This window comes from Ursus arctos, unplaced genomic scaffold, assembly GCF_023065955.2.
Source record: "Ursus arctos isolate Adak ecotype North America unplaced genomic scaffold, UrsArc2.0 scaffold_14, whole genome shotgun sequence".
Taxonomy (NCBI): domain Eukaryota; kingdom Metazoa; phylum Chordata; class Mammalia; order Carnivora; family Ursidae; genus Ursus; species Ursus arctos.
Genome location: NW_026622808.1, coordinates 17,370,222 through 17,439,228, shown reverse-complemented (window position 1 = coordinate 17,439,228; position 69,007 = coordinate 17,370,222). Strand labels below are relative to the sequence as shown.

General features: G+C 53.4%; 3 protein-coding genes across 5 annotated transcripts; 1 reads left to right on the top strand and 2 right to left on the bottom strand.

Annotated features, from left to right (window-relative positions):
* Positions 1–7,310: 7,310 nt before the first annotated feature.
* On the bottom strand, positions 7,311–10,455 carry CD209 (CD209 molecule). Of its 2 annotated transcripts, XM_026481273.4 has the most exons (8): positions 10,278–10,455; positions 10,055–10,129; positions 9,842–9,928; positions 9,494–9,556; positions 9,068–9,145; positions 8,705–8,856; positions 8,137–8,249; positions 7,311–7,746 (listed from the first exon to the last, which is right to left on the bottom strand). In XM_026481273.4, exons 1-8 carry the CDS (start codon positions 10,315–10,317, stop codon positions 7,605–7,607), a joined length of 750 nt encoding a protein of 249 aa, XP_026337058.1. In that variant the 5' UTR covers positions 10,318–10,455; the 3' UTR covers positions 7,311–7,604. The 2 variants fall into 2 exon arrangements, with proteins under 2 accessions (XP_026337058.1, XP_026337059.1); XM_026481274.4 differs by lacking the exon at positions 9,842–9,928 and having other exon boundaries at positions 10,278–10,449.
* A 21,896-nt stretch (positions 10,456–32,351) lies between these two features.
* EVI5L (ecotropic viral integration site 5 like) lies at positions 32,352–61,003 on the top strand. 2 transcript variants are annotated; one of them, XM_026481269.4, is made up of 20 exons: positions 32,352–32,459; positions 43,891–44,074; positions 45,274–45,463; positions 45,885–46,109; positions 46,198–46,272; positions 46,921–47,046; positions 48,413–48,556; positions 48,731–48,820; positions 49,964–50,061; positions 50,144–50,204; positions 53,246–53,299; positions 54,220–54,252; positions 55,348–55,488; positions 56,757–56,885; positions 58,357–58,497; positions 58,579–58,734; positions 58,825–58,971; positions 59,051–59,146; positions 59,227–59,322; positions 59,503–61,003. In XM_026481269.4, exons 2-20 carry the CDS (start codon positions 43,923–43,925, stop codon positions 59,785–59,787), a joined length of 2,439 nt encoding a protein of 812 aa, XP_026337054.3. In that variant the 5' UTR covers positions 32,352–32,459; positions 43,891–43,922; the 3' UTR covers positions 59,788–61,003. The 2 variants fall into 2 exon arrangements, with proteins under 2 accessions (XP_026337054.3, XP_026337055.3); XM_026481270.4 differs by lacking the exon at positions 54,220–54,252.
* A 2,821-nt stretch (positions 61,004–63,824) lies between these two features.
* Positions 63,825–67,943, bottom strand: PRR36 (proline rich 36). The gene is made up of 6 exons (XM_057311251.1): positions 67,645–67,943; positions 67,428–67,527; positions 67,101–67,213; positions 65,784–67,006; positions 64,871–65,420; positions 63,825–64,662 (listed from the first exon to the last, which is right to left on the bottom strand). Exons 1-6 carry the CDS (start codon positions 67,910–67,912, stop codon positions 64,154–64,156), a joined length of 2,763 nt encoding a protein of 920 aa, XP_057167234.1. The 5' UTR covers positions 67,913–67,943; the 3' UTR covers positions 63,825–64,153.
* Positions 67,944–69,007: the final 1,064 nt, after the last annotated feature.

Here is a 69,007-nt window from a genome sequence, read left to right as displayed (position 1 = left end):
AGTTGGGAATAGATAGCAAAGCCCGTTAAGCTTGTCTCTTTGCCCAGAGGGATCTAGAAATTTCCAACTGATTTTGACAAGATGGGATAAAGTCAAGAGAAGAAAACCTTCCCAAACAGCCAGTAGATGATATCCATAGTTGATAGCCCAAGAAGAATCTTACAGACCTTTTACCAAGAAGCATGGCCCCGGCCACAAGGTTAGTCATGGGGCCGTGAAGGTGGGCAAGAGAAGGACCTCCCTGCTTTTCCACATCTGGCAGGAACCCGTCATTTTAGGGATGCTGAGTAATGGGTCCCACTTCCTCACGGATCCCCAAACGAACAGACCAGAAGTGAAATGTTCATTTCGTTGTAATTGGGGTAAAATACACATAACACAAACGTGACCATTTTTACCACCTTCCAGTGCACAACGCTGTGGCCTTAAAGCACATTCACAATGTTGTGCAACCATCCCCACTCTCTGGTTCCAGAACTTGCTCACCACCAGAAAGAGGAAATCCTGGACCAGTTGGCACTTGCTCCTCATTCCCCTCCCCCAGCCCCTGGCAACCACAAATCTGCTTTACGCCTTTATGAAGATTTGCCTACTTTGGACATTTCGTATATGTGACCTTTTGTGCCTGGCTTCTCTTCCCGAGCATAATGTTTTCCAAGTTCTTCTATGTTCTAGCAGGTGTCAGTACTTAGTTCCTTTTTAGGACTGAATAATATCCCATTATATGAATAAACCAGCTTTTGTTTATCTATTCATCAGTTGATGGGCATTTGGGCTGTTTCCTCCTTTTGCCTATTGTGAATAGTGCTGAACTATTAGCTTTTAATTAACCTTTCCTCAGTACCCTATGTGCCTAGTAATAGCAGTTGCTTATTGATTGCCATAATCTCTGTTGCCTGCATCCCACCCTCCACTGCAGACCCTCTTGTTCAGCAGTGGTACATCCTCAGGCTGGCAAATAAGTGTGACTCAATGGGGAGTCCTCCACAAGCTTAGGAGAACACTACCAATGCTACTCATGTCCTTTGGGGTTAGCAAATTATCCATTTGTATCAGAACAAATGAGCTATGAAGAATCCCAAGAGTGTCCCACCATGGGGAGATCTAGCTGTCTCCCAAATATTTCTTCCCAAAGCAACATACAAAATAAAGAGGGGAAAGGAAGCTGTGATATAGCTTGAACACAGAGAATGCCAGAACCTAAATGGATCATGAGGAAAAGTGCAGAATCATGGAAGTGAAGCATGAGACCCCCACCCTTGTGCTCCACGCCGAAACAATGGAGAAAAAGTGCAGTGGATAAAAATGGGAAACTAGCAAAGTAGTCTTAGGTTGATCTAGGACTAGTTCCAGAAAGACGATGCTAACCCTAAGTCTGAAAATGATGTCCGAGCAGATCGGAGTGCAGATTCCAGAAAAGGAATGGAATAAAGGGACAGTCTTCAAAATGCATAGCTTCTGGGGAAAGGAAAAGGAAAAAAGAAGATAGAAGAGCTCGTTGGCAGTCTGGTGGTGAAAAGGAATGGAAGGGACAAATGTAGGGCCCTTCAAGACAAAAGAAAACTGCGAAATTGGAGGTCTCTCAACCTCTATCCCTGCCACCAACAAAACAGAACACTTAATTAAGTCGATTTGCTGCATTGACAGAAGAGGGCGCCATTGAGCTGCATAGCTCAGAGCCCGGTGCCAGTAACAACAACAACAAAAATAGTTAAACATAGAAAGTCCACAGAGAGTAATTGCAAAAATTTAGGAAATGAAAATCCACATAAATGGACGAAGGAAAAAGTACCCCAGAAAGGAGTCAAGAAGTAGAAGGAAATTGTAAGTCAAGGCTCCAAACAGAAATTAATACTGTGTATTCCAACAGACATTTGCCTATGAGAAAAAAATCTACATCAAAAATTCAGGGATGCCTGGGTGGCTCAGTTGGTTAAGCATCGGACTCTAGATTTCAGCTCAGGTCATGATCTCAGGGTCACGAGATTAAGCCCCAAGCCGGGCTGCATGCTGGGTGTGGAGCCTGCTTAAGATTCTCTCTCCCACTCCCTCCACCCTCACCCCCAATCGTGTGCTCCCTCACTTGCACTCTCTTAAAAAAAAAAAAAATTCAAAAACTAAAATGCTGACATGGGCAGGGATAAATGAAGAGACAGTTCAACCAACACAGGAAAGAAATGGAATAAAAAGGCAAAATTGTCTCAGATATATAGAATAAATTGTAAGGTACACAAGAGAGAATAGACCCCAGCAAAAATTTGATAAGGGGCAGTGGAGAGATGCAGGAAAACAACAAAGCATAATAACGACACTGAGAAAGAAGTAAAATAGGGCCAGGGTGGGGTGCCTGGGGGGCTCAGTCAGTTAAGCATTTAACTTCGGCTCAGGTCATGATCTTGGGGTCCTGGGATTGAGCCCTGCATTGGGGCTCCTCCCCGGCTCATGCTCTCTCTCTCTCATTATAAGTAAATAAAATTTTTTGGGGAAAAAATAGGGCCAGGGAGAAATGGATTGAAATGGAATTCCAGGCACTGAAGGAAAAATATGTGTATTATTGGAGCTCCTGAAGAAGAAAGCAAAAACCACAAAACAGAGCGAATATTTATTTATTTATTTATTTATTTATTTATTTATTTTAATTTATTTATTTGACAGAGAGAGACAGCCAGCGAGAGAGGGAACACAAGCAGGGGGAGTGGGAGAGGAAGAAGCAGGCCCCCAGCGGAGGAGCCTGATGTGGGGTTCGATCCCATAACGCTGGGATCACGCCCCGAGCCAAAGGCAGACGCTTAACGACTGAGCCACTCAGGCGCCCCCAGAGCGAATATTTAAACCATATCAAAAAAATTTCAGAAATAGAAAATCACCTGAATTTACACATTGAAAAGTCTCAGCAGGTACTAGGGGAGTTAATCCAGCATGGCCAACTCTGAGACATATTTTAAAATTATTCAATGTCAAAAATCAAGATAAAATCCTCAAAGGCTCCAGATCAAATAATTTACCAAGTCAAAAGAATTTGACTGCCATAAGACTTTGCAAGACCAGGGGCGCCTGGGTGGCACAGCGGTTAAGCGTCTGCCTTCTGCTCAGGGCGTGATCCCGGCGTTATGGGATCGAGCCCCACATCAGGCTCCTCTGCTGTGAGCCTGCCTCTTCCTCTCCCACTCCCCCTGCTTGTGCTCCTTCTCTCGCTGGCTGTCTCTATCTCTGTCAAATAAAATCTTAAAAAAAAAAAAAAGACTTTGAAAGACCAACATTCAAAATGAGACAACAAAGAGCATCACTTAAAAAAAAAAACAAAAACAAAAACAAAAAATAAGACAAGGGTGCCTGGTTGGTTCAGTTGGTTGGGCGACTGCCTTTGGCTCAGGTCATGATCCCAGAGTCCCAGGATCGAGTCCTGCGTCAGACTCCCCGCTTGGTGGGGAGTCTGCTTCTCCCTCTGACCTTCCCCCTTCTCATGCTCTCTCTCTCACTCTATCTTTCAAATAAATAAATCAAATCTTTAAAAACATAACAATTAAAAAACAAAAAGAAAACAAAAAACCCAGTGAGCAAAAGTACGAACCAAGGATTTGATACCCAGCCCAGCTGTCCTTCAACTACACACAAGACGTTAAGGAACTCTGTGCCCGTTAGTCTTTTCTGAAGAAACCATGAGAAGATATATTTCACCCAACAACAGGATAATTGTTTCTCACGGATGTACGAATTAGAAATTCTGTAACTACTTCCTATGTATTCTAGGACTGAGCAGATTATTAGCAAATATAGTGTGAATTATGAGAGCCAGGTTTCTCAGTGTTGGAGAAAGAAGTTACAAATAAGAACTGGGGAAAGGTCAGAATGAACTCTGTGCTGTTGGATTGCAAGTAGAGTATTGGTATGAACTCATGGGTTTTTGTTGTTTGCTTGTTTTTATTTATTTTTTATTTTTTTAAAAGATTTTATTTATTTATTCGACAGAGATAGAGACAGCCAGCGAGAGAGGGAACACAAGCAGGGAGAGTGGGAGAGGAAGAAGCAGGCTCATAGCGGAGGAGCCTGATGTGGGGCTCGATCCCATAACGCTGGGATCACGCCCTGAGCAGAAGGCAGACGCTTAACCGCTGTGCCACCCAGGCACCCCTGCTTGTTTTTATTTTTTAAAGTAATCTCTACACTGATTGTGGGGCTCAAACTCATAATCTCGAGATCAAGGGTCACATCCTCTACCTGGAGAGCCAGCCAGTTGCCCCTGAACTCAGGGGATTTCATAGATGTGCACAGATAAGTAGCTACGGAAATAAACACAGAAGCGTGTGTGTATGTGTACCCGTTAGTGCATATGCATATAATTTCCTAGGTCTGCCCCCTGGGAAGACCGAGAGCATGGACACCCCCCCCAAATCAAAAGCATAGCTAAACCACAATGAGATACCGCTTCACACCTACCAAGATAGTTATTATCAAAAAATAAAAATAAAGACAACCAGTGTTGGCAAGGAGAAACTAGAACCCTCATGCATTGCTGGTGGGACTGTAAAATGACGTGGCCATTGTAGAAAACAGTCTGGCAGTTCCTCAAAATGTTATGCATAGAGAGGACACGTGGGTGGCTCAATCGGTTGGGGATCCAACTCTTGGTTTCGGCTCAGGTCGTGATCTCCGGGTCTTGGGTGTTGAGCCCTGCACTGGTCTCCATGCTGCGCGCGGAGCCTGCTTGAGATTCTTTGCCCTCTCTCTCCCTCCCCCTCTGCTCCTCTTTCTCTCGCTCGCTCTAAAAATAAATAAACAAATAATCTTTATAAAAAATGTTATGCCTAGAGTTATCCGATGATTAAGCAATTCCACTCTTAAGTACGTACCCACAAGATTTAAAAGCAGGGACTCAGGCAGGCACTTGTACACCCATGTTCATAGCAGCGTTAGTTACAACAGCCAGTACGTGGAAGCCCGCCAAGTGTCCATCAACAGATGAATGGATAAACAAAATACAGTGTATTCATATAATGGGATATTATTCTGCTGTAAAAAGGAAGGAAACTCTGAGCTATGCTAAAACACCAATTAACCTTGAAAACATTATGTCAAGTAAAAGAAGCCAGACACAAAAAAACAAATATTGTGTAATTCCACTTATATGAAGTTCCTGGAATAGGCAAATTCAGATACAGAAAGTAAAACAGAGGTTATCTAGGACTGAGTGAGAGAGATGGGGTGTTAGTGTTTAGTGGGGACACAGTTTCTTTTTTTAAAGATTTTATTTATTCATTTATTTAAGAGAGAGAATAAGAGCATGAGTGGGGGTAGGGGCAGAGGGAGAGGGAGAAGCTGACTCCCCGCTGAGCAGGGAGCCCAATGACGTGGGGGATGGAAAAGTTTAGGAGATGGATGGTAGAATGGTTGCACAATACTGTGCATGTACTTAACGCCACTGAATTGTACATTTTAAAACGGTGAAACAAAACAATAAGTAGCCCACAGATCTTGGTTCCTAAGTACCATCTCTGAAAAAAAGAAACCAGAGCTCACTGGAAGACTGGTTGATCCCAGCTCTGGGGCTAGGAAAAACAAGATGTAAACCTGAAAGAATTCTTTTTTTTTTTTAAGATTTTATTTATTTATTTGACAGAGAAAGAGAGAACACAAGCAGGGGGAGTGGCAGAGGGAGAGGAAGAAGCAGGCTCCCTGCTGAGCAGGAAGCCTGATGTGGGGCTCGATCCCAGAACCCTGAGATTATGACCTGAGCTGAAGGCGGACACTTAACTGACTGAGCCACCCAGGCGCCCCCTGAAGGAATTCTTAATGGCCAAAGCTGGACCAATCTGAGCAAGAAAAGAAATGATCGTGTTTGACTATAACCCATGGAATAAAATAAATATCCTTTTTTTTAAAATAATTTTTTAAATTTATTTATGTGACAGAGAGACAGCCAGCGAGAGAGGGAACACAAGCAGGGGGAGTGGGAGAGGAAGAAGCAGGCTCCTAGCCGAGGAGCCTGATGTGGGACTCGATCCCGGAACGCCGGGATCACGCCCTGAGCCGAAGGCAGACGCTTAACGACTGCGCTACCCAGGCGCCCCTAAAATAAATATTCTTGATCCATACCAATCAAAATAAATCAGTGAGTGTATAAATAAATGGAAGAGAAGGGACACTTCTTTCTTACAGAAGAATTGCAATTAATAAAGATAGAGGGGCCGCCTGGCTGACTCAGTTTGTGGAGCAAGCAACTCTTGATCTCGAGGTCATGAGTTCAAGCCCCACATTGGGCATAAAGATTATATAAAGTCTTAAAATAAATAAATTAATTAATTAATGTAGAATAATTAAGAAAATCACTACTAAAAAAACCCCACAATAATAATTGCCACAGACAATCCACTGATGGATGCCAAAATGAGTGGATGGGAATTTTATGAAAAATGGAACATTTTCGAAGTCTCAACGTATCTCCTCACAAGATATTTATTCATTACCAAGGGGAAAATGTTAACTTAGGAATGGAGGAAAGTGGCAGGCATCACCTTAACCAAGTAACTGTGGTGAACATCGCCAATATCAAGATGTAGTGACACCACGTAACCCTTAAGATGAGGCACTAGGAAGGACACAACATCCCATCTGTGGTATTTTTGCCAAAAAGGAAAACTAACCTCAGTCTAATTATGAGAGAGAGACAAATGAACAAGAAAAAAAAAAAAAGAAAGAAAGAAAGAAAAGAAAAGAAAAAGGAAAAGAAAAGAAAAAAAAAAGAAAAAGAAAAAGAAAAAGAAAGAAAAAAACCCAACAACACAGATGAACTCAAATTGGGGGGCAGTCTGTCAAAAGGTTAAGGACAGGAAGACAATAGGGAGCGACAATAAGGTGGGAACTGTTAAGCAATGATGCATTTGTATTGTTTTAAACCACTCAGTTTGTGGTAATTGGTTACATCGATAGAAAACTAACACACACATTTAGAAACAATGTTTTTAAAAAAATTGTATGAAGCAAGTCACAAAACTTTACTGAAGGACATTTTAAAGGTACCTTATAAAGAGATGATGTGTCCAGGAATGAGTGAACACACAGATAGGTTGACAGACACACAGACACGTACATACCTATATGTATATTTGTATATTCCCAGCCAAAGTTACAAATTAATACAAAACCGTATCTGAGAAATCAGATACACAGTAGTAGAGAGAGTATGTTGAAAGACAACAATGTCTTCGTTTATATCAAACATAATATATAAAACTATAGTATAGTATAAAATATAAAGTATAGCATATAGTATAAAACTACAGTAACTGAAACAATGGCAAAAAATAGACATAAGTTCAATGGAGCACATAATGCAATGTGCGGCTTTATTAAGGGGATGTCATGGGGGGAGGTTGGGGGGTCGAGACCATCCACAGAAGGGAAGGGTCTATAGCCTATGGAGAGACAGGCCTTAGAGAAGAAGGGGGGGGGTCTCAGACTCTCCCTCCGGATCGCAGAGACGTCCATGCAGGAGGATGGCAAGTCGCCAGAAGGAGAAGCAGGCAGGACGGGTCAGAGAAACAGTAGAACTCATGCCCAAGCTGTCTGATCTCTGGAGACCGGCAGGGTGGGGGGAACATCGGCCCTCAGGAGCCAGGGCAGGAGGACGAAGGCTTCTCGCACGTCCAGAAGTTTTCCGTATTACATCTGTTATCATTCCAGCCATCGCTGTACAATTCTACACAGTCCTCGTCCCCGTGGTTGTTGGGTTCCCCTTCTTTCCAGAAGCTGTGAACACCATCAAAGCTGTCAGCCCCCTACTCCACCCGGAGCCCACATCCCCCAACCCTCAACCCCCGCTTGGAAGAGCTGGTCCCTGGCCTTGGGCAGCAAAAGTCCAAGTACCAGCCAGAGAGTGGTGAGGATTCGGAGACGGTGCTTTCAAAATAAGGGTTCGAACACCCCTTCCATCGGAATCGGCTCTGGCAAAGTAAAAAAATGCAGACTCCTGGACCCATGCCTAGATTTATAGAATCCGACTGTCCCACCCTGGGATGGAGCCAGGACTCTGTGTCTCCACCAGGCTCTTCAGGTGATGCTTTCCAACCCAAAGTCTGAGCACCCCCCGTTTGGGTTTCCCTGCCCGCGCCTCCTGGGCCATTTCCTCTAGGAGGTCACCTGAGTTGCAGGGGAGAGCTGTCCACCCATTTCCAGGACCCCTCATTGTGGTGGTCACTGAGGCCGATCCAGGTGCGCTGGTTATTTCTCACATTCCAAGACTTCAGAAATTTCTGGGGCGGGGGAGGGGCAGCAAGATGTCACCCGCCCCATGTCTGCCCACATCCCCAAGGTTGTCCCCCGCCCCCATGAAAGACCTCCTGCGGTCCAGCCTATAGCCCTGACTCAAGCCGCATGTGTTCACATGCGCGTGTATGCTGTGGCTGTGTGTGAATGTGCAAACGCATGTGGAAATGTGTTAACCTGTGTCTGGGGAGACATTACATATGATCTCGGGAGTGCGCCGAGTCCCCTTTCTGTCCACAGATGGGCTCCTGTCATGCAGGTTCTTCTCTCACGTGACCTTCCCAAGCCCACCGTGGGCCTTCCTCCAGGAAGCCCTCCCTGCCCATCTCCCCGCCCCAGCTTCCCCTGGGCCTCCATCTCTCAGAGGGCGGAAGAGGGACAGAAGGCTTTTTTGCTGACACTCACATGGTCCCGCCCTAGACGGGAACTCTGCCCGGCCCACCTGCTCCTCAGTACTGTTGATGACCACCAGCTGGGCCCTCAAGTTCTGACACGCGGAAATGGCATCTTTCCAGATGTCCTGGGTCTGGGAGAAGAAGTAGCATCTTCCCTGGAAGAGTTCCCATTTCCAGGGACAGGGGCGGCACAGGCCAGCTGGGGAGGAGAGTGGGGGTGGGGCAGACAGGCCCCCAGCACCTGCATCAGATCTGGGGAACCCTATGTTCAGCTGTCACCTCAGTCCCCAAGAAATCCATGTGAGATCCCAGCTCTGCCCTGCCCTCCTCACGGGGGAGCCATAGAAAGCGAGTTCCAGCCCCACCTGTGATCCCCAGACTCCCTCCCGACCTCGGTGTCTGACCCTTACCCAGGGTGGCATTCATCCAGGTCAGCTGCTGGAGGACGTCCTCCAGGTCTGATCGCGTCGGCTCCTGAGAAACACCCACTGGAAGAAGAGGACTTTAATTATGAAGCGCCTAGTGTATGCTTAGTGCAGAGAGGGCCCTATGAGTACATATCTGTAGATTTCACAGTGACCCCGAGAGTCCATTATGCAAATAAAAAAAACTGAGACTCAGAGAATGACTTGCCCGACATTGCCCCCAGGGTCTCATCCAGGGATCCAGTCTCCTCCCCAGCCTTCAACCCTACGGGGTCTGGGGGGTGGGGGTGGGAGGGTGGGGGGTGGAGGGGTAGAGGGGGTGGCGGGGTGGAGGGGGCAGGCAGTGGCTCATCTGAAGTCACACAGCCTCTGAGCCCTCTCCCGCCCTGAACCCCGCGTTCAGCCCTTCACCTTGGCTGGGGCTCTCCTGATGGTCCCGCGTCTCTTTCTGCAGGGATTGGTGGATCCTGGAGACTACAACAGAGCAGAGAATTCCCCTTTATAAGCACCATCGGTCGGCCTGACCCTGTGTCGAATCTGGTTTCAAGGTCTCTGGGAGCCTAAGCCCCTGTGCAGAAAGATGGGCTGCATCTCACAGATGAGGACACAGGCTCAGAGGGGGCTAGTAACCAGCCCACAGTCACACAGAAAGAGATGTGGTGCTCAAATGCCCAAGTCCTAGTGGGTCTGGGGACTGTGGAATAGGGCAAAGACCTATTTGGGGGACCCAAGGCTCCAAGCCCCCGGCCCCCGACTCACCTTGAACCAGGGTGGCCACCAGGAGCATGAAGAAGCCCAAAGAGATGAGAAGCAGCAGCAGAGGCAACTGGGCCCGGGTCAGACACGCTGCAGGACCAGCAAATGGGCAGAGCCGAGGTTCTCAGGGACAGACCTTGCCCCACCCGCCCATGTTGGAGGGGACCTCACAGCTCCCCTTTCCCCAGATGCCCGCCTCTGAACTGCCCTGGGTACCTGACAAGCTCCTTGAGCTCCTGAGCAGTCCAGGGTATTTCCTCGTCACTTTCTGGCCCCCAAACATCTCCTCCTCTGAACGGGACAGAACACACTCTACTGAGTTTGAAGCCTGCCGAACCCTGCTGTGAGGACTGCAAGCTGGAGGCAGCCCCGACTCCCCCGGGGGCCCTAGCACCCTGCCCTCCCCACCATCACCCCCATGTGGGGGGCTCAGCCTCACCGGGGTCCCCCGGCTCCTTGGAGTCACACATTTCTGCCATTCTCTTCTCCCGGGCTGCTCTCCAGACGATGATTTTTGTAACCCTACGTGCCGCCCTCGCAGCCCCTCCTCAGGCCGTTCCTCCCCAGTGCAGGAAGAAGAACAAGAAACAGGACATTGCTTTCTCCCAGAACAGTGGGTGGGAGAATGAAGTGCTGACACCACTAGCAGAGAGGACGTGAGGGTGGGGTCAAGAGCTGCGCGGTCGGCTCTGGTGTCCAAAGGCACTGCTCCAACCGCCTGTCCAGTCCTGCGACCACTGGCCTTGCCTTGTCAGGATCTCAGTTTCCTTGGCTGTGAAATGGGACAATTACCCTGCCTCACACCATTCTTGTGAGGTTTAATACTGTGTGCTAGTCATGGGGTGTACATTGTCTATTCTAATAACAGATACTCAGTACTAAGTAAGAGTACTTAGCATGTGCGTGTGTTCTCCAAGGTGTGTGTTCTCCCTTGAGGAAACAAGTAATAAATCTGAATTTGTTCGACCACAGGTGTGTTCCTGGAAGTCTTTGACTGACAGTTCTCACAAGAACCCTATGAGAAAGATACAGTTATCATCCTGCTTGACAGATGAGGAAACTGAGAAACAGAGAGGGAAAGCAACTGCCTGAGGTCACACAGCTTGTAAGTAGTGCGGCTCAGAGTTGGACCCTGGTGGGTAGACCTCTGAGTTCCTGCTTAACCACTACATTAAGCAATTACTCTTTTCCCCCTTTGTAATTACTAAGTATTTTGTAGAGAGTCACTTTGAAACTGTGCGTATCAAACTCTCAATTTATGTATGTACGGACTCCTGGTTTTATACCTGATTCAGTTGGTATTCAGTTGTTACTATCTCTCTCTCTCTTTTTAAAATCTAAAGTGAGTTTCTTGCAGACAGCATATAATTGGATCATCTTTTTATCCATTCTGTCAATCTCTACCTTTTTTTTTTTAATGTATTTATTTATTTGGGGGAGAGAATCCCAAGCAGACTCCATGCCGAGCGTACTATGAGCATTTTCTCATGTGTTATTCGGTGCACATATATACATAAATTTGTGGGTTGTATATCGAGGAGTGGAATTTTGGGATTACAACGTCCACATACATATTCTCCTTGAGCAGATACTGACCAACAGTTGTCCTAAGTGGTTGTTCTAATTGTTACGTATTTCTTGGTATTGCCCGTAATTTTCATTTTAGCCTTTCTAGTGGGTACAAAGTAGTATTGGTTATGATCTGAGTACATATTTCCTTCATGACGAATGATGTTGAGCACATTGTAACGTGCTTGTGACCACGTGGATATTCTTTTTTTATGAACTACTAATTCTCGTCTCAAGCAATTTATATTTTTTTATCTAAGGCTACATTTTTTTGGTTCAGGGAATGAGGTAGATTTTTTTCCATTGATCAGTCACCATTTAATTTTTTTAATTTTTTAAATTTAAATCCAATTACTTAACATATAATGTATTATTAGTTTCAGAGGTAGAAGTCAGTGATTCACCAGTCTTCTATAATACCCAGTGCTCATTACATCATGTGCCCTCCTTAAAGTTCATCACCCCATTACTCCCCTCCTCTACAGTAACCCTCAGTTTGTTTTCTATGATTAAGAGTCTCATGATTTGTCTCCCTCTCTGATTTCATCTTGTTTTCTATTTTCCCTCTCTTCCCCTATGATCTTCTGTTTTGTTTCTTAAACCACATATGAGTGAGATCATATGATAAAATTGTCTTTCTGTCATTGACTTATTTCACTTAGCATAATACCCTATAGTTCCATCCACATTGTTGCAAATCATTTTTTGATGGCTGAGTAGTATTCCATTGTATATGTACACCACATCTTCTTTATCCATTCATCTGTTGATGGGCATCTAGGCTCTTTCCATAGTTTGGCTATTGTGGACATTGTTGCTATAAACATCAGGGTGTAGGTGCCCCTTTGGATCACTACATTTGTATCTTTGGGGTAAATACCTACTAGTGCAATTGCTGGGTCATAGGGTATCTATTTTCAACTTTTTGAGGAACCTCCATACTTTTTTCCAGACTGACTGTACCAGCTTACATTCCCACTAACAGTGTAAGAGGGTTCCCCTTTCTCCACATCCTTGCCAACATCTGTTGTTTCCTGACTTGTTAATTTTAGCCATTCTGACTGGTGTGAGGTGGTATCTTATTGTGGTTTTGATTTGTATTTCCCTGATGCCAAGTGATGTCGAGCATTTTTTCATGTCTGTTGGCCATTTGTATGTCTTCTTTGGAGAAGTGTCTGTTCATGTCTCCTGTCCATTTCTTGATTGGATTATTTGTTTTTTGGGTGTTGAGTTTGATAAGTTCTTTATAGATTTTGGATACTAGCCCTTTATCTGCTATGTCATTTGTAAATATCTTCTCCCATTCTGTTGGTTGTCTTTTGGTTTTGTTGACTGTTTCCTTTGCTGTGCAAAACCATTTCATCTTGATGAAGACCCAATGGTTCACTTTTGCCTTTGTTTCCCTTGCCTTTGGAGACGTGTTTGGCAGGAAGTTGCTGTGGCTGAGATCACAGTCAATCTTTTAATTGGAGAGTTTAGTTCATTTATATTTAGTGTAATTACTGATAAGGTAGGGTTTTTTTTTTTTTTTAAAGATTTTATTTATTTATTTGACAGAGATAGAGACAGCCAGCGAGAGAGGGAACACAAGCAGGGAGAGCGGGAGAGGAAGAAGCAGGCTCCTAGCAGAGGAGCCTGATGTGGGGCTCGATCCCAGCACGCCGGGATCACGCCCTGAGCCGAAGGCAGACACTTAACCGTTGTGCCACCCAGGCGCCCCGATAAGGTAGGGTTTATATCTCCCATTTTGATATTTGTTTTTTGTGTGTCTTATGTCTTTTTTGGTCCTCAGTTCCTCCAGTCCTACCTTTTTCTTGTGTTAAACAGATATTTTCTAGTGTATCATTTTAACTCTGGTGTTTCTTTTATGATACATTTTTGAAGTATTTTCTTAGCGGATTACTTTTTTTTTTTTAAGATTTTATTACTGAGGATTACTTTTTTTTTTTTAAGATTTTATCTATTTACTTGACAGAGAGAGCAAAAACAAGCAGGGAGGGCAGCAGGCAGAGGGAGAGGGAGTAGCAGGCTCCCCCCGAGTGGGGAGCCCGATGTGAGGCAGGGATCGATCCCAGGATCCTGGGATCATGACCCAAGCTGAAGGCAGATGCTTAATGACTGAGACACCCAGGCACTCTGGGGATTACTATTAACGTCTTAATTTATAACACTCTCGGTCGGATTAATACCATCTTAGTTTTATGGTATACAAAGCTTTGCTCCTTTATAGTTCCATTTCCCTCCCTTTATGCTGCTATTATCACAAATTACATCTCCATACATGTATGCCAATCAACTTAGATTTCTAATTACCTCATTACACAGTGGTCTTTCAAATCAGATGGGGGAAAAGGAGTTACAAACAAAAATTTTATACCATCTTTATATTTACCTATGCAGTTACGTTTATGGGAGGTCTTTATTTCTTCATGTGTATTTGAGGAAGCATCTAGTGTTCTATCACTTCATCCTGAAAGACTCCTTTTATTTCTTTTATTGCAGTGAAATACTCATAACATAAAATTTACCATTTAAACTGTACAATTCAGTAGCATCCAGTGTGTTCACAGTGTTGTGGATGCTGTGCAACCATCACCATTGTCTAGTTCTGGAATATTTTCATCACCCAGAAATGAAACCCCATATTCAGCAAGTAGTCACTCCCCATTCCCACTTCCTTCACATACGCCCAAAAACCACTAATCTACTTTCTGTCTCTGTGGATTTACCTATGATGCATATTTTGTATAAATGGAATCATGCAAAATGTAAATTTTGTGTCTGGCTTCTTTCACTTAGCATAACGTTTTCAAGGTCCATATATGTTGAAGCATGTATCAGTACTTTTTCTCTATGGCTGAATGATGTACTGTTGTTGGATATATAATTCTTGGTTGACAGGGTTTTTCCCCCCTTTCAGCAGTTAGAATATGTCTTCCCACTACCTCCTGGCCTCCATGGTTTCTGTTGAGAAATAAGCTATTAATCTTACCGAGGACCACTTCTACATAATGAGACACTTATTTCTTGCTGCCTTCAAGATTCTTTCTTTTTCTTTTTTTTTTTTTTAAGATTTTATTTATTTATTCGACAGAGACAGAGACAGCCAGCGAGAGAGGGAACACAAGCAGGAGGAGTGGGAGAGGAAGAAGCAGGCTCATAGCAGAGGAGCCTGATGTGGGGCTCGATCCCAGAACGCCGGGATCACGCCCTGAGCCGAAGGCAGACGCTTAACCACTGTGCCACCCAGGCGCCCCTCAAGATTCTTTCTTATCTTTGTCTTTAGACAGTTTGATTAGTATATGTGTAAGTGTGGATCTCTTTATTTATCCTACTTGGAGCTTGTTGAACTTCTGAATGAGTAGCCTAACACTTCCACCAAATTTTGGAAGTTTTCAGCCATTTCTTCAAATATTTCCTGCCCCTTTCCATCCTTCCTCTCCTTTTTGACACTCCCATTATGTGTATGTTGGTATGTTTGATGGTGTCCCTCAAGTCTCTGAGGCTCTATTAATTTTTTTTAAAGATTTTATTTATTTATTTATTTATTTATTTATTTATTTATTTATTTGAGAGAGAGACAGAGATGGAGATAGCAACAGAAAGCACAAGCGGGGAGGTGAGGGAGAAGCAGGCTCCCCACTGAGCAGGGAGCCTGACACAGGGCCAGATCCCTGGACCCTGGGATCACGACCAGAGCCAAAGGCAGATGTTTAATAGACTGAGCCACCCAGGCACCCTGGCTCTGTTAATTTTTCTTCATCCTTTTTCCCCCCTCCTTTTGCTCAGACTGGATAATCTCAATGGATCTATCCTCAATTTTTGCTGATTCTTTTTTCTGCCTGCTCAAATCTGCTATTGAACCTGCTAGTGAAATTCTCATTTCAGCTATTGTAATTTTCAACTTCAGAATTTCTATATGGTTCCTTTTTAGAATTTCTCTTTATTGATACTCTCTATTTGGTGACATACTGTTCTCATACTTTCCCTTTTTTTTTCAGATTTTATTTTTCAGTAATCTCTATACCCAGTGTGGAGCTCAAGCTCAGAACCCCAAGATCAAGAGTCACAAGCTCCACCAACTGAGCCAGCCAGGCGCCCCTGTTCTCATACTTTTCTATAGTTCCTTACATATGATATCCTTTAGCTCTTTGAACATATTAAAACAGCTGATTCAGAATATTTGTCTAGTAACTCCAACTTGTGCGCTTTCTCAGGAAGTATTTTTTCACTGCTTTCTCCCCTGTGTATGGGTAATATTTCCTTGTTTTTTTGTATGTCTCATAATATTTTCATTGAAAAATGGACACTTAGAATAATATGACAACAATGGAAATCAGATTTTCCCTCCTCCTAAAGGTTTGCTGTTGCTGGTGTTTGTTATAGTTGTTGTTTTTTGTTAATTTCCTTACTTTGCTGCCCTAATTCTGCAAAGTGTATATTCTTTGCCATGTATGCTCACTAAAATCTCTACTCAGTTAGCTTAGAAGTTAGGTGATGGTTGGACAGACATTTCTGTGAATGCCTCTAAAAGACTCCCAGTCTCTCCTGAGGGTCTTTGTATGTTCAGACACAACTTCAGTGTGCAGCCAGAAAGTTTGAAGCTCTGCCTTAGCCTTCCCTTCCTGCTTTCACAGGGCCTCAAAGTCAGCCAGAAGCAAAAGCTTAGGGCTTTCTCAGGTCTTTCCTGGGCATGCACAAAGTCCTATGCATACAGGTGAACTTTCAGATCCCAAAATATATCAGAACTTTTCAAAGCCCCTAAGGACATCTCATTCCTTAAATTTTCCTTCTGAGACCTGTGGTTAGGTTATTATTTGCTCCTTCACCTCATGCAGCTGTCATGTTAAAATATTTGACAAATGTCCACTGGGGAGAGACTTTTAGCACTGGGCAAGTTCAAACAAGGTCAACTAAAGACTAGCCTTTCAAGTGCGGTCTTCCAGGGAACCAGTAGACAGATCAAATAATGACTTTTGTTTGGCAGTGAGGATTTTCAAGAGCTCCAGCTGTGTTCTTCTCCCTCCAGTACCAGCAATGTGGGCTGTTATTTTTCAAGGCTACTTCTGAGTTGGAGAGTAGGCAATGGAACTAGAGTAAGTTAAAATTCCACTGAGCTCACTGTTCTTTACTGAGATCCAGTTGTTTTTCTTGACTAAATACTCCCTGAATTATTGGAAGATTTTGGTTGATTTCCAGAGTACTAAAAATGCTGATTCTGACAAATTTTATGGTTTATTCCATTGCTTTTATAGAAGGGCAAAATTTACTCTGCTATTTTTGCTGATGTTATTTTCTTCCCACCCCCCATAGTTTTGATGCTTAAATTGTCTTCGATTTGGCCAGTGGAAGCCTTTCATACTGGCTTCTGTGTCCTTTTGACATCTGCCTATCCATTTCTTGCTAATCAGTTTTCCTTCCTGTTGGTTGCAACCTCAGGAATTTCCCTGCATAAATTCTGAAACTGGTCCCCATACACATAGGGCAGGGAGAAAAAGAATAAAGAAGCAGGCTACTCCAGATTGGTAGGTGGCAGTTTTAATGAGCAAAGGAATTACATATGAGGCCTGACTTGCTGTTTGCAAGACGAGTAGATCTCCACACCTGCTTACCAGAATCTTAGGCGTTTATACAGAGGCCTTAACGGGATTCATGCACATATGTCATCCAGATGGCCTCAGCACCACATCACTATCTCAAGGCTATGTCCTCGCGACAGCCTCTGGGAATGGGGAAGGCAAGTGGAACCCACATTCCAAGGATTAGAAAGGGAGTGAGGAGCCTCTGAGTGCCCAGGTCCAGCTCACAGGTCAACCAGTGAACTTCTCCAACCAGTAACCTTCTCCAACACTTCCTTTCTGGTCTAACTAGATGTTCCAGGCTTTCCCTGTCCCAACTCTGGAATCAGCCATTTTTTCAAAGAGCCCTGGTTGCTTTTAAGTGGAGAATGGCATTCAGAAACCAAGACCTGGGTGTGCTCATTGTTATTGAAGTATCACTGGTCCCAGGACCTCTCAGTAGACAAATGGGAACACCCCCCCACACACACGCATTTCTCCAACTATTTTGAAAACCATGATTTTACACCAATAGCTCCAATTAAATACAATAGAGTTCATTCTGGTTTTCTTTCCATTCAACTTTGTAACACCCTTCTCTGATATTGGGAAATCTGGTTCCCATTACCCTGAATTTATTTATTTGTGTATATATATATATGTATATTGATTTGTTTATTTGTTTATTTAATCAATTCCCCCATATAATCAATCTCCCTTTTCCACCACCATCCTCTATTCTGTATGGATATCTTCCTCACTGTGCTTTGGACACTGACTTCTTGCACCAGGCAGACAGACTGTCGTGTTGTCCTTCTTACTTCACTTGGGCTCTGACACCCCATACCAGCTCATCCCTCTGCATGGATGCCCTCCTCACCAGGTTTGGACTCCAACACTCTAGTGGCCACCACTTTGAACGTTTACTCTTTTCATCTAAGAACTGGCTGACTTCCTCTGTCTTCTAAACATCTCTCTATCCCTGCAAGCCCTCCCATACCCAGAGCTGGTGTCTGCCTGCCCCCTGGTATGGAAGCTGCCACTGCTCTTGACTCACCTATGAAGGTCTTGTTTTACCTCTGAAAACCAGCTCATCAAAACTTCCTTGCAATCACCACTCTTAACTAGCTCTATTGAAAAGAATGGGTTTTTCTCTGGGTTTTTCTAGTTGTCACCATGAGAGTGAGGGTCTTTTGGGTCCTTGTACATTTTAACCAAAAGTAAAAATCTAACCAGCATTCCTTGAGCACTGATTTCGTGCTAAATGCGTTTTGGACATGATCTCAGTTAATTCCCATAACACAACTACTATTATTCCCATTTTACCTAAGAGCAAAAAGAGGTTCAGAGATTATGTCTCCCGCCCATGGATGCTGGAGCTGGGGGACAGAGCAAGAAAGCACATCACCTTCATTCATCTCTGTGCCTCAAACTCCAACCAGCTTAAAAAACGGGAGGGGGGATTGATAATATGGCCTCTCAGATTTAGATTTAGGGAGTCCAAGGGAGGGAGGAGAGGGGCCAGATTCAGGCTCAAAATTTGTTTATCTGCCCACTATCTGTCTCCCCCAGAATGTAACTTTCTAGATCAAGAGTTGGCAAACATTTTCTAAAAAAGGGCCACACAGCAAATATTTTTAGGCTTTGTACGTCATAGGGTCTCTGTCACAACAGCTCAATTCTGCCACTGTAGTGGGAGAGCACCACAGACAGTATGTCAGCAGACGGAGGAGGGCTGGCTGTTCAGAGGCAGGAGTCTCTTTCCTTCACCACTATATCCCCAGTGTCAAGAACGGCGCTCCATCAGTGTTTGCTAAATGAATGAACTAATGAATGAAATCAATGAATAACTAAATGAATTATCATTGCTTGTACGTTCCTGGTGGAGAAGTGGTGACACTCATTTCACATATGGGGACAACTGAAGCTCAGAGAACTGAGGAGACCTGCCCATGGCTGCACAGCATGAGGCAGAGCTGGGGGCCAAGGCCAAGGCTGCCCCATTTGGCATCCTTTTTGTGCCCAGCTGGGCTCCCTGAGGAGGTGGTGGCTTTCCCATCTGCAGACACATCAGCAGAGCTGTAACATCAACCCCTCGGGACGCCAAACAAGACACTTTCTTTTGGATGGGCTATTCCTACCACCTTGGTTGATAACCGTTTCACCTGGGGTTCAGCACTTCGTGATTGATCCCAGAGTAGCCATCCAGTTTTCCCTCCTGGGGCAAGGAGTCCTAATGAAAGACTTTCAGTTCCTCTGGGAAGTCACATTCTGTCTCACTTCCTGATCTTTGCATGTGTGAATCTCTCCAAAGGGTGACACTCCTTCTCTCACCACCCTATTCCATCTCTGCTCAAACAGTTCGTCCTTCAGAATGTAACCTTTCCCCCACAGAGTAATTTCCTTCTAGAAGCTCTGGAGTGTTTTCCAGCATCACCAAACTGTTTTCCAATTCTCGGCCAACACCAACTGGCTGTCTTACAAATTTAACTCAGTGCTGACATTATCATCTTGGAGATAGCATCAGATCTGTTAAAAAAAAAAAGTTCAACTGAGTAAGTTTTAAAGATCTTACTGCCTTTATTCAATTATTCATGAATCAAGCAGCATCCAATCTACCCTATAGAAAGGAGTTTTGAGGCGCTGTACAAGGCAAGAGACTTTACAGACAGAAGGGAGCAAGAACAAGAAAGTGTGCTAGACAAAAAAAAGTGGGTTCGTTACTGCAAGCTTCCTTGCCCTGTAGGGGAGGGCAGGGGTCCACGAGGCTTATCACCTAACTAGTCCTGATCAGGTGATTCTGGACTGGCTGGTTAAGATTCCACTTCTAGAGAGCCAAATTGTGATTAAGTTAAACTTCGGTTTCATGACATGGGTCTTAGCGTGTTTGGGGCCTGTTGCCTTGTTTTTAACAGATCCCACAGGTTAAGAGCTCCCCAACTTCAGACACCAATCGCAAGTCCAGGCCCCCCATACCCCTGACCAACTGGCTATAAATCCCGGGCTCCACAACCACCTCTTCAGGTCTCTTCAGATAATTTGTTAGAACTACTCATAAAACTTAGGGGGAGCACTTACATACAATTCTTGGTTTATTATAAAGGATACAGATGAGCAGCCAAACGAGGAGGTGCACAGAATGAGTCCAGAAGGCCCTGCGTGCAGAAGACCCTGTCCTCACAGAACTGGGCTACACATGCTTCCTACATGTGGATGCCTCACCGACCAGGAAGCTAACCAAGTCTTGTTGTTCAAGAATTTTTGTAGAGTTTAACCAGCCCCCGGAAGTTGCAACATTCTCATCATTTGGGCTTCTTGGTGACCATACCTTCCTGAGGTTATGGAGGGGCCCTATGCCAAGTCGTCTCGTTAACATAAACTCAGGTATGATCCAAAGGGGTTCATATAAATAACAAATGACAGTCATCACTCAGAAACTTACAAGGGTCTTAGAACCTTCATGCCAGGAACCAGGCACAAAGACCAAACGTATTTCCTATTATATCAGAGAAGCCATCCTAGATTGCCCCGCCAGGCTGGGTCAGGAGCCTCCTCCTGGCTTTTCCTGGATCTGTCCTTCAGATCTGTCTCCCCACTGTAGACCAAGTTCCACATACAGAAACCAGCTCAAAGGAGGTGTTCAGGAAATGTCTAGTGAACAAATGGGATGAGCAAATGTTGGCTCACTCCACTGCCCAGTTCAACCTCAGCACCACACATAGACACACATGGCTACCCAGTCCTACATCCTGACTCATATTCTCACCTCTCTTCCACTGACATACCTCATCATCTTTTAATACCACCTCTTCCAAGAAGTTTTCCTTCCCTACCCACTTGTAGCCCATTCCCAAACTAACTGGGCTGCACAGACTCTGCCACCCCTTGTAAGCTTTGACCTGATAAGAGGTTTTCCCTGATAGGCGGTCAGAACCCGCTTAACCTCCCATGGCTCAGACAAGTGACACCTGAGGCTTTACAGATGTCATTCTCCCCCTTCTTTGAAATGTTGGCCAGGCTCAGCTGGACTCTCAGAAACTTGCTGGTAACAGAATTCCAGAACCTCAGCTAACATCCACAGACCACGAGGAGACCACTGAGGGCTGTGGTCTAGAATCAAAGAATGAGCAGCCTGCTAGGTTTCTTGCCAGGCTGGACAGTGCCACCCAGTGCTCAAGGTGGCTTCAACACCAGTTGACAGAAAAGAGGGCACACATTCCTGCCTCCGTGACTTTGCACTGTCTGGGACCTCTGCCTAGCATGCCACGCCCTTCCTCCAGTTCTCCAACATTTTGCGTGTTCTTGAGAGTGACCTCACAATCCTCCGGGTTTGCTCATTTTCCTCACCTTGAGCCTTAGCCCTCCCTGGGCACTGCTGCTCCAGGAAGAAGGGCATGCCCCACCACAGAGTTCCGCCCTGCAGCGAGGTCAACTCCTGACCCTGCTCTTGCTTCAGCCCCGGAAGCTCTGTTCCTGGGGATGCAGATGATCTGTGCCTCACGTCTTGGAACAGGGAAACTTCCAGGGACATAGGCATGGTTCTCCCATCTTTGTAAGAAATTAAAAAAACAAAACAGGGGCGCCTAGGTGGCACAGCGGTTAAGCGTCTGCCTTCGGCTCAGGGCGTGATCCTGGCATTCTGGGATCGAGCCCCACATCAGGCTCCTCTGCTATGAGCCTGCTTCTTCCTCTTCCACTTCCCCTGCTTGTGTTCCCTCTCTTGCTGGCTGTCTCTATCTCTGTCAAATAAATAAATAAAATCTTTAAAAAACAAAACAAAACAAAACAAAACTTCTCGGTCCTCTAGGTGTCACCAAACTTCTTGGAAAAGGGCTTTCCTCACTGCTGTCCCCCAGCACTCCATGAAAATGACCAATGACAGTAACTACTTTCCCCTTGAGAAAATCAACAGACCCATTTTTGTCCTGGTCCCACCCATATCAAGGGGACTATTCCCTCCTTCCTGCTAGAAACCCCACTCTTCCAGGACTTCCCTTCCCAATGGCCTCATCTCTGGGTTCTCCTCTATCTCCCCAGCTCCTTCTCCATCCCCTTCATAGGCTCCTCGTCTTCATGACCTTGAAATGTACCTATCACTCATGAATCTTTGCCATCCAAATTCCCTTCCGCTGTTGGGAGGTTGAAGATGAAAGGCAGCCAGGGATAGACTGCTCATCCAGTTTCTCCAGGACTAAAGTCAGCCTGGGACTGAAGGGGCAGAGGGAGGTACCAGGGCCAGAACTAAAGGAGAAACCCTCCAAGATCCAATAGGGTCGAAAGTGCAAATCCAAACTGGTCATAGGAACCAAATGGTCAGGCTAGGGTATGGGGAGCCCAGGGTGAGGCTATAGAATCATCTTGGCCTGGTGCTGTTTTAGGCACTAGATCTTTACTTACTTTCTTTTCCACTGTTTCCGGTGATCTTTAGTCTGTTCATGTTTCCAAACTTCTTGGGTGCTTTGGATAGCTCGTATCACTCTGTGATTTATTTCCAAATTGTTCATTTATTTGTCCATTCCAACTCCCCTCACATAGAAGCTATCCATTACTGCATGACAGATTCCTACAAACCGAGTGGATTAAAGAAACACACATTTATTATCTCAGGTTTTTGTGGGTCAGGAATCTAGACATGACTTAGTAGATCCTTTGCCTAGGGTGTTTCATAAGGCTACAGCCAAGGGGATGGACAGGATTAGGATTTTATCTGAAGGCTCAACTGGGGAATTACTTATTTCCAAGCTCACTCACATGGTTTTTGGTTGCATTCAGTTGCTGTTGGACTAAGGACCTCAGTTCCTAGCTGGCTACTGGTCAAAGGATGTCTTCAGGTTTTTGCCACATGATTTATTCCAGCACAGCAACTTGCTTTATCAAAGCCAGGAAGGGAGACACTGTGCCAGAGAAATGGAAGTCAGAATCTTTTGTAACCTAATTACACAAATGACATTTCTTCAATGATGAGGCATTATATCAGTTAGAAGCAAATTACTCTTTGAAAAAGATTACACAAGGCCATGAATACCAGGAGGTGGGGACCACTGGGAACTATTTTAGAAATTTCTTAACCATATCCCACCAGAATATAAAGTCTATTGCGGCAGGAACACTTTTGTTCATGTTAACTTCACTTCTCCAGTGTTTTGAAGAGTGATTGGCATGTAGCACATGCTCAATTAATATTTGTAAAATGGAAGACTGAGTGGAGTAAGATGTATGGTCTAAGAGTAGAATAGCTGGGGATTGTTTAATTCAACATTTCTTTTATTATGTTCAGGGGTTCTATTCACAGGTTGTTGAAACTAATCAAAGAGCAGTGGGATGGGTGGAATTGTCAATAGCAGGTAAAACCAGGGATGGCAGACTGTAGGGTGAATACAGACAGGGAGGAGTCACCAGACTCTAAAAGTCATGGTCTGCTCACTTGCATCACCTTGTGGGGCTCCAGAAAGTGAACAGATGATATTACGCTCGGTGAGTGCTATGTATCTGCCAAGATATATCAATTAGCTATTACTGCATAACAACCCCCCCCCAAATTAATGGTTCAAAATAAAAACTATTTAGTTCACAATTGTGTGGTTCAGAAATTTGGGTCAGGCTCAGATGCAAAGTTCTGCTGAGCACAGCTGGGCTTATTCATACATCTGTGGTCAACTGGTAGGTTAGCTAAGTTTGGTTATTCAGCCAGAGCAGTTTTAAAACATAACTTAAAATGCTTTTTTAAAAAAAGATCTATTTATTTATTTTTGAGAGAGACAGAGAGAGAGCATGAGCAGGAGGGGCAGAGAGAGAGGGAGAGAGAATCTGAACCAGACTCCGCCCTGAGCACAGAGCCTGACACAGGGCTCTGTCTCAAGACCCCGCGATCACAGCCCGAGCCAAAACCAAGAGTCAGAGGCTTAACAGACTGTGTCATCCATGTGCCCCATAACTGAAAATACTTTGACAATGAAAATACTTAGACAATCAAGAGATGAGGTCACCTTGAATCTGGGTGTGCCTAACTGCTTCAACCTATAGAGTATAGCAGAAGCAATATTATATGACCTCCAATGTTATATCATTAAAGACCATGCAAGCTGCCACCTTGTTTGCTGGAAGACTCACTTCCAGAGTCTTGCGACGTCATATAAGAAGTCCAACTACCTGAGGCTGCCATGCTGTAGATGTCATGTGGGGGACCACATGGAGATTCCTGAGACTATAGAGAGAGAGAGATCCCCCCAATGAGACCCCAACCACTTGAGCAATCCCAGCCCAGGAACCAGACATTTGAGTAAAGATGCCCCCCAGAAAATTCCAGCCCCCAGCCACGAGGCACCCCAGCCCTTCAAGTCTTCCCAGCTTAAAAACTAGATGCCATGGAGCAAAACAAACTATCTCTTCTGTGTCTTGTCCACAGAATCCACAAACATATTAAAAACTAGCTGCTGTTTTATGCCACTGAGTTCTGGGGTGGTTTGCTACACAGCCATAAGAAATTGGAATAGATGGCCTCACTCATAGCTGGAGGTTGATTGGTTGGTCGTTGAGACCATAGAGGTGAGGAAGTTATATATTTCTCATCACCTGGACTAGGTTGGGCTAAATCAGAGTATGCAGCTTTCATCAACCCCCAACAGAAACATAAAAACAAAACAAAACAAAACAAGCAGAAACTGCCATAACCAAATTGTCAGAACTCTGGAAAAGAGTCAAAGGTTTATAGCAACCAAGTAAACACTGGTTAATAAAAAAAGTCAACTTCAGAATGGTAAAAGGCTTTGTGGCATTTTTATGTGCCCTGTCCCACCCTCTTCCTGGTGTGCCAGTGTCTGAAAAAGGGAAGTCCATGTTCTCAGTGGGAGAGCCTGGTCCCTGGTTCTGAAAGGAGCACAGCAGACTTTAACAAAAATTATAATGTGTGTCTGCTCTAACCTGTCTGGAAACTACCTGAAAGACTGACACAAAGTACACATCTCTGTTTTGCTTACCTGGCATTCAAGCTAGAGAAGACATAGACACTGCTCAAAAACCCTGCAAGCTGACAACAATCCATAGACATCTGGAGCAAAGATTATGGTCAAAACATACAATATAATGCCTCAGGCTCAGGATCAAAAGCTGGGGAGTGTTTTTGGAAAATTAGGATATTCAGAAACACCTGTGTATCAATAGCAATGTAGAAAGTCTGATGCATGCCCAAGGCAAAATACATGCTCAGAAAAGACCTGAGAAGACCTCAGGGTTTACTTCAGGCCAATTCTAGGCTCAGTGCAAGCCTGGCTAAGTGTTGAAGGAGTGCTCCAGCACAGACATTTGCAAAGACAGAAAGGTGGGATTTTTGTTTTATTTTATTTGTTTGCTTTCTAAGCTCTTGATGTTCAAGAGAATCTCTGTAAAAACACCAGCTGAACCACAAACTAAGGAACAGAGACTTCAGTGACCACACACATGAAGGAATAGAGTATTTGCAAGAATTGCTTTGAGAAAGTCACTAATCAAATGCACTGCTAGCACTTTCAGCAACCAAAAACCAAAAACAATAACATCAAACATCAAACTCTGGAGCAAGAGGAGAATCTGATAACCAAGTTTACCACATTATGAACATTCAAATGTCCAGTTTTCAACAAGAAAAATCAAAGACATATAAAGAAACATAAAAGTATGGCCTGTTTAAAGGAAAAAGCAAATCGACAGAAACTATCCCTGAAGAAGTCCAAATATTAGACTTACTAGAAAAAGATTTCTAAACAACTGTCTTAAATATGTTCAACAAGCTAAAAGAAAATTTGGACAAAGATTTAAAAGAAACTAGAAAAACAATGTATGAATAAAATGACAACATCAATAAAGAGACAGGAATTTTTTGAAAAAGAATTGAACATAAATCATTGAATTGAAAAGTATAAAACTGAAATTCAGAAATCACTAGCAGTGTTCAATAGCATATTTGAGCAGGCAGAAGAAAGAATCAGAGAGCTTCAAGACAGGACAATTGAGATTATTGAACCCGAGGAGCAGGAAGGAAAAAGAATGAGGAAAAATAAACAGAACCTAAGGGACTTTTGGGATACAATCAAGTGGACCAATATACACATTATGGGATTCTCAGGAGGAGAAGAGAGAGAGAGAGTGGTAGAAAGACCATTTGAAAAAAAACAATGGTTGAAAATTCCCCAAATTTGGTGAAATACATGAATCTACAAATCCAAGAAATTCAGTGAGCTCCAAATAAGATAAACCCAGAGACTAAGATACACTATTATCAAACCATCAAAAGACAAAGTGAAAATCTTGGGAGCAACAAAAGAAGTGATTCATCATTTCCAAGGGATCCTCAATAGTATTAAGGGCTGACTGCTCATCAAAAACCATGGAGGCTAGAAGAGACTATAGCAACATATTTAAAGTGCTGAGAGAAAAAAAAAAACTGTCCACCACGAATTCTGTATCTGGCAAATTGTTCGTCAAAGATAAGGAAGAAATGAAAATATTCTCAGACAAACAAAAGCTGAGAAAGTTCATGACCACTAGACTTGCCCTGCAAGAAATGTTAAAGGAAGTCCCTAGGGACTGAATCTACCAGCACCTTGATCTTGGACTTTCCAGCCTCCAGAACAAAAGAGAAATATATTTGTGTTTTTTTATAAACCACCCATTCTATGGCATTTTTGTTATAAAAGTCTAAATGGACTAAGACAATACTCAATGGTGAGAGACTGAAAGCTTTCCCCCTAAGATCAAGAAAAAGGAAAGTGCCCACTTTTCCACTGCTATTTAACATTGTATTAGAAGTTCTAACCAGAGCAATTAGACAAGAAAAAGAAATAAATGGCATCCAAACTAGAAAAGAAAAAGTAAAACTACCTCTTTTCACCAGTGGGTGACATAATCCTATATCTAGAAAATCCTTAAAAACCCACAAGAACACAACTAAAACTAATAAACTAATTCAGCAAAATTGCAGGATGCCAAATCAATACAGCAAAATCAGCTGCATTTCTATACACCTGCAATAAGCAATCAAAAAAGACAAGTAAAGCAATTCCACTTACGGTAGCATGTAAAAGAGTAAAATACCTGGAAATAAATTTAATCATGGAATGGAAATCTTGTATATTGAAAACTACAAAATATTGCTGAAAGAAATTAAAGAATACATAACAGGTGGAAAGATACCCTATGTTCATGGATAGGCGAACTTAATATTCTTCAGATGTCAATACTCCCAAAACTATCAACAGATTCGACACAATCCTTGCCAAAATTCCAACAGTCTTTGTAGCAAACGTGGAGATGCCAATCCTCAAATTCATATGAAATTGCAAGGGGCCCCAAAAAGCCAAAACAATTTTGAAAATGAAAGTCAAAGTCAGAGGACTCTCACTTTCAGATTTCAAAACTTAATACAAAGCTACAATAAGCAAAACACTGTGGTCCTGACATAAGGATAGATATTTAACTAATAGAATAGACCTAGGAGTCCAGAAATAAGCCCATGCATCTATAGCCAATTGATTTTTTACAGTGGTACCAAGTCTATTCAATAATGAGAAAATAGTGTCCTCAACAAGGGTGTGGGACAACTGGATCTCCACATGCAAAAGAATGGACCCCTACTTCACACCAGATATAAAAATTAACTGAGAATTGATCAACAACCTAAGTATAAGAGCTAAAGTCATACAACTCTTAGAAGAAAATTTAGGGTTCAATCTTCACAATGCTGGATTTGGCAACAGATTCTAAGATATGACATCAAAAACATAGGCAACAAAAGAAAAATAGATTTATTGGACCTTCATCAAAAGTTAAAATCTCTGTGGGGCGCCTGGGTGGCTCAGTCGGTTATGTGAACGACTCTTGATTTCGACTCAGGTCACGATCTCCGGGTCCTTGGATCAAGCCCCAAGTCAGGCTCCGCACTCAGCATGAAGTCTGCTTGGGATTCTCTCGCTCCCTCTCTCCCTCCCCGACTTGTGCACACGCATGCATGCTTTCTCTCTCTCTCTCTCTCAAATAAACAAATAAAATCTTAAAAAATAAAATAGCTATAGTTTTTTTTTTTAATGAAAAATAACAAGTACTGGCAAGGATGTGGAGAAATAGGAACCCTCACGCGTTGCTGGTGGGACTGTAAACTGATGCGGCCACTGTGGAAAACTCTTTTGGGTCCTCAAAGAACCAAACGCAGAATTACTCTGTGATCCAGCAATTCTACTCCTAGGTAGGTAGCAGAAGAATTGAAAGCAGGAACTCGACTAGATATTGGCACATCCATGTTCGTAGCAGCATTATTCACAAAAACTGGAAGATGGGAACAACCTGCATGCCCATCAACAGAGGAGTGAATAAACAACATGGGAGTCACACATACAATGGAATATTATTCAGCCATGAAAAGGAATAAAGTTCTGATACATTCTACAACATAGGTGAACCTTGAAAACATCATGCTAAGTGAAAGAAGCCAGACACAAAAGGACCAATTACTGTAAGATTCCACTTCGATGAGGTCCCTAGAATAGGCAAATTCATAGAGACAGGCAGTATAAGAGAGGTAACCAGGGCTGGTGGGGACTGGCGGAATGGGGAGTTAGTGTTTAGTGGGGACATAGTTTCTATATGGGGATGATGAAAACTTTTTGGAAATAGCAGCGCTGATCATACAACACTGTGAATGCACTTAATACCACTGAATTGTCTTAAAAAGGGCAAAGGGTTACGTTATATCTATTTTACCACAATTAAAAATTTTCAAAACAGAGGGGCTCCTGGCTGGCTCAGTCGGTAGAACATGCGACTCTTGATCTCAGGGTTGTGAGTTCGAGCCCCATCTTGGGCATGGAGCGTACTTAAAAAAAAAAAAAAAAAAACTTTTTTTTTTTTTTTTCCCAAAAAGAGAAAGAAGTCATAATGCCTCCTAAGGTCTAGGCTTAGAACAAGCCCAGCATCATTTCTTTTTTTTTCTTTTTTTTTTTTAAGATTTTATTTATTTATTCGACAGAGATAGAGACAGCCAGCGAGAGAGGAAACACAAGCAGGGGGAGTGGGAGAGGAAGAAGTAGGCTCATAGCGGAGGAGCCTGATGTGGGGCTCAATCCTATAACTCCGGGATCACGCCCTGAGCCGAAGGCAGACGCTTAACCGCTGTGCCACCCAGGCACCCCCCAGCATCATTTCTTTTTTTTTTTTTTTTAAGATTTTATTTATTTATTCGACAGAGATAGAGATAGCCAGCGAGAGAGGGAACACAAGCAGGGGGAGTGGGAGAGGAAGAAGCAGGCTCATAGTGGAGGAGCATGACGTGGGGCTCGATCCCGTAACGCTGGGATCACGCCCTGAGCCGAAGGCAGATGCCCAACCGCTGTGCCACCCAGGCGCCCCATCCCAGCATCATTTCTGATGCAGTCTGTTGGTCAGAAAAAGTGACAAGCCAGCTCAGATTCAAGTGACAAGAAAACAGACTCCACTTCCTCATAAAAAGAGCTGCAGATATTGTGGGGTTTTTTTTCTCTCTCTCTATGAGACAAATGAGGTCTAGGCTCACACTAGTCAATATTCATAACAAATGAATTTTGAGTTCAAAGTTTAACCCAGGAAAAAATTTTGATTGTGCTAAAATTTGTTATCAGCAAAATACTGAGAGAAGAGTCTTTTAATAAATTCAAATGTGCAAAATTCGACTCTGGAGAAATGACAACCACACACCAAAAAAATCACAGCAGTAGAATTAACAGTTGGTAAAGATTGGACAAAATGAGCCTGATCAATGAATTGAATGTTTCCAAAAAAGAAGGAAAAAAATGTTCCTGATAAAGATTTCAGTCAAGTAAAAATGAGCATAGAAAAAAAAAACTGGGAATGGTTTCGCTGCACTAAACAGAAAAGTGATCCAGGAATCTAATTGGCTAAATGCAGTTTGTGATTCAAAAGTATTTTCCAACAGAAATGTGTTGGATTTTTTTTCTGCTGTGCTTATAAAAATGGAATCAAAGTATCCCCAGAATAAAACCATCCTTTGTGTGAAAATGGCAATGTGAGGACAAGAGGGTCAAATGTCTTGTGCATCTTTTCTTGTGTTTGATTTTATTCACTAGACACCAGATGCTGCTAATTTCCCAGGCAAGACCCCAGAAATGAACTGGTCATGACCCCTTTCTGGGGTGCCCTGGACCCCACCCAGACATGTGTCTCTACAGACAGACCCCTCTGTCTCTCAGATCCCTGCTACCAGTCTGGGTTTTTCTGTTCCTCGGAAGGTGTGGCTCACACCAAACTGTTCTTTCCTAAAGGGAACACTAGTGGGGAAAACCTCTGGAAACCCAAGTAAACCCCAAGCCTTTGGCCCTTACGATGGCTTCTCAGTCCCCCACACTGAGGGACCACGGGCAGTCAACATAAAGATTGTCCCTTGCCTTTCACTGGATCCTCACCACGTCCTGGCATTATTCTTACCCTCCTGACTTAACACCCACACTGCATTGCATTTCTAACCACACCCATGAAGGTCTATGGCCCCCTCTCAAGCCCACCCAGAAATCAGGTGACAATGTCAATGAGATTCATTTCAGCTTCATACTCTGCAAATCCAAAGTCACCTTATAACTTTGTCAGGACTATGAAATGCCCAGCAGAGAAGCTGACTTTAAAAGAAGGGAGGTAAAGATCTGTTCTTACAAAAAAAAAGGGGGGGGGGAGGGGATACGGGCATGTGGGGAGAAGGAATGCATTACATTTATTTTTACCATTCGATTTTTTAGAAATATGTTTTGGGGCTTTTCTTACAGTTCCAGAATTTTAATAGATGCAATGTAGATAGTAAGAGATAGAGAGGCAAAGAGGGTATGGACAGATTCAGAGTTAGGCAGGGGCAGAGAGAATACACAGTGGCAGAGAGGATGCAGACAGAAGCAAAATGAGGTTGGGACAGTGTAGACAGAAGCAGAGAGAGATGGCCAGGGGCAGGCAGCGAAGAGATGGTAGTCATTGCTCCCAAAACCAGATAGAAGCCCCTAGTATTTAGAAGGTTGAGATCTCAGAGCTTAGAAGGCCCTGACACGCCCCACTCTCCGTCCCAGCCCTCCCACACCCATTTCTGCCTCCCCATTTTCAGCCCCTGTCCTGAACTTACATGTTACTCTCTCGATTCTGTGACAGGGTCCTTCCCTGCCCCACCCCCTCCAGGGCCCATCCCTTGGGGTGGAATCTTGTTCTTTTTGCTAAGTCTTGCCTGCTGTCAGTGACTGACTGTCCCTACATGCTCTCCCCAGCCCGAGTGACACTCCCCCACCCTTTTCTTCCCCGTTGAGAATCTTGGGCCTACCATTCATTCATTTATTCGTCAAGCATTTATACTTAGTTCCCAGGAACCAGGCCCCTGCTCAGCAACGCTGGGGACCCCGGGGAGACCCGACCTAGGCCCTACATCATCCCCCCCACCCCCCAGGTGGGGGGATGGGAGGGCTGTGTAAGCAGTGATGACACAGCCTGTTCAGAGTTTTGATGGGTGAACATTAGGCACTGTGTGAGCCCCGGAGAAGATACTTAACCCGGCCTAGACTAGGTTAGGGGAAGGGCCTGAGCCTTGGACGTGACCCCACCCCCAACAGCCCCGCCCCCAGCACAGACCGGGCTCAAAAATGCGGTCCCATCACCGCCCCCTCAGCCTGCCAACGCCCCTTCTCAGACCCAACCCATTAGCCTCTCCCTTACTGGCCCCGCCCCATTGTGGGTCTAGGTTACGCCCCCTCAGCCCCGCCCCTATTTCATTCAATCCGGCCTCAAGTCCCACCGCCCGGGAGGCTAACCTCAAACCAATATCACGACCCCATTGGCCAGGCAGTTTCACTGCACCGCCTTCCTTCAGTGTTATTGGGTGCCTGGGTGTCAATCTTCTTTACAGAGCCTCAACAGTTGCCAAGGCCGAGATTTGAGGGGCAGATAATAATGGACGGCTCAGGACGTCTTGTTATTGGGCAGAAAGCCCGGCTCTGGGCGGGGCTTAGAGCCAAACGCTTGGCTGCCTCGGTCTGGGGTTCTTCAGGGCCGCAGCCTTCCCTCAGAGACACACCCCTCTCTCCTTGTTATTGGTCCCTCCAGGTGTTGCTCAACAGGATTCCACGTTTCGATAGGCAAAACCATCCGTCTTTCACTGCTTTCCTAATTTCAATTTGCTTCTCTCCTTAGAGGCGGCAACCTTCTGGCCGTAGCCAGGGTCCTCCTCACGGAATGGCTACGGATTGGCCCGGAACCCCGTCACTCCGGGGTGGTGGGCGGAGCCAGGGTGCCTGGGGGCGGTGAATTGGCTGACTGGGCTTCGGGGGCGGGGCAGCCGCTCCTGTCAGCGGGTGAAATGGCAGCTGCAGAACCGGCGGCGGCCGCGGTCCCGGGGGGCGGCTGAGGGGGCCGGGCCGGGGCTGCGGGGCGAGCAGCGCGGCGGGGATCCAGCGGCGCGGCCCGGGACAGTGAGGCTCGGCACGGCGATGGCGGCGCGCTCGGCGCAGGTAGGCAGGCGGCGCGGGCCGGGCCTCCCGGGCGCTTTCTCAGGCCGGCGACTCCGCGCTGCGGCCCGCGGGGGCCAGGCAAGACCGGGACTCGGGCTGCCTCGCCATGGAACCTGCGCTGGGTGCCCTCGGCACTCCCGGCAAGGACCCTGGCCCTCTGCCTTGGGCCCAGGCCCCCGCCCACCCTCGTTCCGGATGCCTCTGGACCCCTCGGGGCTCCTCCCCCGACCCTTCCGGGCGCCCCCTCCCCCATCCCGCCCCCTCTCCAGGGGCCTCCCCCCACCCCCGGCTGTGACCCCCGCCCACCCTTACCATAGACCCTCAGAACTCCTCCTGGACCCTTCAGGACTCCCCCAGCCCCCACCCCGCAGACCCGCCCCCCAAGGCGCCCCTCCCCCCCGCAGGCCCAGGACCCCCGCCCTCCCTCTCTCCGGATCCTTCAGGACCCCTCCCATCTGCAGACCCCTTGCCATCCCATCCCTCCCCTCACTTCGCATCCTGTCTCTGGGCCCAGACCTTCCCCCAGCCCCAAGGCTAGGAGCATCAGAGCCCTACCCCTCCCTTCCAACCCCACAGGACCCTTCCCCTAGCCTCTGTAAATCAGGATTCCCACCCACAGGCCTCCCCTCAGCCTGCTGGCCCATCTCCCACCCCCAGCAACCCCATGCCCAAGGGCACCGGAAAAAATCACTCTTCAGGCTCCTCCCAGCACACTCCAGCAGCTCCACACACACCCCTGAGCCTGACTCGTCCTGAAAATCCACCCTCACCTACTGCTCAGGACCTCCCAACAGATATTCTGAACGCTTCTCAGGGTCAGATGCACACATCTTTCTGAAAACCCCACACTCATGCCTGCATGTCCCCCACCACCACCACCACACACACATCTGGGAGCCAACAGTTCTCACAGAGAGAGATCACCGTGAACCCTCGACAACTCATACTGACAGACACCCTGGCCCCTAACACACAGCCATCGGGAGCCCCCTGATCTGCGAATGGGTGTACACACACACACACACACAGCTAGACACTTGGATCTCCAGCACACACAGAGGAACTTAGACCTCCAACACAGACCTAGACAATTGGGCCCTCCCCCCCCACACACAAACACACACTCTCTCACACACAGTACTCCTTTGCACTTTCACACACCTCCGTGGATTTCACCTGCCCAGGTCCTACTGTGGTGCCCAAAGCTCCCAGCTCAGGCCGACTTGAAGACATGCCCCAGGCAGCCAGCCTGCCCAGCCACACCAGCCTCCCAGACCTGGTATCCCCATCGGGGCTCAAAAGGGTGGCAGGGTGACCCAGAATCTCCCAGCACCCCTGTGGACACCTGCCCCAGGCCTCCTCCCCTTTATCCATCTCTCCCTGCTTTGCCCTTCTTCAAAGGGAAGGGCACTCACTCTCCCTCCTACACGGAAGTCTCCCAAAGGGAAGCACCGCCTGCCCCCTGATTTATGCCACCCCCTGGTGGGGAGGGGGAGTTCAGGTTGCTCCTGGCCCAGTCCTGAAGTCTGACCAGACTGGTAGGACCAGCATCCTGACCCCATCTTGCCTGCTGGCTTCAAATGGCAGGGCCAGCACTGTTGCCAGGGGCAGCCCCTGATAGCCCGCATGAGTTCCTTCACCCACGACCAGTGTGTCATGCCAAAATGAAACGGCTTCCTTCTCTCCTGGCATCTGGGACCCGGTGGGGCTGGGTTTGGGCCTGCCAGAAGCAGACAGCTCTTTGTTAAGGAATATTTTCAGAAGGGAAGAATGTGCTGAAGAGGCTCGGGTAGAACACGAGCGAGCAGTCAGCTTGGTTTTTCCCTTGGCCGGGCTTTGATTAAGCCAGAGGACCCATGTCCACCCGTCTTTCCCGGTTATGTTGGTTCTCCCTGCCCGTCCTGCCACCCCACAGCTCTCACCCTCAGGTCCAACCTGTGGGTTCCCCTGGGCTTTTGTGGTCGGCTGCGGGTGGTTTGAAAGGAGCTGCAGGTGGCTTGGCCCTGGCACAGGGATGAGGAAAGGAGATCACAGAACTGGCGAGATGGTGTGGCCAGGACCGCAGGGAGTGAGGAGGAGCCTGCGTCCCGCCCGTGCAGAATCCAGATCAGTCCAGCCCCAGCACTGCCTGTCTGGGCTCCTTTGAGCCACACAAGCATGCCTGGAAAGTCCCAGAAACGCAAACCCAGGCTTCTTTGTGGATATTCAACCAGTGGACTCCAGACGGCCCTGGGAAGAAGCACCTATTGGCTCAGGGCCTCAACTTCTCTGTCTGGAGAATGGGGGAATAAATCCTTAGAACCTTGTTTTGTACTGCAGGGGAGCCAGTGAGGTTAGGATGTGATCCTGAATGTCCCTTGGGCACTGTGTGGGAGCGGTCAGTGGGGTCCAGCAGGGCTGCCGCCCATCTATGGGTGCTAGCAGAATCATTGGCCGCCCTGGTCCCCTGGTTGTCATTAGTTGACGCCTCACTGGATAATGGCCATCTCTCTGTGGCCAAGCTGCAGCTCAGGAAGCCGGCTCAGTTGGGGGTTGAGAGATGGTCTGTTGTGGGATTTGTGGCCACACAGAAGCCTCCCGTGGGGATGGAGGGTAGGAGGGGGCCTACTTGCTGGCAATGCCCTCACCTCGCGTACAGCTCTGATGCATAGACCCGGGTGGGGAGAGGCTCGTTCTGCCCACTTGCTGAAGGGAGGAGTGGATGAAGACTCCTGAAGGTCACGAGGCACACCGGAAACAGTCTCCACAGCCTCCCCAGGGTGGGCCCTTGTGCAGATGCAGTGGGGCCAGAAGGCTCTTCAGAATAGACTATGAACTCCTCGGGCAAACACGAGAAAGCTCCCGGGGAGGGCTTGGGAACAGTATTAGTGCACTTTTACCCAAGGCTGGGGGTAGAGGCCTGTGTCTTTGTATATGCGCTTTGATGGGTGCAGGGGGGTGAGGCAGAGAGTGATCTCAGTTTCCTCTGGCAGAATACAGATGCTGATTGTTCCAGGTGAAGCCCCACCACGTGCTAGGAACTGAGTCAGGTGCTGGGGTCTGAAGGAAGGTCACACGTGGTCCCGCCCCACCTCTAAAGACCCTCTTGGCACACCCTGATCGGGCCCATCCCACATGCCAGGCCCTGTGCCAAGCACATACTATCTCATTTAATCCTCCAAACCAGCCGAAGGAACCACGATTCCAGCGTGTGCCCTCACCATCACGTCCTGCTGCTCGTCGTGTGGAAGCATGAGACAGAATTTCGCACAGCATGCTGCGGGAGCACAGGAAAGGGTCCAGTGCATCCCCGGGCCATCAGGGAAGGCGGCACAGGGATGACATAGAGGCCCAGGGAGGAGCTCACCGGGCAGGCATGGCAGGGAAGGGCGTTCTAGGCAGGCAGAGTGTTTGGACAGAGGCCCACAAAGCAGGAGAAGCGTGGTGCATTCAGGGAGTTGTGCCTTGTTTGGTGGACCTCATCCTGTAGGCCCTGTGTCCCACGATCCATGGGGCACATACCGTGCGCCCCTCCCTAGGAAAACGGACCCATAGTTGGAGGAACTCAAGAGAGGCAGCAAGCCCACCCTGCCTGGGGGCGTCTGTAGCACACATGTTCCAGAAGTCAAGCAGTGTCAGTGCAAGGAGTGAGAACGGACTCACCGCAGCCAGGGGAGAGATTTATCTTTGAAGGGCCTGTCGGTACAGCTCACCTGCACTTTTCTTGCCTTGCTCAGCATGCTGTGATGTGTTGTGAGATCGTTTCATTGAGGTGCGTCTCCCACACCGCCAGCCCACTAGTCCCACAAGGGCAGGAGCCTGTCCTTTTGTTCACGGCAGAGTCTCAGGCGAGTGTAGGACACATAGCAGATGCTTAGTAAATACTTGCTTCGTTTTAGGATCTGACAGTCTTCCCTACCCACCCACTTACGAAAGACGGCCTGGAGCTCTTCCACAGAAAGAGGTTGACCCATCTGCCTCAGAGAGCTCCCAAAGGCAGGGTGTACCCACCTCATCCCCTGCCCCCGGCCCAGCGACTTTGCCACTGACACAGGCAGCAGAAAAGATACCATCTTGGCTTTGAAGAGCCAAGAGCCTTTGCAGGATGCCCCTTCTCTTATTCCCCTGTCCTGGAAGGCTTATAAGGGCTTTCAGTTTTCTCCCTTGTCATTCTCAAGGACCTAAAATATAGAGAAATGCGGGATTTGCCAGGGTTGAGACTGTTTCAGTGGCAGAAAGGAAGTTGGTGATGATACGGGGTAGTAAACATTTTTTTTTAGGTCAGAAGGGATTCCATAGGCCATAAGGGTCTACCTATCAGATTTTAGTCTGAAGGTATTTGCTGCTGCTATTATTTCCAATAATGATAATTAAGTTTCACTGCATTTAACCTTTAAAGAGGGCCACCCCATTGGGGGTGCCTGCTGGGGAGAAGAGGTTTTTTTATTCATTCCACAAATATTGGATGTCTGATGGTGTGCTAGACTCTGGGGATCCAGTGGTGGCTAGACAGCCCCTGCCCACATGGAATATTCCATCCAGCAGGGAACAAATACCACAGACCAGCTGCTGTCCTAAGCACTTGACAAGTTTAGCTCAGATCTTCCTCCCAACAAGACCTGTGAGGCAGGTACTCTCATTAGCCCTGTTTTTGGATGAAGAAACTGAGGCAAAGTGTATCACAAAGATATACAGAACAGGGGAGAAGTGGAGGGCAGACAGTAAGCTCTGAATTCCAGTTGCTGTCCTTGATATCCAAGCTTACCCATTGGTTGCCCACCCCTCAGCAAGGAAAAGGACCCAGACACCAGGCCATTTCCCCCGGAGTTGGAGCCAGCCAAGACCCTGGTGGTCTGCTGGCCCACACTGACAGTTCTGGCAGGCTGGGCATAGGGGGTCACATGGCATTTCCTGAGGTATCTGGTTCAGAAATGAGTCTGTGTCCCCCATAATCATTACAGGTAGGGGATTGGAAGTGGCGGGGGGGGGGCCGGTGGGGCGGGGAGTTAGGGACCCAAACTGAAAGGAAACTTGGGGTCTTTATTCCGGCCTCTGAAAATGCCAAGCTGTGCAAGACGGCACACACACACACACACTCCCTCCCTCTCCCCATTGAGAAGTAATGACTGTGCTTTACTGAGCGCAGAGTAAATTGGGCAGTCGTGTTTTATGTATATTGTTTCTAAAGTAATGCAGAGAGAGTGGCAGCACGGAGGATCGATTTAGGGCAGAGGCTTTGGAGTCAGAAATCCAAGTGCAAATCCTTTTTCCCCTGCGGCCTGGTTCGGGGTTCCTATGAGTGTCCCGCTTGCTACGGGACCTCGCGTGCATTACAGCTGGCCTTTACTTTTCTGTCTATGCTGATACAGAATCTTTGTTTTAAATTAATTTTTTTAAGATTTATTTATTTATTTATTCGACAGAGATAGAGACAGCCAGCAAGAGAGGGAACACAAGCAGGGGGAGTGGGAGAGGAAGAAGCAGGCTCCCAGCGGAGGAGCCTGATGTGGGGCTCGATCCCAGAACGCCGGGATCACGCCCTGAGCCGAAGGCAGACGCTTAACCGCTGTGCCACCCAGGCGCCCCTGTTTTAAATTATTTTTAAAGTAGAGTTTATTTTTTAGAACAGTTCCAGATTTGCGAAAAAATTGAAAGGATAGTAGAGATTTCCTGCAGACCCCACACCCAGTTTCCCCAATTAGTAACATCTTCAGCTGCTCTGGCGCATTTGTTACAACTAACAGGCCGACGTTGATGCATTAACTACAGTCCACACTTTATTCAGATTTCCTTAGTTTTGCCCTAATTTCCTTCTTCTCTTCCAGGATCCCATCCTGGATCCCACATGACATTTTGTCATCAAGGCTTCTTCGGCTCTCATGGCTGGGATAGTATAGTTTCTTAGACTTTCCGTATGTCTGATGACCTTGACAGATTTGGGGAGGACTGGTCAGGCATTTTCTGGAATGTCCCCTGATCTGGATTTGTCACATGTTTTTTTCGTAGTTAAACTGGGATGATGTGTTCTGGGGAGAAAGATACAGAGGCGACATGCCCTTGTCAGCTCATCACAGGCCCACGCTCTCAATGTGACTTATCACTGTTGATGTTGACCTTGATCACTTGGCTGAGCAGCCCAGAAATGTTTGTCTTCATTCATTCAGCAAATGTTTATTGAGCACCTACTAAACTTCAGATGTGTTAGGAGCTTGGAGTAGAAAATTAAGAAGATAAGCCCTTGCCCTCAGAATGTTCATGACCCAGTAGGGCAGGCAGGCCTGTATAGAAATAATTGTCATGGATTGTGCCCTGGGCTCAGGTGTAGGGGTAGGTACTCTCAGAGAGAGAGAGAGAGGAGTGAGCCAGCATGCTGGAGGTGGGGGTTGAGAGGAACGATTTCACCAAAAAAAATATTCAAACCAGGTGTTGGAGGATGACCTTCCAGCAAGAGGGAACAGCATGTGCGAAGACACAGGTAGGAAGAAGCAGGTGGTCCTGGGGGACTGAGCATCGTGATCTTGGGGCTGGTATGAAGGAAGAGGCAAGGTTGGCAGGGCTGTGTGCACCAGGCAAAAACATCTGGGCTCCATCTCCAAGTAGGGAGTGGTTGCAGGGTTTGGGCAAGCAGCAGGGCTGTAGCGCCAGGCTTGGCCTGAGCAGGTGGGCAGCACCATGGACCCAGCGAGTCCCGTCTGCAGCAGGAGGTGCTGGCTCTAGTCAGGAGAGTGTTGAGTTTAGGAAGCCTCTCCCCACCAGGGACCAGGAGGGTCTTCCTAAAATGCAAGCCCAGCCAGGCTCCTGCCTGAGCCCACAGGGCCCTGCGGGGGTCTGGCCCCTGCAGAACTCTCTAGTCTTTTCTGGAGTGGCATGCCTCTCTCCTGCTTCTGCACCGCGCTTCCTCCGCCAGCCCAGCCCAGCCCTTATCATCTTTTCCTCTTAGCTATCGTTCACATAACATAAAATTCACCCTTTTTAAGTGAACAGTTCAGTGGGTTTCAGTATATTCACAATGTGGTACAACGGTCATCACTGTCTAGTCCCAGAACATTTCATCCAAGACAGAAAACCTGGATGCAGCTTCCCCCGTTCCCCCCACGCCCCAGGCCCCAGCCCCTGGCAACCACTACCCAACTTCCTGTCCCTGTGGATGTACCTATTCTGGACATTTCCTATCAGTGCCGTCATGTCACTTGTTATGGTTTGTGTCTGGCTTCGTTCACTGAGCATAATGGCTTGGAGGTTCATCTACATGGCAGCGTGCGGCAGAGCTTCCTTCCTTTTTTATGGCTGAATCATATTCCAGTGCATGGATGGACCACACTGGGTTTATCCGTTCATCCATCAGTGGACATTGGATTGTTTCCACTGTTTGTTATGAATGACGCTGCTGTGAAGAGTCACGTACAAGTTTTCATGTGGACATATGTTTCCCATTCTTTTGGGTAGATATCTAGGAGCAGGATTGCTGGGTCATATGGGAACTCCATATTTAACTCTTTAGGGACCTGCCAGATGGTGTTCCGCTCTATCTGTTCTTTGAAGCACGTCTCTCAATCTGTAAGAGAAAGCTTGGACGATGGTTTCTCACTCTCTACACCCCGTGTGCTTGGAGGGCAGCGGCTCCGTCGGTCTTTGCTCAGTGTGGTGCCCAGCACCTGGTAGGCATTCCGCAAGCATTGGTGGGTGGGCAGGTGGGTTCAGTTCCTCAGATATTTCTCAAGTCCTATGTTGTAGGCTCAGTGTGGGGCACCACAGTAGCGGGAACCCAGACAGGGACGGTTCTTGCCCTGGTGGGGGATCTGACGGAGACATTCGGGAGCAGGTGGGCAATCTTAGATGGTGCTCAGGAGAAAGGCCAAGCTTGGAAAAGGAGGCATATATGTGGTCACTGAAGCCTCGAGAGGGAGGTGAAGGGCATGAAGGGACAGGGGCCGAGGCAGGGCCTGTGGAGGAGGGGTGCCATGCAGGAGGCCCTGGCAGAGAAGTAGGAGAGCAGCCAGGAGCCCAGCCTCTCTGAAGCTAGCTGCAAGAGGACTTCAAGAAGGAGGAAGCATGACCGGCAGTGTGCAAAGACCCCTGAGAAGGAGAGGGAAAGGGCGGTGGAAACCGTGCAGCAGCTGGACCTTCCTGCCCCTGTGCCCCTGGCCCCAGCTCACTGGCAGTCTCTTCCCACCCCTCCGGGTTGGCTCAGCCTCATAAGCCATGGGCCACCCTACGGGGGTGTGGAGGGTGGTAGTGCCAGCAGGCACAGGGGTAGGTGGCCCACTGCTCACCCTGCAGCGTCCAGGACCCCCTTTAAGTGGCTGAGATAGAGCAGAGGCAAAGGGGATTGAAGTTGAGGATGCTGAGAGGCTGGGACCTCAGCTCTACTGGGCCTGTGCATGGACCTCAAAGAACTGTGGCCCCTCAGCACTCGAGGGCACCTGCCTTGTCTCTGTGTCAATACCCAACCAGCAAGGGTAGGTTGGCTCTGCAGGTGGTGTCTTACCAGGCCCTTTCTCCTCCATATCCCTGGGCCTAGAACAGTGAGTATCAGGGAAGGAACGGTTGAGCCAGTAAGAGTTGCGGCGCTCTGGAGGGGACGCAGGGCCACCCACAGAGCTGGGAGAGCAGCAAGCCAGTGTCCATCCCGATCTACTCAGTCCCAAGGGTGGCAAGATCTGGTCAGTGCAGGAAGCGTGTGTGTGTGTGTGTGTGCATGCGAGAATATGGGTGTGAGGTGGTGTGGATGTGTATGAGTGTGCATGTATCTGAGTGTGTGTGTGTGTATCCATGTGTATGGGTGGTGGGTGTGTGGGTGTGAGAATGCATGAGTGTGAGTGTGTGAGTGTAGGTAAGTATGTGTGGGTGTGGGAGTGTCAATTACATGACTGTTAGTGTATACAAGGTATGAGTGTGCGTGTCTGTGTATACGTGTGCATCAGGGGGATGGCTTCCAGGGCCAGGCCGTGTTTAGTCTGACGATGAGTCAAGAGAAAGTTCCTGAGGGATCAGAAGGTTCTGCCTCTCAGACTGCAAATTTCAGCCTTATGTATTGAATCACTTTTATTTCCTGTATGAAATACACATTAATATGTGATAAACAGCTGAACCAACTGCTAGTGGCTGGCCCCCGGCTGTGTTTTTAAATCAGAAACCCAGAGTTGAACCATTCTCTTGGGCACTTTGGGGGCAGCAGCGGGGGTGCCAGTCCACTCCAAGGCTTGGATCTCCTGGGCTCAGCAAGGAGACAGTGGGCCCAGACCACTACCCTGGCCACATATGGTCTCTTTCTCTAGAGCCCCCACTGCTCCCCCGACCCAGCTGTGCTTAGGAGGCTCCAGTCCTCGCCTCTACCACCTCTTCCTCACCTCCCAAATCCGACGTTCAGAAACCCACACTGCCTTCCCAGGCCCTCCCTGCCCAGAGAGATCCTTCTAGGTCAGCACTTCCTGTCCACAGCCCGTCTCTGCCCTGGCTGGTCACAGACTTTGACCTTGTAGTAGGCCCCAGAGTGGCCCCCACTGTCCCTCTCTCCGGAGAGATTAACTCCTGGCTAGATGGTGCACACTGGCTTGGTCCTTGGGCTAGTCATCCCTGGCCAACTAGGCGATGGGAAGAAAAGGTCTTCCAGTTCTGCTGGGATTTGCATCCTAGAGTTGTACGGCTCACCAAAGCCAGAGCCCTCGGCACCCAACAGATCCGGAGAGCCTCTGGGAGCCAAGAGGCAGCACCAGTGGCCCCAAGGAGCCACAGAGACCAGGGAAGGGAGGGTTCTGGGCCCCTTATAAGGTGGAAGAAGAATGATACCCACCTCCCCCGCCCCCCATGACAGGGCAGCACAAGGGGAGGGAATCAAATGCATGGCCAAAGTCAAGCCCAGCCAACCTGTGGGCCCTCAGGTGTTGGTTGGGCTCTGAGTTTGGGCTGTGAGTAGGTGCCCAGTGACCTGACGGCAGGTATGAAATGGTCTACTGTTGTCCTGTCGTCATCCTTCTGTGCCCAGGGGGCCGGATGTCCCCTCTCCATGGACTGGACAAGGGCTGCCCTGTGGGCTGAGCTGTCAGAGCCAGGTCGGGTGGGGTCCAAGGGCCATAGTAGATTCCTGGTTCAGAGTATGCGGGAGAGGAGGTGGGCATGAAGGAGCCATCCAAGGCGACAGTGAGGGGAGCAGCATTGTCTTCCTGCCTCCACGGCCCTGGAGATACCCATCTTCTTAGGCCCTTGATGCTAGTCTGGGCTTACCAGAGGCATGACTGAGTAGAAGGAACACCACCCCCAGCCCCTGCCTCCGCTCCCCTAGCCATTCCCAGCCCTTGAAACTTCCCACCAGGGTGATGCCAGCTTCTGCCCGCAGTCCCCACACTAGGCATTCCAGAACCCTGGAGCCCAGCTAGACCTTGGCCCTGGCCCTGGCCCTGGCCCTGACCCGGCAATGAATAAGAATGGCCAGCAGCGAGGGAGAGAGCAGTCATTAAGTATCAGGCACTGTTCTCCCATGTTACATGTGGTGGCATGCTCAGTTCTCACAGCCACCCTCTGAAGTTGGTCCTGTATGATCTTCAGTCTTTGGAGATTCAGAGAAGCCAAGTGACTGGCCCAAGGCCACACAGCCAGTTAAGGGGGACCCATGGTTCAGACCTAGGTTCGTTGGAGTCCAGAGCCTTTGCTTTCGGCCTGATGCTGATCTGCCTCTCTTGAAGCTGGCAGAAAGCAAGAGGCCAGTGTTCTTGAAGCCCCCAGGAGGGTGGGGCCAGACCATCCCCAAGAAGAACAGGACAAATGGGCCTGGCACCCACCTGGCACACAGCAGGCTACGGTTAGGATACTGATGAGAGCTCATGGCTCTCACTCTGCAGCCACTGGGGCAGATTCCCAGCACTTCGACGCATCCATCCCTGGCTTCCCAGCCCAAGAGGAGTCGACTCTTCCGGCCGTTGGCAGCAACAGACAATTAACAGTAGAGAATAATTGCTTCTGGCTGTGCCAGCAGCCCACTTTGGTTGATGAGACGGGGAAGGTCAGATGCTGAGGCGGGGCTCCCAGGACCAGCCACAGCCAGGGACAGGGACCAAGGCTGTCAGGAAGGGCCACTGCAGCAGGGGCTTCTGCACCCCCAAGGTCTAAGTGACAGGGACCCTTGGCCCCTGGCCCTGCTGAAGACTCAGGAGTGTCAAGCTGAGACTTGGCCTTCATGCCCAGGGACAGCAGGGCATGGCTCGGGCCCTGGCTGTGGTCCTTCTGTCTCCATCCACGCAGCTGGACACAGGCAGGGATCCTGGTAGCTAGCGTCTGGAGTAGAAGGACCCAGCACGGCCATCGGCTGGGCTGGAGTGTGTGGGGATGAGGGGCACACCGAGTGGACGGAGCGGTGATGGGAAGCCCTGAGCAGCAGGCTCAACTGGCCTAGAGCCGGCAGGACAGGATAAGGCGCCCCACCTGGTGCTGACCAACATGTGTCTCCGGTCCCCAGACAGAGCTGTGACCTGGCCCTGCTCGCAGCTGATGAGCCTGCCCGCCATGGCGAGCCCCACTCTGAGCCCCGACTCCTCATCCCAGGAGGCCCTGTCTGCCCCCACCTGCTCCCCCACCTCTGACTCCGAGAACCTCAGCCCTGATGAGCTGGAGCTGCTGGCCAAGCTTGAAGAGCAGAACCGGTGAGTTGGGGCCTGGGGGATGGGGAGCAGCCTCAGGGGTGCAGCCTGGGCCCCAAACAGAAGTTCCTGGTGGCCCCGTCACACTCAGAGCTGGGCTTGGCCCTGGGCAAAGTAACAGCTCCCACCAGAAGCTTGACAGGGGCCATGTCCTATTGTTCTCTCACCCCTGGATGAACAGACAGTTTCCCCATTCAGATGAGACCAGAGTTTCAAGAGGTTGTGTGAACCTGGCCTTCGCGGACTGAGCCTCTGTAGGAGGGAAGAGCAAAGCCTCTGACTCTGAGCCAGGCCTTCCCACCTTTCTCCTCTGGCCCTCCCCCTGTTTTAAAATGTAGGCATTGTTATTATATTCAGATATGGCAGGGACAACAGGTGAAGAGTTTGTTACTCACGGTCCCTAAGAGGAGGGGGTGCACCACACCATGTGGGGCTAAACAAGAAAGCACCAGGGTCAGTCGGGGGCAGAGGGAGTGAGTGAAAATGTGAGCAAGAGCCTTTGTTGTAGTTTCTGCAGGAAGGAACAGCAAGGCCGTGTGAGCAGCTATAAAGCTGGCCGGTTTAAATAATCTCAGCCGGCCCTGGGGTGGGGGCTAGCCCTAGTTGTCTGGCACCTGGCCCTGGGGGGGTCAGAGCAGGGGAGGTAGTTGGTTTGTGGGTTCTAGATTGGCTGGTTTGCATAGGAAAGGTGCACTGGCACGTAAGTCCTTAACCATCTCTAGGAATCTGCTAGGCCTGCGGGGCAGTCCCTTCAGGGTCAGCGAGGCCCCAGATGTCAGAGCTGCAGAAACACGGTAATACATCTGCTCGCCAGCTGGCTGCCCCCAGCCAGTGGCTCACCCTCTCTACACCTGGTCTGTTAAAGCACAGATCTTAACAAAATCTGCCCTGCTAGGTTGATTCAAGACTAAGTCCACTCACATACATGCTTCTCAGCCCAGTGTTGGACACAGAAAGGGACATGGGAAAGCAGCCTCTCCAGGGATCCAGGAATAAGGATGCAGCTTAGAGAGTTTAGGGCACCGGCCAAGGTCATTCGGCAAGAACAATTTAGACCCAACCCCTGGCGGCCTCCGGGGCTCCTGAGAGGAGGGGCCGGACTCCCCAGCGGCGCCCTGGCCCCAGGATATCACTAGAGACCAGGGGCTGGGGCAGGAGGTGCCCGAAGTCTGGGCCCACCTCCACCAGCCCTCCATGCCCAGGCTCCTGGAAGCCGACTCCAAGTCCATGCGCTCCATGAACGGCTCCCGGCGGAACAGCGGCTCCTCGCTGGTGTCCAGTTCCTCGGCCTCCTCCAACCTGAGCCACTTGGAGGAGGACACATGGATCCTGTGGGGCCGGATCGCCAACGAGTGGGAGGAGTGGCGCCGCAGGAAAGAGAAGCTGCTGAAGGTGGGCGGGGCCTGTGGGGCTGGGCGGGGCCACCTGGGCCACCTGGGCCACCGGGGCCACCTGGCCTCCAGCAGCAGCAGCCGGGTCTTCCAGGGCCAGAGGGCAGAGGGTAGACGTGGAGATGAGCCTTGCCAGGACATGGGAGGGGTGAGGTGCGGAGTGAGGATGGGGAGGCAAGTGGCTGTCACACTGGCGTCTCAGGTACCCGGCTGTCTCCTGCCCTGCTGTGTCCCGTGACGGATTGGGGACAGCACATGAAGCGGCGTGCATTCTGTTTGCCGCACAGTGGCTCAGCCAGCTCTGGGCTGCGGGCGAGGCAGAGGCCAGTGCCGTCCCAGGGGCTGGGCTGGGTGGCCGTGGGGAGGCTGCCCTGGGACAGGGTCCAGCCCAGCCTCCTGCCCCCGCCCCACCCCACTGCCAGGAGCTGATCCGCAAGGGCATCCCACACCACTTCCGGGCCATCGTGTGGCAGCTGCTGTGCAGTGCCACAGACATGCCCGTCAAGAACCAGTACTCAGAGCTGCTCAAGATGTCCTCGCCGTGTGAGAAGCTGATCCGCAGGGACATTGCCCGCACCTACCCAGAGCATGAGTTCTTTAAGGGCCAGGACAGCCTGGGCCAGGAGGTCCTCTTCAACGTCATGAAGGTGAGGCCCGGGTCCTTCGGGCCTCCCCTACCCAGGCCCCTGCTGGCGCAGAGGGCCCTGGCTGTGATGCGTGTGTGTTCCCTTGCAGGCATACTCCCTGGTGGACAGGGAGGTGGGCTACTGCCAGGGCAGCGCCTTCATCGTGGGCCTGCTCCTCATGCAGGTAGGTGGCTGGGGCCGGCCTTGTAGCAGGAGCCAGCCCGCCTTGGGCTCTGCCCCCAGGAGGTGGGCAAAAGCAGTGTTCCCTCCATCCAGGGTCCTCCTAGGGCCAGAGCTTCCCTCCCCATCCACCTACGACTTCTGCCAGTCTCCAGGCCAAGCCCCCAGTGGGTGGGCATAGTGGGGCCGGCCACCTGCACCATCCAGGGGTCAGAGGGGCAGCTGCCCTGACAAGTCACCCCGGGGCTAGAGCTCAGGCAGGGGGCTTAGGTTAGCCAGTGTGGTGTTAGTTGGGCTGAGGGTTTCCTCCAGAGAACCTAGCAGACTCAGGAGGGGGAAATGGAGACAGCTGGGGGCAGGGGGCCAAGAGGGTGTCTCACCTTGGGCTCTGGAGGTGGGCAGACACGGGCTTCAAGTCCCAGCGCCACTGTTTCCTACCAGGCAGCCTGTGGCAGGTGACCTCAGCCTCAGGAGGTTTCCCATCAGTAAAACCCAGGTGACGCTACTGACCAGAGGCTTGTCCTGAGGGTCCAGGCCGCCCACACAGTCCCTGTCCTATAAATCTAAATGGAACAGAAGCGGGCGAAACCCTGAGCACCAGGGCCATAAGAAGAGCAGCGAGCACCCCCTCCCACCCTGCCTGTCCCCCCAGATGCCTGAGGAGGAAGCCTTCTGTGTATTCGTGCGGCTGATGCAGGAGTACCGCCTGAGAGAGCTCTTCAAGCCCAGCATGGCGGAGCTGGGGCTCTGCATCTACCAGTTCGAGTACATGCTACAGGTGAGCGGGGCTGAGTGGTCAGCCCGCACCCACAGGTGCTAACCTAGGGCATCCCCATTTTCATCTCTGAGAATCCCAGGGCCGAGAAGTCACATGCAGATGTTCCAGCTCATAAAGGGGTCCTGTGCCGACGAGGCTGTGGGGTACTGCCCCAAAGCGTGCTTCCGGGGATGCGGCAAGGGCCACCCATTGATGGAGGGGGCTCCTGAGAGCATGGGGCTCCCAGAGCTGCTAGGGCAAGAGGGGTCAGGCCGGATCTTGTCGGGTACACCCCCGGCCCCCTCCCTGTCTGCTTCCCAGTGTGGCGGAAGGAGGGAAAGTGTTGTCTGCCTGCCTTTGCTGATACTGGAGAGCAGCCGTCTCTGTTTATAAATAGCAGCCCCCGCAGGGCCCGCCCCTGGCTGGCAGACAGAGACGGGGCGTGCGTGCCTGCGTGCGTGCGTGTACACACGCATGCGCACGCACGGCCTGCTTCAGAAGCTGATCGCAGGTGGGGCTGTGTAGCTCCCAGTAGGGAGTGAGCAGGGAAGTACTATGGCTTGGGGGGACCACGTAGTGTTGGCAAGCAGGTGGCCCAGGCCACAGAGGAGAAGCCACTCACCCAGGGCCAGGTAGGCAAGGGCCATCCACAGCAGAGTAGGGGGAGAGAGAACCCCTGGCTGCGGGACGAAGCTCCAGGGCAGGCGGGGAGACAGCCCCAGAGTCTGCTCTCTCTTGGTGAAGGACATCCAGAGGCTCCTGTCACCTTGTCCAGCCTCAGTTTCCCCAGATTCTGTCCCTTTTCAGCAGTCTGAAGTTCAGGCCCATCAGACAGGCATCCCCTGAACACTGCTGGGCACCAAGCATGATGCCCAGCGGGGACGGGAGGTGTTGTGGGTGGACACAGCAACCGGCAGGTCACAAAATATGGGATGAGCTGCAGTGGGCTCACACCCCACCCCACCCCTCGCTCTCTGGCTGAACTTGGGGAGTTACACAACCACATAACCATCCTCCTCCCCCCTCCCCCCAGCCTTAGACGCTCCCTCTTGAGGCAGTGGTGAGGATCACATAAGGGGTTGTGCCAGTGTGGGCTCTGGGTGTATACCGAGCCCCCACCAGCTGCTGCTACTCCTGCCACCCCTGCCTGTGTCCGCACCTTGTGCCAGTCAGCAGTCTCGGGTGCTTCAGCCTCACCCAAACACAGTGCCAAAGGTGCACAGAGGAGGGGAGCCATGGGCCACCCAGGCCGGGCCAGGAAGTCTCCCTGGAGGCTGGGGCACCAAGGCCTCACACTTGCAGGTGAAGGAGGCCTGTGGGCAGGGCCCGCTGTGCCCATCAGCCTCCTCACGGTACCTGGCCTCCTCCTCCCACCCCCTTGCCCCAGGAGCAGCTCCCGGATCTGAACACCCACTTCCGCTCCCAGAGCTTCCACACATCCATGTACGCCTCATCCTGGTTTCTCACACTCTTCCTGACCACCTTCCCGCTACCTGTGGCCACCCGTGTCTTTGACATCTTCATGTATGAGGTGAGGACCCTAAACACCCCTTCCTCCCCAGATACCCGGCATGGGAAACAAATCCCAGCCAGGGCCAGGCTAAGGAAGGGCCAGGGCTTGGCGGGGGGCATGTCAGACAGCCCCCCCACTCCCCCGCCCTGGGAGAGCAGGACCGGAGACCTGCGGCCATCATCCCTTTTGCAGGGCCTGGAGATTGTGTTCCGGGTGGGCCTCGCCCTGCTGCAGGTGAACCAGACGGAGCTGATGCAGCTGGACATGGAGGGGATGTCCCAGGTGGGCCAGGAGGGCCACGTGGGTGGGAGTCCCTTACACCAGGGGCACCTGGGCAGCCGAATCCTCCTGAGAGTTGGGGAAGGGCCTGGCTTCGAGGGCGGAAGGTGTCCCTGGGCATCCTGCTCCTTTCCCACGCTTCCCTGAGGTCTGCCTGGAGGCCCGAGGCGGGCTCTGAGGAGCAGCCTGGCTCCTCGGGGGTCGAGGTCAGAGGGTGGAAGGCCTAGGCTTAGGTCAAGCCCTGGGAGGTCCCACTCCCCTCTCCTGCTCCCAGCTCTGGGTCCTCCAAAGTCTAATGGGGCAAATAGTGATAGTAGCCAAACCACAAGGCCCTGGCTGTGGTTTCAGCCCCGGCAACTGGGCCAGGCAAGGGCACGGGCAGGAGTGAGGGGTCTGGGGCAGCTTCACACCCGCCCTGGCTGCCCTGCCCGCTGGAGAAGAGGCCAGCCTGCTTTTCCGCCATGTCCTCATCATGCAGGCCCCTACCCCTCCCAGCATCTTCCAGCTGGTGCTCTGGGGAAGAATGCACAAAGGCCACGGCTGTGTCCATGAACACGGGCATCCATTGTGTGCAGCTGCCAGAGGGGGCCAGCTGGGCTGAGGAACGGGAGCCAGCCTGGCCCCGAACCGCAGCAAGCTGTGTCCTCCATCAGGGCTGGTGTTTAACCCTTTGCTGGGGCTCCTGGGGCCCCAGGCATGCAGGCAGACCACCAAGGGGTCTTCCCTCTAGGTTGCTCCCACTGCCCCCATTCCTCACACTCTTCAGCCTCCTCTCACTGCCCCGGGGCAGTGACATGCCTCCCCCTTCCTCTGCAAAAGTCTCTGTGCTCAGACCCCACCGCCACCCGGCCTCTGCCCACCTGGTCTCTGCCCACAGGAGCGCCTAAAGCCCTGCTTGTCCCCTGCAGAGGGCAGTCCTGGCTGCGGGTACTGCTTCCCTCCCCCCCACACACCCGCAGCCCTGCTTCTCCCGCTTACTCGCTCCACATGCACTGACAGAGCGCCCACAGCAGGCTGGGCCCTGAGCTGGGACATGGTGACGCCCCTGGCAGACTGGCTCCTCCTGCAGGGAAGTGGGGTACAGCAGGGCTCTGGCGGCCCCCCGAGTCAGGGCCTGTGTGTCAGGGACGGCCTGTGCCCCCACAGTACTTCCAGAGGGTGATCCCCCACCAGTTCGACAGCTGCCCGGACAAGCTGATCCTCAAGGCTTACCAGGTCAAGTACAACCCCAAGAAGATGAAGAGGTCAGTGCTGGGTGGCCAGGGTGCTGGCAGAAAGGGGTCCCCGAGAGTGGGACAGTGACCACATCAGCCCTCCCCTCTGCAGGCTGGAGAAGGAGTATGCAGCCATGAAGAGCAAGGAGATGGAGGAGCAGATCGAGATCAAAGTGAGTCCCCAGGGAGGCGGGGGACAGGGACGGGGTCCCCTTGGCGGTGCAGCTGGGCCCCAGCCACGTACCAGCCTGTCCTCAGAGTCTGAGCCGTCGTCCCTCCGCCCACCTGCCCCTTCATTCACCAGCAGGCCAGCGTGTGAGCAAGGGCCCATGTCTGTGCTGGAGACCCCCCCCCCCCCAGTGCTGGCGTGGCAAATAAGGTGGATAGGTCCCTGCCCTCATGAGATCCCCCCAATTATAATGGGGAGATGTTGGGGACCCATAGGTACAGAATATGGACTCCAGAAAGTACTCTGGATAAAAACATGCAGGAGAGGTGGAGCTGACCCTGGGGAAGATTGCTCCAGGCCCACAGAGTCAGTGCAAAAGGCCCAGCAGCAGGCCTGATGGGCTGGAGGAGTATCAGGAAAGCTGCCCTCAATGAGCAGAGCCCTGAGGTCAGGGGCAGGCAGGAGCCAGGTGTGTCGGGCAGAGTACGGCACCCACTGTGGCCCCTCCAACCCAGACTCTCCTCCCTCTCCTTTCTACTTTCATCCTTCCACACGTGATTTTAGTTATTCATGCAACAAGCATTTATTGAACACCTACTGTGTGCCAGAGTCATACCAGAGATTGAGGGCCCCCCAGTCCAGTGAGAGGGACAGGTACACAACACATACCCCTGGCTTTGTCCTCTTCAGGGACAGAGCCCCACAGCAGCTGGGACTAGAGTCCCACAGACCAGGATTCAAATCCCAGCTCTACCATGGACCCGCCATGTGACCCAGGAAATTCACCTCTTTGAGCCTCAGTGTCCCCTTCTGCAAAATGGGGATAACATTTGCTCTGCTGTTCAAATTATTATTTTTTAATTTTTATTTTTATTACCATCACCACTATCAACGTTTCCACTTCCTTTGGAAAGGGAGAGGCAGAATCTAGATTAGAATCCAGGTCACCTGCCACCCATACCTGAAGAGGGAAAGAAGACATCAGCATCCTGGCCCTATTTGTAGGTTTTCCAGAAATACTTTAGTGTCCTGAGGTTACACGCGTCCCCCTTTCTCAGGAATGGTAGCTTGACTAATGCACCAGTCCAAACGTGTGTACCTGTCTTGCTCATGAACAGTCATAGGCCTGCCCCATCTGGTGACCATGAGGGCCCAGCAGTAGGTAGGGACATAGCAGACACTCAAACTACATGCCCCGCCTGAAAACTTCCCCTGAGAGGAGCCTGAGAACTCACAGGCCTTAAAGGATTCAGGCAGACGCCTTGTCCCATGGCCCTGCCCTTTGCTCTTTCCCTTTTAGCCTGTTTCAAAATGTACCTGGAATTTCCTTTAATCAGGTGTGGTAAGGTGACAGACACGAAGACAACACAGAGACTGCCTCTGAAAGAAGAGTTTATTACTCACAGTTCCCAAAAGGAGGGGGCACGCCCCACCATGCTTGACCACATGGGGAAGCACTGGAGTGGGTCCGGAGGCAGAGGGCCAGCACCTTTACTGTGGTCTCCACAGAAAGGAATGGGCAAGGCTGGGTAGTCGAGTTTGAGTTTACGGCTGGTTTGTTTGAATAATTTCAGGGGGCTACAGGGGTGTCCCTCATTGTCCTGGGGCAATTTAGGGCAGGGAGAACATTGGGCTGGTGTACCAGTGAGCTAGGCAAGGTGGGTGGGCATGCGCGCTGGGTTGGCTGGGTTGCCTGTGAAAGGCGCACTAGCCCGCAGGTGGTTTGCGGGCTCTAGGAATTAGCTAGTCCTGGGCGGGGCAGTCTCTGCAAGATTGGCCAGGAGGCTGGATGTCAAAGCATCAAAAATTCAGAAGGAAAACAAAAAAAGCCGATGTATGCCTAGAGCCTGTAGTTCTTGCTCCCTCCTCGTCTCGTGCTCCCTCTGGAGTCAGCAGGAGAGAGGGAGCTGGTACTCGGACATATCCAACTCCTTAAGGACCCTGCGCTTCCGTAACGGTGGGTCGAGGCCGGAGATGGGCAGAGCGATCCAAGGGTCAGGGGTGAGGATCTGGACTCCAGATTCCAGATGTGGGGTAGAGACTCGAGCCTGAAACAGCTCTAATCCAGGCAGGCGGCGGGGTTCAGACATAAAACTGCCCTCCTCTCACTCAGTTTCCCCACACACGCATGACATCGTGAATGACTGTCAATCCCATCTGTGATTCTCTGACTGCAGAGGCTTCCTGGGAGTGCTCTGGGTGTTTCCATCACCTTCTTCTTCTGGGAAGAAACCAGAAAATGTTCTCTGTGATCCACAGGGAGGCAGGGCCCTCATTAATAATGGATGAATGTGGGGTCTCGGGGCTTCAGGAAGACACAGGATCTGGTTGGTGTTCACTGAGCACACACTTAGGACCCAGCTGGCCGTACCTGCTCCATAAAGGGTACACAGGTAGAGACTAAGAGGCAAGGCAAACCTCACCGGCTTCCCAAAGGCCATGGGAACTTAAAACCGCAAATACCTAACCCAAATCCATCCATGCAGGGGAGAAGGTGAAAAGCAAAGCAAGCTGTTTCCAGAACCCTCCAGCTGGAGGGAAGTGAAAGCTTCTGAGTACAGCTGACTTTTGGTGGGTCACAGAAACATAGCCGTCCAGCTGAAGGAAGTCCGTGTGTTCAGCAAGCCCCCTCCCCTGGACCCTAACTCTGAGAACAGTTCATTCTGGTGCTGGAAGCAAAGCAGTGAGGGTTGGGAACAGATAGGCCCAGAGAAAGGCCTGCCCTTGGGGGAGGCGTCACATTGGCATCGGACAGCCTCCTGCGTGGGGTAGAAGCAGACTCCCCAGGAAGGCAGGGGCGCTGACTGCTGACCCGACACACAGTGCATACCCACGAAAGCAATCGCTTTAAGTGAACCAAGATTTGTTTAAAAAAAAAAAAAATCTAGTGGGCCATGCTGAACGGAATTGGCCCTGACTCTTTTCTGGGATCACTGACCCAGAGCATTTGATGATGGCTCCATCTTGCCTGGAGGCAGCCCGGCCCTTAAGGTAGGGGAGTGGGAGTGGGCTTCTGACACACTCCCCACCCCTCTCCCCACATAGAGGCTTCGGACGGAGAACCGGCTCCTGAAACAACGGATCGAGACCCTGGAGAAGGTGAGGAGTGTGGCCACCAGCCTGTGGCACCAACTCCTCCAGGCCCCAAGCAGGACCCAGCTGCCAGAGGGCCAGCCGGCCCCCTGCCCGGGCCCAGCCCCCATCCCCCGAACCAGCAGCCCCCCAAGGAGCATGGTGCACATCCCATGGGGCCCCCACCATGAGCCCCACTGAGATTTGGGCTGCCATAGAACCAGGGGGCATAGGGCAGCTTCGCTTGGGATTGGGGTTCACCCAGTGAACTGCAAACACGGGTCCCTCCTGGGCTGCCTGCGTGGGGGGAAGGAGGCAGACCGCTGCTTTGACTGAGGTGCCCCGAATGAGGCCACAGGCTCCCAACCCTGTAATTTGGAGGCCTCACCCTCAAAAGAAAGGAGGTAGAGGAGGGGCAGCTTTACCCTCAGCGCCCTGGTGGGGTGACCCTGGCCCCCAACCTGTGTTTAAAGATGGGAGTAAAGGCGGGGAGGGGGGACCCCCTTGCCACTCGTCTCCAACTCACTTGGCCCCCCACTGCCCACAGGAAGCAGTCATCCGCAGGATTGTATTCTCACTCAGACTCCACGTTAAAATACTTCCGCCTGCCCCGCCACTGCCACCCCATCCCTCAGCCTCCGGGCGTGGCGCCCCCTCACGCGTGGAGTTGGCCAGGTCCTGGAAGGTGCAGCCGCGGGCCCCCCCCCGCCTGCCCACCCACACACAGATCCCTCTCCAGGATGGAGCTAGCTCTGGCTTTGCTCTTCCTCCGGGTCCTCTCCTGCTGGTTCTTTGGTTCTCTGGTCTCACTCCTCTCTCCCCTGCTTCTAGAGATAGTCCACTGCGTTAGTGACAAGTGGTTCTTATCTGTCTCTCCCCCTCTCCTGTCCCTGCGCCTTCCGCTCTGCCTCCTCCCCCTGTCGCTCGGAACCCCCTCCGCCGGGTAGGAGAGCGCTGCTCTGGCTGATAGGTTAATCCAGGTACTGTAGCTTTTCATCTCCCTCTCCCGTGTCCGTCCTGGTCCCTGCACACGACAGCCAGGAACCGCCTCTTCCCTGGCCACTGCCAACCCCGGGGGCAGAAGGGGGCAGGCCTGGCACCATGCATGGGGGTGGCTGGGGACCGCTTCTCAGGGGAGACAAAGGTTTCCCTGGGAGGGAAAAGGGGTGTGCGTGTGAAAGCATGGTGTGTGGGGTAAGGGTGAGTCTGTTGTGAATGTCTGTACATGCACGGGGACAGAAAGCTTCCTCCCCAGGGGACACAGGTGGGGACCCTGAGGCTATATCGGCCACAGGCCCTGGTGTGTGCACCGCGCTGAGCCTCCCCACCACACACACACACACACACACACACACACACACACACCCCTTCTGGCCCCTCACGCTCCTCTCTGCTCCTACCTGCAAGGCCTGCCATCTTCTCTCACCTGCTTCTGCTGCTGCCTCATCTTGAATGGCTTTATCTGGAAGCTTCTGCCTGCCACCTGGTGGCTCCGAGCCTGGAATGGGGGGGACCCGAATTGGGTGGGTTGAGGGAATGAGGCAGCAGGGAGGGTCTTAGGCCCGGGGAGATGGAGGCCCCAGGATTCAGGACTGGAGAAGTTTCCGGGAGAGCTGTTTTCCACCTCCCAACGCTGCCCTGAGGGCTGGTCCTGAGTCCCCGGGTCCTCGCTGCCTCCAGACCCCCACCTTCACCAGTGGAGCCCGGCGTCTGCTGTGCCTCGGTGCTAAATAAGGATCGTAACCTCACCTGGGACAGAGGCTGAGAGCCAGGCGCCGGCAGGGGAAGGAGCTGGCCTCGGCCCCAGCTTGGGGCCCCCGTTCTCCGTTGACGCCCCACAAAGCCTGGGCCTGGGGTGGGTCTGTTCCTTCAGGCTCCTGCCCGTGGCCTGTTCCTGCCTGCCCCACCAACAGGCCCAGACCCGGTGGGGCGCCCCATCCCAGGCTCTGAGTGCCGGAGGCCTTGCCCCCTCCCACCCCACGTCCGCCCGCTCGGGGCCTCCCCCGGAGATGGGCCTGAGGCAGGGCCAGGAGTGGGGGCAGAGGGTCATGGCGACCTGTCCTCACTGTGCTCAGGGGCAGGTGACGCGGGCGCAGGAGGCCGAAGAGAACTACGTGATCAAGCGGGAGCTGGCGGTGGTCCGGCAGCAGTGCAGCTCGGCGGCCGAGGACCTGCAGAAGGCCCAGAGCACCATCCGGCAGCTTCAGGAACAGCAGGTACCGCCGCGCCTTCCGGAGCTGCCCGGTGCATGGGGGGGGGCGGGCAGCCAGGCTGGGGAATCCTGGGCCCTCCATTTCCCACCACTCAGACCGAGGCAGCGTCGGCACAAGGGCCCCTGGGAACCAGGCTCTACCTGCGGGCCCCCTCCCTCAGCTGATGTGGCTGTTTCCTTAGGGGAGCCCTGGCGTCGGAAGGGCCAAGGTCAGAAGGGCTGTGAGGCTTCCCCAGGGGCCAGCCCTGCAGGGTGGGAGCCAGCACGAGAGACAGAGGAGGGGGTTCCTGCTCCGGAGCCCAGCACTTTGCCCTCAGAAGAGGGTCTGGTCTGTGCCCACCGCTCTGAGCTGGCAGAGTGGGGGTGAGGGGGCAGCCCAAGCTCTGTAGTGGAGTCGGGAACTCTGAATCGTGGTGGGAGGGCCCTCAGGCAGAGCGCTGTGAAGAATCCACTTCTGCAGGAGGTGGCTTTTAGGATTTTCCTTCAGCTGTACCCAGGCCACCTTCCTTATTTGGTGACCTGCCCGTGGCAGCGTGGCCAACGGGGAAACCAAGGCCGGGCTCATCCCAACCTTGGCACGATGCTGCCTTTCAGGCCAGGGAGACATTCCCCTGCCACCCCCGAGTTCCAGCCTTTAGGGGCTTCCCGCACCCACCAGCCAGATCTTCATTGTCATCCCCCCTGGGGCCCCCACTGGGGTACCTGTGAGAAGCCTTCTGGGCACTGAACGAGAAAGTGATCCCAGCAAACTCTTTCCCCATCCCTTCCTGTTTGAAATGGGGGTGCAACTGAAGGAGGGCGGTGAAGAAAGAGGGGCAGGAGTGCCACGGCCCTGAGCTCCACCCTGCTCCCACCCCCACTGTGTGGTTAGGTGCTGACCACACAGCAGGAAGGGTGCCTGAAGAATCCCTCCTCCACCCCCACCCCAGCAATCCTGGGAACCAGCCACTGGCATCCCTCAGGGGAAGGTTCCCTCATTGTGGCTTTCCCAGGGAAGAGTCTAAGCCAGGACGGCAACAGCCCCAGGCACAGAGCATCAGAACCCCCATGATGGGGTTCAGCTCTCTCCCTACAAGGTCAGAAGGCACAGGAAGGGATCCAGGGTTTCTCCTCACCCCCCACCCCGTCTCTACCCGCAGCCTGAGCCCCTCTGCCAGCCCGGGGGGCCTTGAGGAGGGGGGCCAAGGCCCGGGCCCACAGCCAGCTGGCAGGAAGGCTGCTTACCCTCCTGCTGCAGCCTGGGGCCCGACACAGCCCTCTGCCTGCCCCCAGGACAACCCGCGCCTCACCGAAGACTTTGTGGCCCACCTGGAGACAGAGCTGGAACAGTCGAGGCTGCGGGAGACCGAGACACTGGGGGCTCTGCGGGAGATGCAGGACAAGGTTCTAGACATGGAGAAGGTGCGACTGGGGGGGGGGGGCAAGTGGGCAGGTGCTCGGGGAACAACGGAAAAGGGGAAGTGGAGGTACCGGGTGCGCTTTGGGAGGCACATGACCAGGCCCTAGTCAAGAAGGGGTGACCAGGCAGACCAGCAAGGCATGTCAGACAACCCCCCTGCCCTGGGGTCCCCAAGGAACCTAGGGAACCTCCCTGACCCACTGGTACCCCGCTTCCTCCCCCATGGATACCACACAAGGTTCTGGGCCTATGGAAATTTGGGCCCCTCACCACACACCCTCCCAAGCCCTGGAGGTATACACACACGTTAGGGCACACACAAAGCCAAATGACCCCTCAAGGGGCACGTCTGCCCTCATGCCCCAGGCACAGGGCCGGCAGCGTGGTGGCTTTCATGGGCTTCCTGGGCAGACGGTCCCATCTGTGTGTGTCTCCCTCCCTGGGCTCCAGGATGGAGGTGGGAGGAAAGGCCAAGGCCCGTCAGGGTTGCTCTCCCCTTCCCCACCCCCATGGAGATACCACCCAGGGGGTGGACTGGGACCACCCTCTCCCGCCCGCTACCCTGAAGGGGGCCCCAAACCTCCTGGGCCCTCCTCAGCTGCTGTCACCCTGACTCCGTATTGACTCAGCTCCTGCAAAGCCACTGGAAGAGTGGTGCCCCAGCCAGCAGAGGGCAGCAGGACCTACTCACACAAGGCTGGAGCCATGCCTCACCTCCTTCAAGCCTGCACTATTTGGGGTACCCTCCCAGGTGGGGTGTCTCTGCCCCATCCATGGGCTTCTCAGTCCCCATCAGGCGGCCAAGAGCTGGGCTTCCCTCCCACTTCCCTCCACATCAAAGGGAAACGTACACCAGGAGATCCCGCCACCACCACCACCCCGCAGCTCCCAGACTCAGACAACGGTCAGTGAGGACCTCCGGCAGCAAGCCGAATTTTGATCCAAGAGGCTGGAGCACAAATCCCTCATCACTGAGCCCTTGGAGCGCTAGGCCCGGGCTGACGCTGGCCCTCAGCCTAAGGGGCTGCCTCACCTGGTCTGGGGGGCAAGGAGCAGGGACAGGGAGCGCAAACCCATAGTCTTCTCAGCTTCTGCTGGGGCAGATCCCAGGTGTGATCGTGGGCCCCAAGGGACGGGTCTGATTCTCAGGTGGGGAGGCACCAGCCCTTGCCCAGCCTGCCTGGTGTTATTAGCAGTAACATTTATGGAGAACGCTGGCGTTAGTGGGTCACCTGAGACAGTCCAGTGAGAGCAGGTGCTGTTCTTGACACCCCTTTTGCAGGCAGAATTTCTGAGGCTCTATCCCCAGGGCCACATGGGTGGGGTCTGCTCCCCGTAGGCCTGGGCCGCCTTCCCAGTGTATACTGGGATCCGGGGCACACCCTCTCCCGGCCAGGCTGTCCAAGGTGGAGCTCAGTCAGGGCCGCCGGGCCGCGCAGTTCCCGAGGGCTCTGACCACCTTTCACCCGGCAGAGGAACAGCTCGCTGCCCGACGAGAACAACGTGGCGCGGCTGCAGGAGGAGCTGAAGGCACTCAAGGTGCGGGAGGGCGAGGCCGTGGCCTCGGCGCGGGAGCTGAAGCTGCAGCTGCAGGAGCTCTCGGACACCTGGCAGGTGAGGGCCCCAGCCCGACGCACACGACGCGGCCCCTGCGGCCCTCGGGGCTGGAGACCAACCGCCCACCTCTCCCCGCAGGCCCACCTGTCCCGCGGCGGCCGCTGGAAGGAGTCCCCACGGAAGCTGGTCCTGGGCGAGCTGCAGGACGAGCTGATGAGCGTGCGTCTGCGCGAGGCCCAGGCTCTGGCCGAGGGTCGCGAGCTGCGGCAGCGCGTGGTGGAACTCGAGACGCAGGTGGACCCGAGCGCCCGCGCCCGGGGGGAGGGGTGCGGGCGGCCCGCGCAGTGGCAAGGCCGTGACCCCTGCCCCCCCGCCCGCCCCCAGGACCACATCCACCGCAACCTGCTGAACCGCGTGGAGGCGGAGCGCGCGGCGCTGCAGGAGAAGCTGCAGTACCTGGCGGCGCAGAACAAGGGGCTGCAGACGCAGCTCAGCGAAAGCCGCCGCAAGCAGGCCGAGGCCGAGTGCAAGGTGCGCCCCCGCCCGCCGCCCCGGCCCGGCCCCCGCCCCGCCGCGCCCCTTGACCCGCCCTCGCCCCCTCTGCCCCCAGAGCAAGGAGGAGGTGATGGCCGTGCGCCTGCGGGAGGCGGACAGCATGGCGGCGGTGGCCGAGATGCGGCAGCGCATCGCCGAGCTGGAGATCCAGGTGAGCGGCGGTGCCGGGGCGGGGGACGGGCCCCGGGCCGGGCCCGGCCCTGACCCCCCGTGACCTGGCCCGCCCCGCAGAGGGAGGAGGGCCGCATCCAGGGCCAACTGAACCACTCGGACTCGTCGCAGTACATCCGCGAGCTCAAGGATCAGATCGAGGAGCTGAAGGCCGAGGTGAGCGCCGGGCCGCCCGGCTGGCGCGGGAGGGGCGGAAGCCCTGCGTGTCCCCCGCGGGTGAGGCGCGGGCGGCGGCGCCGGGGGGCAGGGTGGGGGGCGGGAGGAGCGGCCTGTCGGCCCGGTTCCGTCCGCGGGTGCGACGGTGCCGGTCTTCAGCGCGCCGGTTCCCCGCCCCAGGTGCGGCTGCTGAAGGGCCCGCCACCCTTCGAGGACCCGCTGGCCTTCGACGGGCTGGGCCTGGCGCGGCACCTGGATGAGGACTCGCTGCCGTCGTCGGACGAGGAGCTGCTTGGTGTGGGCGTGGGCGTGGGCGCGGCGCTGCAGGACGCGCTCTACCCGCTGTCCCCGCGCGACGCGCGCTTCTTTCGTCGTCTGGAGCGGCCGGCCAAGGACAGCGAGGGCAGCTCAGACAGCGACGCCGATGAGCTGGCCGCGCCCTATAGCCAGGGCCTGGACAACTGAGGCCGTGCCCTGCCCTGCGTGCCGGAGCCGGGGGGGCCACCGCCCGCTCCTCCGCAGGTGGCCGCACCTGATAAACTCCAACGCCCTCCGTGGTCCGGCCCACCAGAGGGCTAGGCCCAGAGCAGCGGGGCGCAGAGGGTAGGGCCGCGGTCTGAGGATCCTCAGGGTCCCCTGGCAGGCCCACTCTCCCCAGCAGTGTTTACCCATCTTGGTCTGTACCCCTCTGGCCCGGTTCCCTGGAGGGTCTGCCCCTCTGAACAGCCAGGGCAGGGGATGACCCAGAGGTCCCAGGACTGGACAAGCAGGAAGCTCCCTCCTCCCAGCAGTCCCCCTTCTGGGACAAGGGTGGCCCTGCTGGGAAGGGCCCAGGAGCTAAGGAAGAAGGGGCAGCTCTGGGCTGGATGCTACCACCCCATGATGCCCCTGGGGACCCTTGGTGGCTGGGCACAGATGGCCAGCCTGGGCTTTCCTGCCTGGTGCAGGCATCATGGCCCCTGCAGCAGAAACCAAAGTCCCCCCTACTGTATGCAGGGCCACCTGGGGTGTGAGTGGACAGTGGGAACCAGCCCAGGCCTGGGCAGTGTCTGTCCCTGCTTCTTGGGGGCCAGAGCTGCTGCAAGGAAGTGAAGAGACCCCCTCTCCCCAGAGCCCCACATCTTCCTATTGAGACACTCCCATCACCTTGTCTTGGCCAATGATGGAGGGTCTCCCCCACCCAAGCTAGCCTGCTCTCCAAGGGGTCCCCAGCCTCCGTGCCCCTTCCTTCCCTGTGTCCCCAGCCCCACCCTCTGGCCAAGGCCAGGCCCCAGGGAAGGAGCCTTCCCAGTGGAGTTACCTCCCCTTGGCTGCTCATGGTGGTCCCGTGGTCTCTGCAGAGTCAGAGCTGAGAACGGTGCCAAAGTCCAACGATGATCCCAGCCCCTTGCCCCCAGGGCCTTGCGACCCTCGGGCCTGACCCTGTCGGTGCTCCTGGAGCCTGGAGCAGCGTCAAAAGCAATCTCCCTGGCGCTTCCTGGGGTGGGGATCCATGCTCAGTTACCCCTTTCCGGTCGCCCACTCCTCAGTGTTAACAAAGCCTGGGGACCAGGGTGGGCATCCAAGGGGCTCTCCCATGTGCCCCCCACACTGCCCACCACCATTTTGCACACTGCCTGTTCACACTCCACATGTCGCCCAGGCGGGAAAGATGGAAAATAAAGTGTATTTACACAGTCACAGACAAGGGTAGGACATGCCTGGGGGAGCTGCAATCAGCTGTGAGTCCCCAGCTCCTCGTCCTGAAAAGCAGTGCAAAGGGGATCAGGCTCCTGTGGGAGCCTCCCGCAGTCTTCAGAAAATCAGGGGTGGGGGGCCCAGCAGGGACGCCAAAGAGACTGCCCAGGCTGGGGGGCAGCACGGGAGAGAAAGAGGCACACGCTGGTTCAGCGTGAACAGAAGGTTGGGGGTTGGGGGAGAAGGGACGGGGGGACAAGTTGCAAAGGACTTCAGATGTTAGAGGGACACACGGACCCTTATGGCATGCCAATTTTCAAAAGGGTGGCTCTGGAGATGGTGCGAGTGGGGAGATATTGGGTAGGGGGCATGATTTTCCACCTGGGGCAATTTAGCTTGTGCCTCCCCTGAGAGACATGGAGGAAGGTGGGGTCCCAGGGCTTCAGGAAGATACAGGATCTGATTGGTGTTCATTCAGCACACACTTCCTGAGGCCTTCGGGGTCCTCTGCCCTGCGCCTGGCTCTGAGGAGTTCCCAGTGTAGTGGAGACCAACAATGGGGTGGGGTTGGGGGCTGGGCCTGCCGACTAGTGGGGTAACTGCCCAAAAGAATCAAGGAAGGCTTCCTGGAAGGTGGGGTGGGAGGTGGAGTCATCTCCAAAGGCAAAAGCCGAAAGCAAGACTTGGCAGGGTCAGCAGGAGGTATATGATGCCATCGAAGAAGGAACAGGAGAGAGTGGGCATGGCCAGACTGAGACTCGGCTTCTCAGAAGCCAGAATTTGTGCTTTGAACTGAGGGCACTGGGGAGCCATGGAGGGCTTAGGTGGGGGAGGAGGCACCATCAGATGGACCACAGTGTTGGGGGTCAGTCAGGCCAGGGCAGAACCCAAACAGCTGGGCAGTAGGGACAATGAGTAGGGGCTCCCCTGAAGGAAAGAGGCCCAGAGCAGCAGAGCCAGGGATGGCAAAGGAAGGCTTTTCAGGGGGAGAATCTTAGTTGGGTCCAGGCAGATGCCAGCCAGGCCCTATCGTCTGCACCCAGAGTGCCCAGCCACGGTGGCCTGATACCTGCAGGCAGCGAGGTGTGACACTGGTTACGCACCAGGACGGCCAAGGCCCACGCATTGACCCATCACCCAACGATGGTGTGAATCCCCACACCATTCCCATCATACAGATTTAATGCCGACATCCCCAACAGTTGCTGTCTCTCCTGCCCCCACAGGGTAATTCTACCCCAGCTGGCTCCCCAGGACGGAACAGGGCCCTGGGGGAAATGTCTGAGGTTCTGCTCCAACTCAGGGGCTGGTCTTGATGCCCCGGCTGCCCAGCATGTCAGGATTCAGCGCCTAGCCTCTGGAAACAAGGATACCTGGGTCCTTGCAGGGCCCAGCTAGAAAGGGAATCTCTGTGGTTTGCCACTGAACTCAGAACTTGAGTGAGGGAGCGTGCTGGTCCCTCCCCCCATATACTGGCACCCAGGGGTGGAGGTGCACTGTCCCACTGGGAGAAGATTTTCTCCTAGGACTCTAGGCTGACGTCGGGGGTGAGGACAGGCAGGACTTGGTGACCTGTGTCTGACAGGAATGTGACTACAGGGTGGACTACAGGGACTGGATCAAGGGGCAGAGACAAGGCTGAGAGCCCAACACGGTCCCGCTCTGTCCTTTTACCTGCCCTGTTTGTGGTCCCCACCAGACCTCGGTTATACTTGCTGTAAAGCAGGAGACCCTCAGGGAGAAAAGGCCCAGGGGCTGCATTTTTAGCAGCGATACCTGGGAAGAACGGCCTGGGTGTGACTAGAGGGGTCCAGGGTCAGGGTGACTCAGCTGCGAGAGGAAGGACAAGAAATTCTGATGGGGACACAGGTGAAGACAGATTGGCTTTGTTGAGGACCCTTGCTGTGGGCACAAAGATGCCTGGCTGGAGGGCTTGAGGAGGGCATCCTGAGATGGAGGGAAAGGTGAGGCCCAGGGGTTGGGAGGCACAAAGGGGCGTGGTGAGGGCACCTGGAGAGGGAGAGGCAGCGTGAGGACTTCCTGGTCTCCCACCCAACCTCCGGGAGAGGCTGCGCCTTCCCCGCAGAACCCTCTCGGCACAGTCGGCTCCCCGGGACAAGGAATCCTTGGGGGGTCCTGACCCAGAAGGGCCCCGTACACTACACCAGGTGGTCTTGAGGAGCCCTGGGCCCACCCGCAGACCCACTTTCTGCATTGGAGCCGCCTCCTTGAGCGGAGCGCAGTGCGCCCTGGACTGGGTTGGGTTGGGAGGGCGCAGGAGAGAGCCAAGATCGCCCTCAGGTCTTTGGCGACTCCTCCCTTCCTTCGGTACTCCCGGGGGCGTGCACTGTGAGAAGGGGGCCTCAGGAAGGGACACCCAGCCCTCGTCCCGGACCTGAATGAACCCTTCCCACATCTTTTCTCCCCCTCCCCGCAAGAGATGCCGGCTCACTTAGGGGAGTGTAGGAAGTTTCGGTCGTTCAACCACGCCGGGCACGCATCAAACCATCCACTCGATCGCGCAATATCACCGGGCCGCTCCTGCGCCTAATGTTGCCACCGTAAGTCACACAGGAAAAAGCCCAGGCTCACGCACGTGCGTGGGGGCGCCACGCTGGACCGCGGGGACCCAGCAGCACCAGGTCCCACCCCAGCCCCGCCTCACGCGCGCATTGTCCTTGGTAGAGAAAAGGCACCGCTGCGTTGTGTGCGAGGCCTTCAGCCAGAGCTACTACCCGCTCTTGCACAGCCGCTAGCACAGGCTCGCCCAAGGCCTCTCGCCGCCCCGCGGTGGGCCCCCTCGGCGACCGCGAAGGCGCACAGGCTGCAGTGTCCCGGCTTTATTGCAAACTCGGGCAGCACAAGGTAGACAATACTCAGGACACGGGGAGGGGCCTATGCCAGGGAGGGGGCGGGGCTCGAAGAGCGGGAGCGCGTCAAGGCCAAGGGGGCGGGGCTCGAGGGGGAAGACCTTGGCCAGAGGCGTGGGTGGGTCGTGAGCCTGGCCCCAAATCTAGGCCTCTAGGGGCTATGTCCAATACACCCGGAGCCAGACTCCCGGAGGAGGGCAGGCGGGCAGTCTAAGACAGGCGTAACCGGAGGGGCGGGTCCTAAGGCAGGGAAGGGGTGTCGTGGGCGGGGCTAAGGGTCTGGCTCAGTGGAAGGTCTCCACCTCCACCACCGTCCAGTCACCCTGCGGGGAAGCCACGTCGTCCGGGGAGAAGCTGGTGACCGAGGTGATGCTGGCGCGGGACTCGTCCAGGGGAGACAACAGTTCAGCCCAGCGGCCCAGTTCGGCGTCGCTGAGCGCAGTCCGGGCGCCCCCCGCGACGCCACCGGCTCCCGCGCCCCCTGGGCCGCCGCCGCCGCCCGCAGCACCCTCCGCCGCAGCTAGCAGCAGCGTCCGGCTCAGCAGGTGCTGCACGACGCTCGCCTGCAGCGCCCCCAGCGGCAGCTCGCCCAGGCGCGCCGGCTTCGCGCCACGCGAGGCCACCCCCGCCGCTGCTCCAGCTACCACCTTCCCACTACCCGCGCCGGGGCCGGGCCCTGGATCCAGCGCTCCTGGGGCGGGGGTCGCCGACTCAGGCCCCTCAGCCTCGTAGATGGTGCATAGGCCGTCGGCGGAGCCCGGCCCGGCAGCAGGAGGCCAAGGCAAGGACACTCCTGCGGGAAGAGACGCCAGGCTGGGCCTAAGGAGCGGGAAGCGCAGCTCCAGCCGCAAGGCCCCGCCCCTTCCCTCCGTTCCGCCCCAGACCCGACAGCCCTGTAGGCGAGCTGGGAAGCCTCGCCTTCCACCCCGCCCCCACCCCGCCCCCTACCACCTCCGGACCTCGCCCCTCCCACAGCTCGGCTGGGTTCAGGGGCCACTTACCTGGGGCGCTGCGGACGGCCAGCGGCGGAGCGGGACCTCGGCTCCAGGAGGCCGGGTGGCAGGCGGCGAGCTCCGCGTCGGCGGGCGGAGAGGCCGCTGCGCCGCCCTCGGGCCCACTGTCGTAGCCGCGCAGCTCTTCCGGGGTGCTGGTGGCGCTGCTGCTGTGGCCCGCCAGATCCGGGCCGCTCAGCGTACTGGACGGGCTGCGCGAGGGCGGTGGCGGCGGAGCTGGGGCCAGCGCCAGGGTCAGCCGTGGCCCCGGGATCGGGGCATCTGGACCTGGGGTCGGGGGGCGGCGTGGGGCCTGCAGAGGGGGTGAGTCCGGGGGAGAGGGAGGGACTTGCAGAGGGGGCAAGGCCAGGGAAGGTGGAGCCTGAGGAGGGGGCGTGGCCAGGGGGGAGAGAGGGGCCTGCAAAGGGAGAGTAGGGGTCTGCAGAGGAGGCAAGGCCAGGGAAGGTGGAGCCTGAGGAGGCGTGGCCAGGAGAGAGGGAGGGGCCTGCAAAGGGAGAGTAGGGGTCTGCAGAGGAGGCAAGGCCAGGGAAGGCGGAGCCTGTGGAGAGGGTGTGGCCCGGGGAGAAGGAGGGGCCCGCGAAGAGGGTGAGGCAGGGGGAGAGGGAGGAGCCTGAAGAGGAGGCAAAGCCAGGGAAGGTGGAGCCTGGGGAGGGGGCATGGCCAAGGGAGAGCAAGGGTCAAGCAGAGGGGGTGAAACCGGAGGAGAGAGTGGGGCTTGTAGAGGTGTTGGGGCCTGAACAGGGAGCACGCTCTGAAAGGGAATGGCCTGCAGAGGGGGTGTGGCCAGAGAAACAGGAGTTTGTTGAGGAGGCATGGTTAGGGGAGAGGGTGGGGCCTGCAGAGATGGTGAGGCCAGAGAAGGTGGGGCCTGTGTAGGGAGCCGGGTCGGGGAGGGAGGGACCTGTAGATGGGGCGTGGCCAGAGGTGGGGTCTGTGGAGGGGCCATGGCCGGGAGAGAGTGTGCAGCCAGCAGAGACGGTGAGGCCAAGGGACATGGAGAGCACAGTGGAGGAGGACCCTGCAGAGAGAGGGTGGTCAGAGGACAGGGAGAGGCTTGCGGAGGGTATGTGGCCAGAGATGTGTCCTGCGTGGGAGGCGTGGTCACTGTGTAGGGCGTGGCCTGAAGAGGGGGAGGAGATAGGGAAGGACTGGCCACTGGAGGCGTAGTAGTCAAAGTGGAAAGACCCGGCAGGGGGGGTGTGGCTTGGGGAGAGGGCGGGTTCAGCAGAGATGTTGCTTGAGTAAAAGAGGCTTGTAGAGGGGCCTTGGCTGGTAGAGGGGCCGTGGCTGGTGGTCCAGGAGCCGACAAAGGAGGTGAGGCCAAGGGAGACGGGGGAGTCAGAAGAGGGGGCAAAGCTGGAGAAGCCTGGGTTGGGGGCATAGTCTGCAGAGGGGGTGACAATGATGGAGAGAATGAAGCCAGAAAAGTGGTCGTGGGAGAGGTGGACGCCTCCAGAAAGGAGGTACCCAGGTGTGTGGGTGGGGCTTGCGAAGGAGGTGTGGCCGGTGGAGAGGGGAGGGTCTGCAGAGGGAGTGGAGTAGAGGGAGGAGGGGCTAGTGAAAGGGGTGTGGCCAAAGGGCAGGTCGCGGACTGGGAAGGGGGCGTGGTCGGTGGAGAGGGAGGGAGCGCGTCAGGCAGGGGAGTGCCCGTGATATGCGGAGGCGGTACCAGCTGTGCAGTCAAACCCGACGGAGAGGGTGTGGCTAAAGGGGGAGGTGGACCCAACACCGGGGTTGCGCCCTTCCTTGGGGGTGTGGACTGCGGAGGGCGCAGACCTTGCAGCCCTTTCGATTTGGGCTGCGAGGGATGCCCCAGAGCCCGAGGTGTTCCACCGGGCAAGGGCCCGGCGCGGGCGGGGGAGGACAGAGGAGTAGCGCTGGAGCCCAAGGGGCGCGAGGCTGGCTTCTGGAGGCCTCCGCCGGCGCTGGGTCGCCTCCTGGCGGCGGGGCTCGGCTCTGCGGTACCGTGCTGCGGGGCACTGTTCGCTGATTTCCTGGGGGCCTCGGTCGGAGGCCGCGGCCGGGCACTCGGAGCTGCCCGAGGGAAACCGACTTCAGCGCCTGCAGCCCGGGACCGACGGGAGGTGGCTGGGGAAGGGGCGCCTGGGGAGGGCCCGGAAGAGTCTGGGGACAAAATCAGAATGCCGGAGGGTCAGAGATACCTCAGGGCTGGTCCCTTTCACTGCCCAGGAACTCCGCTCCTCCTCAGGTCACGTACCTCTCCGTGCCCCGGCGCTCAGTGCGCTCCTTCTGGGGGTTTCTGGGGCTTTTCCTCTGCTCACGGGTTCCTCAGCTGGGGGCCGAAGCCCCTTATGCGCAAGGGAGCCTAGCCTAGGGACAGGAGTGGCCGTTCTCAGTACAGAGCTCCTTGTTTTCTCCCAAGTCTACATTTTCCCATTTATGCCCTCTCTGCGGACCAGTAATGGCTTTCACTCAACTTACGCCCAGTGACCTGCAAACGCTCCCACTTCCCAATTAATGTGTAAAATTAAGTTTCCAGATAGTGACACTAACCCTTGCCAAAGAGACTGAGGAGGCATTTTACCTGGTGGTCCCGCTGGCACGTCCCGGGCTAGAAATAGAGCCTGGGCCTGGGGTCTTGGCAAGGGCCCGCTCCCCTCTCCCAGCAGCTGGGGGCCTGGAGGCTGCGGGGAGAAGGCCAAGTCAAGGCGGTGCCCCCAGGAAGGCAGGGGAGGCTGAAGCCTCAGAAGGAAAGGGGGGCAGGAAGATGGAGTCTGAATGGCGGAAAGAGGGTGGGGTACCTGGACTCCGGGGCCCTGTCCCAGCGCTCTGCGTTGGTCCCACCCGGGGACCAGCCTCTGGGAGAGCGGCTGCCCGGATACCTCCAGCTCGCTCGGCCAGGGGCCCTCTCCCAGCAGCTCCTGCTGCTCCCAGAACTCGGAGGGCCGCGCTGGTTACTGGGGGAGGGGGTCGAGGAGACCCTGGGGGTCTGGGGGTAGGAAGGCCGGGAGGGCGAGAAGCCGTCGTCCGCGTGGCGGCCCCTGCCCTGCCCTTGTCCCTCTTCTCCATCCCGCACCTGATGAGGAGACAGACGGATCAGCATTCCAGCTCCTGCACTGCTAGGCTGCCTGCAGGGACCCGGGTCCTGGCACCTCGCTGCCCCTTCCCCAGCGTTGCCACCCGTAGGAGCCCAAACCTCGGCCTCGATCCACTTCCCTCCCACCCACACACCCACTCACCACCCACAGGCCCAGCTGCTCAGGGTTGTCCCCTAGCCCCACCCCCACCGCCTTCCTCCAAAGCTGAAAGGCCCTGCCAGCCCCAGCCCGCCCTCCTCTGCTCCCTTTCAGGACCCGAGACCCACGCCCCTACCCTTCGCCCCTTCAGGGACCCGGACCGCCAGCCTTGGGGACAGGGGGACTGCCACAGTCTCCATCTAAAGGGGATGGGAGCGCAAGCCCGGGTCCCCTCGCCACCCCCCAGCTCCCTCCCCGAGGATGCGGGCACCTGCCGGGAGGAGGAGCGGCCCCGGCGGCCCGCGATGGGGCTCAGGGAGACAAAGAGCCGCGTCGGGAGCCCGTCCCCCTCCCCCAGCCGGGCCCTGGTCCGCGCCGCCCGCTCCACCTGCTCGCGCCGCGCTCACCTCGGGCTCCGGCCGCCCGCCTCTCCACGCTGGGTCGCCTGGGGTGGGGCCGGGCGGGAGCGCCGCGGCTGCAGCGTGCGGAGGGCGGGCGAGGGGAGGGGGCTGCGGGCGGTGGCGCTGCGAGCGGGGCCCGCCCCTCGGCCGCGGACGGGGAGACGGGGGCGCGCGCGCTCGAGCCAGACCCGGGAGGCGGCGGGCGGGAGCGCGCCGGGGGCGGCGGGGAGAGGCGCGGTGGAAGGAGGCGCGGCTTTTCCGCGCCTGAGCCGGAGGGCCCCAGATTCCCAGCCGCAGGGGCTTCGGGGGAATCCCTTGGGGTCCCGACAGGGCCTAGCCCCTTCCTCCCAACACACACACCTGCCCCGGCCCCCACCCCAACCACCTGGTGACCGAGGCCAGCCTGGACGCGGATAGGCTGGGCCCTGGCAACCAGGGGGCGGGACCATCGTGCCTGTGCCCATTCAACCAATCCGGCCCTCGGGGTCCCCTGGTCCCTGTCCTCGCCTTCTCGACCGCGGACGCCG

Coding starts and splice junctions, on each gene's coding strand:
- CD209 (XM_026481273.4), bottom strand. CDS start 10,317: ATGGCAGAAATGTGTGACTCCAAGGAGCCGGGGGACCCCG. Junction 10,130..10,277: donor CAAGGAGCCGGGGGACCCCG/GTGAGGCTGAGC, acceptor TGTCCCGTTCAG/AGGAGGAGATGTTTGGGGGC. Junction 7,747..8,136: donor AGCTCTCCCCTGCAACTCAG/GTGACCTCCTAG, acceptor TGGTGTTCACAG/CTTCTGGAAAGAAGGGGAAC.
- EVI5L (XM_026481269.4), top strand. CDS start 43,923: ATGAGCCTGCCCGCCATGGCGAGCCCCACTCTGAGCCCCGACTCCTCA. Junction 45,464..45,884: donor GGAAAGAGAAGCTGCTGAAG/GTGGGCGGGGCC, acceptor CCCCACTGCCAG/GAGCTGATCCGCAAGGGCAT. Junction 54,253..55,347: donor TGGCTGATAGGTTAATCCAG/GTACTGTAGCTT, acceptor CACTGTGCTCAG/GGGCAGGTGACGCGGGCGCA.
- PRR36 (XM_057311251.1), bottom strand. CDS start 67,912: ATGGAGAAGAGGGACAAGGGCAGGGCAGGGGCCGCCACGCGGACGACG. Junction 67,007..67,100: donor GAGCGCCGGGGCACGGAGAG/GTACGTGACCTG, acceptor TTTTGTCCCCAG/ACTCTTCCGGGCCCTCCCCA. Junction 65,421..65,783: donor TGGCCACGCCCCATCTACAG/GTCCCTCCCTCC, acceptor CCCTCTCCACAG/GCTCCGCCTTCCCTGGCCTT.